The following is a 72,089-nucleotide window of genomic DNA, read 5'->3' as shown; positions in this document are numbered from 1 at the left end:
ATTAGCCTATAGCAGAATACCAGTATTTCTATTTTAGTCCATAGTTCATTCCCCAATCCTTAGGATCCTGTGATGATGATGCCCACTCCACCTCTAATTGAGAAGGGGCTGCAATTCTGTGGGGCAGATTGATGGGACTTTCTTGCTTGCAGTTGTAGACTTTCTTGGTTTCTTGGGATGGTCATCGTCCATCATCATCTCCTTGTTAGTTGTCCCAGGTGAGTCCAGTGACCTGGATGGTAGGAGGTGTAACTCCGTTGAAATTCAGGACCCAGCTGGCACACTGACAGCCCAAAGATTTTAGTCTGTTGAATGTATTCCTATCAACCCTAGTACTAATTATAGGTTCAAGTAGAAGGGTCAGAAGAGGGAAACCATAGCTGAGTCCATCTCTGTCACACGGGGAGCATAAATTCTAAAGTAGGGCCCCCTGGCCTGCAAAGCATCAAACTCCTGAGCTATTTGCCCTGATTATAGTGTCTGGATGTCTCCAGAGTCTTCACAAGTCCCACTCTTTGAGGTAGTATTTACTTTGTCAGTCAATGAGAGCCTACTGAGACATGCAGAAGTGTAATCTCTGAATGACCTCATGACTCATTTTGAAGTCTTTTTTAAATTTTTAAAAATTTGTTTTTTAATTGTCTTTTTAAAAAAGATACATAGATCACAAAAAATGTTACATTGAAAAATATGATGTTCCCATATATCCCACACCCCACCCTCCCACTCCTCCCACATCAACCACCTCTCTTTTTTTTTTAAAGATTTATTTATTTATTTAATTCCGTCCCCCTCCCTAGGTTGTCTGTCCTCTGTGTCTGTTTGCTGTGTCTTGTTTCTTTGTCCACTTCTGTTGTCAGCGGCACGGGAAGTGTGGGCGGTGCCATTCCTGGGCAGGCTGTACTTTCTTTCGCGCTGGGCGACTCTCCTTATGGAGCGCACTCCTTGTGCGTGGGGCTCCCCTACACAGGGGACAACCCTGCGTGGGGCAGCACTCCTTGTGTGCATCAGCACTGCGCATGGGCCAGCTCCACACGGGTCAAGGAGGCTGGGGGTTTGAACCGCAGACCTCCCATGTGGTAGACGGATGTCCTAACCACTGGGCCAGGTCCGTTTCCCTTTCATCATTTTGACACACTCATATTCTCTGGTGAATACATTTTGGAGCACTGCTGCACCTCATGGATTATAGTTTATATTGTAGCTTACACTCTCCCCCAGTCCATTCAGTGAGTTGTGGCAGGATATATAATGTCTAGTATCTGACCCTGCAATATCATTTGGGACAACTCCAATTCCAGGAAATGTTCCCACATCACATCTCTTCTTCCCTATCCCTGCCCTCAGCAACTCCCGTGGCCACTGTCTCCATATCAATGACAAAATTTCTTCCATTGCTAGAGTTACAAAAGTTCTATAGTAGAATACCAGTAAGTCCACTCTAATCCATATTTTATTCCTCCATTCTTTTAAACTTGGGATGTGTCTTAACTATATAAACTCATTTGTCTTTACTTTTTCCCTCTTTTGGTCAAGGTCTTTTTCCAGTTGCATTGTTGATTAGCATTTGGTAGTAATTCCTTGGTGCCAAGGAGGCTCATTCCTGGGAGTCATGTCCCATGTTGGTGGGAAGGTAATGCATTTATAGACCACATTTGAGCAACAAGGAGGCTCTCAGGAGAATAACTCTTGGGTATCCTGTAATACTAGGCTAAGTTTCAATTTCAAGCATAAAGTTTTGTAAGTACAGTCTTCAATATTAATGACCCATCAATGGATGATTCTCCATCACTAGTCATTGCCCCTGTTCTCAGGACATTTTTGTCCTTCCAGTAGAGAATGTGGCAGAGCTCCCCAGGATGGAAATTTGATATTCTTTCAGTTATTTTGTAGATCTTCACCCACCATGACAATGCCCCATGAACATTTGAACACATTTATATGCTTTATATGTATGCCTAGATGAACCTCCTTCCATGTATCATGATCTTGTCATATAGCATGGAGATCAAACTTACTGGGTATGCACTTTCAAAACATTTTCTCCCATTGAGTAGGCTTCCTTTTCACCTTCTTAACAAAGTGATTTGAGAAACAAAAGTGTTTAATTTTGAGGAGGTCCCATTTATCTGTTTTTTCTTGCATTGCTTGTGCTTTGGGCATAAGGTTATAGAAACTACCACCTACCACAAGACCTTGAAGATGTTTTCCTACTATTTCTTCTAGCAGTTATATGGCTCTACCTTTCTTTAAACAAATAAATTTTATTGATGTGTATTAGTAAAGCATAAATCCACCCAAATGTACAATCACTTACCTGTGTGTTCATCACTTTAATCATTATTAGAACATTTTCATTATTCCAATAATAATGAGAATTTTAAAAATGCAAACAAAAAACAAACACAACTCATCTTCTCTCTATCTGTTTCCCTTCCTACATATAGCTGCTATTCTGTTTCCACCTCTTTAGTTTATTTCTCTTTATACTTGGTAAAAAACACTCCTATATATGCAATATCACCCATATTCGTATTTCTTTATTTTTTTAAATTAAAAAAATTATTTTAAAAATTTTATTTTTTCTTAATCATCTTTTTTAAAGTTAATAGATCTCACAAAATGTTACATTAAAAAACATAAGATGGTCCCATTTACCCCATTTCCCACCCCATCACCATTATTTTTAATTTTCTTTTTTGAAGATACATAGACCAGAAAAAAAGTTACATTAAAAAATATAAGAGCTTGCCATGTACCCCACAACCCCCACATCCCACTCCTCCCACATCAACAACCTCTTTGATTGTTGTGGCACATTCGTTGCATTTGATGAATACATTTTGGATCACTGCTGCACCACATGGATAATAGTTTACACTGTAGTTTACATTCTCCCCCAGTACATTCAGTGGGCTATGGCAAGATACATAATGTCCAGCATCTACCCGTGCATTATCATTTAGGGCAACTACAAGTCCCAAAAATGCCCTCACATCACATCTTTTCTTCCCTCTCACTGCCATCAGCAACTACCGCACTTTCTGCACATCAATGTGACAAGTTCTTCCATTACTAGTCACCCATATTCATATTTCACATGAGGTTCCACTATGTTACACAGTCCCATGTCACGTTTTTTAGCTTTCCTTCCAGTAATATGCATGTCCTTAGACTTTCCCTTTCAACCATTGTCATACCCATATAATAACTCTGCTAGTTACAAACACTATGGTGTGTTTTCACCATTTCTACCCATTTCCAAAGATTTACAATCTATTTTTTAACCAATTGTGCATAGATTAACCATCAGTTTTCCATTCTCTACCCTATTTTCTGCTGACTTATATTCTAATATTAACTCTATGAATTTACACAATATATTTAACTTCATAATAGAGCAATCATACACAGTATTTTCCTTTTGCGTTTGGCTTGCTTCACTCAACATAATGTCCTCCAGGTTCATCCATGTTGTGGGATGCTTTGTAACTTCAGTTCTTCTTATAGCTGCATAATATTCCATTGTGTATATATGCCACAGTTTGTTTATCCATTCATCAATTGATGGATACCTGGGTTGTTTCCATCTTTTGGCCATTGTGAACATCAGTGCGTGGATGACTGTTCATGTCACTGCTCTCAGTTCTTCTGGGTATATATCTAGCAGTGGTTTTGCTAAGGCACATGACAAGTCTATATTCAACTTCCTTAGGAACTGCCAAACTCCTCCACAGTGGCTGTACCATTTTACATTCCCACCAACAGTGAATAAGCATTCCTATCTCTCCACATCCTCTCCAACACATAGTTTTCTGACTTTAATAGTGGCCATCCTAATAGGTGTGAATGATATCTCATTGTAGTTTTTTTAAGATTTATTCTTTATGTATTTCTCTTCTCCCTGCCCAGTGTGTGCTCTCTGTTTCCATTCGCTGCTCATTCCTCTGTGACCTCTTCTATCCTTTTCAGCGGCACCAGGAATCTGTGTTTCTTTTTGTTGCATCATCTTGTTGTGTCAACTCTCCGTTTGTGCAGTGCCATTCTTGGGCAGGCTGCATTTTCTTTCATTCTGGGCAGCTCTCCTTATGGAGCACACTCCTTGCACATGGGGCTGCCCTACACGGGGGCACCCATGTGTGGCACGGCACTCCTTGTGTGCATCAGCACTGCACGTGGACCAGATCCATATGGGTCAAAGAGGCCTGGGGTTTGGACCATGGACCTCCCATGTGGTAGGCAGATGCCCTATCCATTGGGCCAAGTCTGCTTCCCTCATTGTAGTTTTGATGTGCATTTCCCTCATCACCAGTGATGTTGAATACTTTCTCATGTATTTTCTTAAATTTATTTATTTCTTCCTCCCCCTCATTATTTTGTTCTCATTGTCTGCTCTCTATGTCTGCTTATTGTGTTGTGTGCTTGTCTTTTTAGGAGGCACTGGGAACCAAACCTGGGACCGTCCATGTGGGATGGAGGCATCCAGTGGCTTGAGCCACTTTCACTCCTTCTTGTGTTTTATGTTGTTGGGTTTATTTTGTTTTTTGTGTTTTTTTTGTTTTGTTTTGTGTTTTTTTGCCATTTATATTTCTTCTTTGGACAAATGTCTACTCAGGTTTTTTGCCCACTTTTCAATCAGGTCATTTGTCTTTTTATTGTTAAGTTGTATAGCATGGATATTAAACCCTTAAAGGATATGTGATTGCCAAATATTTTCTCCCATTGAGTTGGCTGCCTTTTCTCCCTTTTGACCAAGTCTTTGAGGGTTGAATGTGTTTACTCTTGAGGAGGTCCCATTTATCTAGTTTTTTTCTTTTGTTTGTGCTTTGGGTGTAAATTTTAGGGAACTACCACCCACCAGAAGATCTTAAGGATGTTTTCCTACATTTTCCTCTAGTATTATTTTGGTGGTTGCATTTATATTTAGGTACTTGAACTTTTATTTTATTTTATTTCATTTTTAGGTACTGGGGCTGGGGAATGAATCCAGGACCTCGTATGTGGGAAGCAAGTGCTTCCCTCCATTTTATTTTTGTGAGATAGGGTTCTCTTTCTTTCAGCTATGGATATCCAGTTCTCCATTTGTTGACTAGGTCTTGTTCAGACCCAGCTGGGTGGGGTTGACAGCATTGAAAAAATTACTTGACCATAGACATGAAGGTCTATTTCTGAATTCTTAGTTCAGTTCCATTAGTCCATATGTCTATTTTCATGCCATTTCCATGCTGTTTTTTAAACACTGTAGCTAAGTAATATGCCTTAAAGCCAAAAATTGAGATTTCTTTAACTTCGTTTTTCTTTTTAAAGACAGTTTTGACTATTTTGGGCCCCTTACCCTTCCAAATAAATTTGATAATTGTCTTTTTCATTTCTGTAAAGAAAGAAAAAGAAAGAAAGATGTTGGAATTTTTATTGGAATTGTGTTGAACAGTAAATCAGTTTGGGTAGAATTATTGTCATCTGATGACACTTAGTCTTCCAGTATATGAACACAGAATGCTCTTCTATTTATTTAGGTCATCTTTGGTTTCATTTGGCAAAGTTTTGTAGCTTTCTGGATACAGATCCTTTATATTCTTGGTTAAGTTTATTCCTAAATATTTGATTCTCTTATTTGCTATTGTAAATGGGATTTTTTCTGACTCCCTCCTCAGATGGCTCATTAATAGTGTATAGAAACACTATAGATTTTTGCATATGTCTTGTATTCCACCACTTTGCTAAACTTGTCTCTTAGTTCTAGGGTTTTTCTTGTGGATTTTTCAGGATTTTCTAGATATAGGATTATATTATCAGTGAACAGCAAAAATTTTACTTCTTCCTTTCCTATTTGTGTGCCTCTAATTTCTTTTTCTTGCCTAATTGCTCCTGCTAGAACTTGTAGCACAATTCAAATAACTGTAGAGACAGTGGGCATCCTTGTCTTGTTCCAATCTCAACTGGAAAGCTTTCAGTCTTCTACTGTTGAGTACAATGTTAATTGTAGGTTTTTCATATATGCACTTTATCATATCAAGAAAGTTTCCTTCTATTCCTATCTTCTGGAGTGTGTGTGCATGTGTGCATGTGTGTGTTTTATCAAGAAAGGATGCTCTATTTTGTCAAATGCCTTTTCTGAATCAAATGACATGATCATGTGATTTTTCTTCAGTTGATTAGTGTGGTGCATAAATATTATGATTGCTATTTCTTCTTGGTGAATTGCCCCTTTTAGTAATACATAGTGACCTTCTTCATGACTTATAACAGTTTTGTGTCTAAAATCTATTTTTTCTGGTATTAGTATTGCTACCCCAGGTCTTTTTTGGTTCCTATTTGTGTGGAATGTTCTTTTTCCAACCTTTCAATTTCAGTCTGATTTTGTCCTTGCATTTAAGGTTAGTACCTTGTAGACAATATATAGATGGCTCATACATTTGTTCCCATTCTGTCAGTCTATGTCCTTTGATTGGGGAGTTCAATCCCTTAATGTTCAGTATTATTACTGTAAAGGCATTTCTTACTTTGTCCATTTTATCCTTTGGCTTTCCATTGTCATATCTGTCTTTTTATCCTTTTAGTTACCCTCACTAAAAATCTTCATTTCTACACTCTTCTCTGAGTCTCTCACCCTTGTCTTTTCCTTTCAGCCTGCTGCACTCCCTTTAGTATCACTTCCAATCCAGTCTTTTGGTAACAAACTCTCTCAGTTTTTATCTGTGAAGATTTTAAATTCATGCTCATTTTTGAAGGACAGTTTTGTCAGATAAAGAATTATTGGCTGGCAGTTTTTTTTTCTTTCAGTACCTAAAATCTGTGCTACCACTACCTTCTTGCCTCTATGGTTTCTGATGAGAGATTTGCATTTAGTCTTATTGAGCTTCCCTTGTATGTGATGCATTGCTTTTCTCTTGCTACTTTCAGAACACTCTTTTTATCTCTGGCATTTGATATTCTGAGTAGTAGGTGTCTCAGAATAAGTCTATTTGGATTTATTCTCTTTGGGGTGTATTGTCCTTCTTGGATATTGATATTTATGTCTTTCATTAGAGTTGGGAAATTTTTGGTTATTATTTTTTTAAAATATTCTTTCTGCCCCTTTTCTGTCCTCTTCTCCTTTTGGGATACCTATAATGTGTATGTTTGTGCATTTTGCATTGCCATTCAATTCCCTGAGACATTGTTCAATTTTTTCCCATTCTTTCCTTTTTCCAATCTCCTGTGTTTTCAAGTCATATACTCTGTCTTCTTTTTTCTAAAAGATTTATTTATTTATTCCCCCCTCCCCCAGTTGTCTCTTCTCTGTGTCTATTCACTGCATATTCTTCTTTGTCCACTTCTGTTATTGTCAGCAGCACTGGAATCTGTGTTTCTTTTTGTTGCATCATCTTGTTGTGTCCGCTCTCCATATGTGCCATGCCATTCTTGGTCAGGCTGCCCTTTCTTTTGCACTGGGCAGCTCTCCTTATGGGGCACACTTCTTGCACATGGGGCTCCCCTACACGGGGACACCCCTGTATGGCACAGCATTCCTTGCACACATCAGCACTGTGCATGGGCCAGCTCCACATGGGTCAAGGAGGCCCAGGATTTGAACCACGGACCTCCCATGTGGTAGATGGACGTCCTAATCACTGGGCTAAGTCCACTTCCCTACTCTGTCTTCTAATTGACTAATTCTGCCCTCAACCAATTCAAATCTGTTGTTATATGCCTCTAATATATTTTTATTCTCATCCATTGTGTCTCATTCCCATAAGCTCTGTTACTTTTCTTTGCAGACTTTTGAATTGTTTTTTTAAATTAATTACTGAAGTATATCACTCATACATAAACATACATGAACAATAAGGGTATAATAGTAGTTGTGAACTTACAAAACAATCATATATAGTATCATACAGGACTCTCATAACTCACCCTACCACCAATGTCTTGCATAGTTGTTAAACCTTTTTAACTAATGATTAAAGAGCATTGTCAAAATATGACTACTAATCAAAGTATTTTCCACCAACCAACCATATTATTATCTTTATATCATTTATATATGAACATACATTAAAAATTTAGTGTATAGTAAAAGTTGTGAGCTTACAAAGCAAACATGCCTAACATCATACAGGGGTCCCATACATCAGCCCTCCACCAGCACCTTGCATTGTTATGAGATGTTTATTACAACTTATGAAAGAACATTGTCAAAATCTTACTACTAATCATAGTCCTTATCTGACATTTGGTGTGTCTTTCCCCAACCAGCCTATTAGTATTTTTAAAATATATTTTATATGTCAGAAATTGTAAACTTATAAAACAATTGTGCACACATATGGAATTCCCAAACAATACCCCTCCATCAACACACCACACTGTGGTGGAGAATTTGCTACAGATAAGATAATATTTGATTGTATCATGTCCATAGTGTACATTTAGCTCACATTTTCCACACTGCCTCATTATCAGCACAGTACATCTTTCACATAGATATAAGAATATTATATTATTACTGCTAATCACAGTCCATAGGTCACTCCAGCTGTATTTTTCTCATGCTTCTCCACATTTCCAACATGCTGCAGTAGTGATGTACATTTGTTCTAGCTCACAAAGGACACTCTTGCATCTGAACCATCAACCACAATTCTCATCCACTTCTTGGTTTACTGTGCTATTCAGTTCCTAGATTATTCACTAACATTCTGTCAATTGACATTTACATCCCTAAAATATCATTTTCAGCCACATCCCCATTTATAAACTAGATATTACTCACCATGTGATACCATCCACTCTATACATTTCCACACTTTTACAGTAAAGCTAATTAAGACTTCTACATACCTTAAACATCAGTCATCCTCTTATCTCCTTTAAGAATCCAAGACCTACCACCAGGTCTTGAAGATATTTTCCTATAATTTCTTCTAGAAGTTTTATGGTTCTTGCTTTTATTTTCAGATTTTTGATCCATTTTAAGTTAATTTTTGGATAAGGTGTGAGATAGGGGTCCTCTTTCCTTCTTTCACTTATGGATATCCAATTCTTTAAGCACCATTTTTGAATGCACTGTTCTACCCGAGCTGTGTGGGTTTGACAGAAATCACTTGACCATACATGTGAGGGTCAAAATCAGTTGACCATACATGTCAGGGTCTGTTTCTGAATCATCAGTTTGGTTCCATTGGTCTATGTGTCTGTCTTTATGCCAGTACTATGCTGTTTTTACCACTATAGCTAGGTAGTATGACTTAAAGTCTGGAGATGAGGGTTTGCTTTTCCTTTTTATGATGTTTCTGGCTATTCAGGACCCCTTACATTTCAAAATAATTTTGATGACCGTGCTTTCAATTTTTTTTAATGCTGGGGGAATTTTTTATTGGGATTGCATTGAATCTGTATATCAATTTGAGTAGAATTTACATCTTTTTTTTTTTATTTATTTTTATTTATTTAATTCCCCTCCCCTCCCCCAGTTGTCTGTTTTCTGTGTCTTTTTGCTGCGTCTTGTTTCTCTGTCCGCTTCTGTTGTCGTCAGCGACACGGGAAGTGTGGGCGGTGCCATTCCTGGGCAGGCTGCACTTTCCTTCGTGCTGGGCGGCTCTCCTTATGGGCGCACTCCTTGCTCGTGGGGCTCCCCTACGCGGGGGACACCCCTGTGTAGCACAGCACTCCTTGCGCGCATCAGCACTGCGCATGGGCCAGCTCCACACGGGTCAAGGAGGCCCGGGGCTTGAACCGCGGACCTCCCATGTGGTAGACGGACGCCCTAACCACTGGGCCAAAGTCCGTTTCCCCATTTTTTTCTCTATTTTCTTTTAAATGTTACATTTAAAAAATATGGCAGCAGACTTGGCCCAGTGGTTGGGGCATCTGTCTACCACACGGGGGGTCCACGATTTGGACCCCGGGCCTCCTTGACCCTTGTGGAGCTGGTCCACGTGCAGTGCTGATGCTTGCAAGGAGTGCCAGTGCCATGCGGGGGTGTCCCCCACGTAGGGGAGCCCCACGCGCAGTGGGTGCACCCTGTGGGGAGAGCCGCCCAGTGCGAAAGAGGGTGCAGCCTGCCCAGGAATGGCGCTTCACACGTGGACAGCTGACACAGCAAGATGATGCAACAGGAAGAAACACAAATTCCCATGCCACTGATAAAACAGAAGCGGACAAAGAAGACGCAGCAAAATGGACACGGAGAGCAGACAACTGGGGTGGGAGTGGGGGGAAGGGGAGAGAAATAAATAGATAAATAAATCTTTAAAAAAAATTTTTAAAAATATGAGGTCCCCATAAACCCCCCCCACCCACCAATGCCACCCCTTTCACATCAACAAACTCTTCCATCATTGTGGCACATCCACTGCTCCCAGCAAATACATTCTGGAGAACTGCTGCTGCACATAGACAGTGGTCCACATTGTAGTCCACACTCTCCCCCAGTCCAGCCAGTGGGCCACAAGAGAACACACAACGTCCAGCATCCATCCCTGCGGCACCACCTAGGACAACTCCAAATCCTGAAAATGCCCCCTCACCATATCTCTTCTTCCCTCTCCTGACCATTAGCAGCCACCATGGCCACCCTCTCCACATCACTACTACAATTTCTTCCCTTACTAATCACAGTATTTCCCCAGCAGAACACCAGTAAGTCCACTCCAATCCAGACTATTCCTCCATCTTGTGGACCTGAGACAGCTATGTCCAGTCCCTCTCTCCATCAAGAGGGGGTTTAGATTCCACATGGATAATAGATGCAATTCTCCTGCCTGCAGCTGTAGGCACTCTTGGCTCCCTGGTGTGGTGGCTGACCCTCTTCACCTCCCTGTCACCTGGCCATGGTAAGTCCAAGAAACCAGAGGGTAGGAGCTGCAAGTCTGCTGAGGCCCAGGGCCTGGCTGTCACATGGACAGTTCAGAGATTCAGGTCTCCTGAGTATACACCAACCCAAACGCCAACCACAGGTCCAGTAAAAGTAACAGAAGAGGCATGTGTAGAAAGGTTATATCTGAGTCCAACTCCATCACACTCAGGAACACAAACTCCAAAGTAGGGCCAGCTGACATGGCCCTAAACTCCAGAGCCATCTGCCTTGACCATAAAACCTGTGGGTCGCTGCAGCCCTCAGGAGAACCAGCACCTGGGTTTCCATCTACCTTGGCTGTCTCTGGTACCCTGCTGTGGCATGCATAAGCATCACCCCCTGATGACCTCCCAGCTCTTTTTTTGAGACTCATAGCCATATAAACTCATTTGTCCTTTCCATTTCCCCCTTTTATCGAGGGTCAAAATGTAGTTTTTAACACCTGATATTACATGTGGGATGAGATATTCTGCTTGTCTGAGTTGACCTCTTTGTTCATGGTCTTTTTGTAGTTACATCATCAGCTGGTGCTTGGTAGTAATCCCTCGGTGCCAGGGAGGCTCATCCCCAGGAGTCATGTCCCATGCTGGGGGGAAGGCAATGCGTCTACATACTGAGTTTGGCTTAGAGAGTGGCCACATTTGAGCAACAAGGAGGCTCTCGGGAGGTAACTCTTAGGTAGCCCACAGCTATAGGCCTAGTTCATATTTCAGAGCCCTCAGTATCAAGGGCTCATCATTGGACCATCTATCTTTATTGGTCTTTGCCGTTGCACTTGGGGGATTGTTGTTGCTCCATTGGGGAATGTGATAGAGCTCCCCTGGTCAGGAATTCAGCAGTATCTCATCTGTCATTTCCAACTGAAACCACTATGAAAATATCCAAACCTTTCTGTGTACCCTGTATACATGCCCTGGAGAACTCCCTCCCAACTGCATGCCCCCCACTAATGACACCCCACTCAAGTGCTCCTCCCCCACCATAGTTGAACCTCTCTGTAGTCCAAAATTTCTTCAAAAAGGAAACCCAATATATTGCCAGGTTCCATTAATAGAAAAATGGAATATAGTGATAGGTTTAAAAGTTAGATATAGAATACACACAGAAATTTAGAAAAATTAAATAAAGGAAAAATAAATTGGGGTATCAAAGAAATAAAAAAATGAAAAAGCTTTTTTTTTGACATATTGCCTTTCATCAGTACTATAGGTATTGCCCTGTATGTACACTGACAAGGCAATTTCTTCCATTTCTTCCTCAGTGTCTACCTCCTTTCTTTTTTTTTTTTTTCCTGATTATTAAGATTCTCTTGACATAAGTTTTAGGTCACAGTAATTCACATATACAATATATGTTACTCCCACATATCCAACATCAAACACTTTATCCCTTCCCCAAGAGTGATCTTTTTTTAAAAAAAGATTTATTTATTTCTCTCCCCTTACCACCCCCCAACCCCGGTTGTCCGTTCTCTGTTTCTATTTGCTGCGTCTTCTTTGTCCGCTTCTGTTCTCATCAGCGGCATGGAAATCTGTGTTTCTTTTCATTGCATCATCTTGTTGTGCCAGCTCTCTGTGTGTGCGACATCATTCCTGGACAGGCTGCACTTTCTTTTGCGCTGGGTGGCTCTCCTTACGGGGAGCACTCCTTGCTTGTGGGGCTCCCCTATGCGGGGGACACCCCTGCGTGGCAGGGCACTCTTTGCGTGCATCAGCACTGTGTGTGGGCCAGCTGCACACGGGTCAAGGAGGCCCAGGGTTTGAACCGCGGACCTCCCATGTGGTAGACGGATGCCCTAACCACTGGGCCAAGACCACAACCAATAGTGATCTTTTTAATGTTCATATTATATTTGCTGCAGCTAATGTACATATATTGAAACGATAGCTTTCAAACATGGTTCCATTTGGTTTTACATCATGTTTTATATTTTGGAGTATACAATTTTCTAAAATTTTAGTTATCTTATGTTTTACATTGTGGTTTACATTTTAGCCTATAAATTTTAATACATTTTAGTGTATTTTAACATGACCTATATCCATCATGGCATGGTCCTGTGGAACACTTCATTGCCCCACAGTTACCCTGATTCCATGTATTCAACATTTCTTTCCCCCTCCCCTCAAGGCCCACCATGACAATCAATCTTCATTACTCGAGGGACCATATTCAGAGATACTTGCAAAAATGTTGAGGGCTTGACATACTTAACTGCCCTAACCCATTGGGAGCCACCAATCCTCTCAAGATACACAATTCTCTCTATTTGAGAACATCAGTCCTCCCCAGGATGTGGGTATACCTTCACTCTTATTGTATGATAAGATATAATGATATAATCCACTATGACAAAATGAGCACTCGCACACTCCCCAGAAGCTTGCCCTTTGTCAGATGCCCCCCCCTTAAGCATCCCAAACATGCAACCTTCCATATTACATTCTCTAAAGAGTTTTCTCTGCACCACAATTACAACCACATACCTGGCAATTTCCCATGATCAAATGTTCCCCTCATACTCTCCCCAATTTTTTGGACAATATGACCCATCCTCCTATCCCTAAGGCCCACACAGCCCCACCGAAAGTTATCCCTATGCCCCCATTTTATCCCTTCCCTGTACAAATACTTACCTCAAGGTTATCATAGATTTCACCCAATTAGCTGTCAATTAGCAACCTTCCTCTGCCCTTCAACTACCTTAAACTTTATCATCCAGTCTCTAGCTCTCTGAGACAGCTTGGTTTACTTTTTTCATATCAGAGAGGTCATGTAGTATTTGTCCTTCAATGCCTGGGTTGCTTCACTCAACATAAGGTTCTCTAGATTCATCCATGTTATCACATGTGTTTGTAGTATATTCTTTCTTAAAGCTGAGTAGTATTCCATTGTATGTATATACCACATTTGATTTATCCATTCATCTGTTGATGGGCATTTGGGGTGATTCCAACTTTTGGCAATAGTGAATAGTGCTGCTATAAACATTGGTGTGCATATATCGGTTGGTGTCCTTGTTTTCAGATCTTCTGGGTATATACCCAGCTGTGGACTTCCGGGTCATATAACAAATCTATAGCTAGTTTTTTGAGAAACCACCAAACTGTCCTCCAGAATGGCTGGATCCTTCTGCATTCCCACCAGCAGTGGATGAGTGTTCCCATTCCTCCACATCCTCTTCAACAATTGTAGTCTTCTGATTTTTTGATAGCTGCCAGTCCTATGGGAGTAAGATGGTGTCTCATTGTTGTTTTGTTTTGATTTGCATTTCCCTAATAGCTAGTGATTTTGAGCATTTTTTCATGTGTTTTTTTAGCCATTTGTATTTCTTCTTTGGAGAAGTGTCTGTTCAAATCTTTTTCCCATTTTTAAAATGGGCTGTTTGTCTTTTTATTTTCAAGATATAGGAGTTCTTTAGATATGCAGGATATAAGTCTCCTATCAGATATATGGTTACCAAATATTTTCTCCCATTGTGTAGGCTCTCTTTTCACTTTCTTGACAAACTCCTTTGAGGTGCAGAAGGCTTTAATTTTGAGGAAGTTCCATTTATCTATTTGTTCTTCTGCAGCTCATGCTTTTGATGTGAAGTTCATGAAGCCATTTCCTATTACAAGTTCCTGTAGATGCTTTCCTATTTTGCTTTCCAAGGTCTTTATGGTCTTGGCTCTTATATTTAGGTCTTTGATCCATCTTGAGTTGATCTTTGTATAAGGTGTGAGTTGGTAATCCTCTTTCATTCTTTTACATATGGATATCCAGGTTTCCAGGCACCATTTGTTGAAGAGGCCATTCAATTCCAGTTGAGAGGGTTTGGTGGCCTTGTCAAACACCATATGACTGTATATATGAGGATCTATATCGGAACTCTCAATTCAGTTCCATTTGTCAATGTGTCTATCCTTGTGCCAATACCATGCTGTTTTCACTACTGTAGCTTTGTAGTATGTTTTGAAGTCCGGTCGTGTGATTCCTCCAATTTCATTTTTCTTTTTCACTATGTCTTTGGCTATTCCGGGGCCTCTTTCCTTTCCAAATAAATTTCATAGTTAGTTTTTCTAGTTCATTAAAAAGTGATGTGTTACCAATCCAATGTCCACATAGAAGAGGTGGCATTGGATTGGGAAAAGTGGACATAATGGACAAAGGGTATGGGGAAAGGCAGGAAGAGATGAGAGGTGGAGGCGTCTTCGGGACATGGAGCTGCCCTGGATGGTGCTTCAGAGGTAATCACCGGACATTGTAAATCCTCACAGGGCCCACTTGATGGAATAGAGGAGAGTATGGGCCATGATGTGAACCAATGAATATGAGGTGCAGAGGTGCCCAAAGATGTACTTACCAAATCCAATGGATGTGTCATGATGATGGGAACGAGTGTTGTTGGGGGGGGGAGAGGGGGGGGTGGGGGGGTGGGGTTGAATGGGACCTCACATATATATTTTTAATGTAATATTATTACAAAGTCAATAAAAAATAAAAAAATTTAAAAAAAAAAGTGATGTGTTGATTTTTATTGGTATTGCATTGAATGTGTAGATCAGTCTTGGTAGGATAGACATCTTAATAATATTTAGTCTTCCTATCCATGAACAGGGAATATTCCATTTATTTAGGTCTTCTTTGATTTCCTTGAACAATGTTGTGTAGTTTTCTGTGTATATGTCTTTTACCTCTTCAGTTAAATTAATTCCAAGGTATTTGATTTTTTTTTTTACTATCGTGAATGGTATTTGATTCCTGATTTCCTCCTGAGATTGCTCATTATTGGTGTACAGAAATGCTACTGATTTTGGGGGCATTTATCTTGTAACCTGTGACTTTACTGAACTCATTTATAGTTCTAGAAGCTTTGTTGTAGACTTCTCAGGACTTTCTATGTATAGGATCATGTCTGCAAATAGTGAAATTTTGATTTCTTCCTTTCCAATTTGAGTGCCTTTTATGTCTGGTTCTTGCCTCAGTACTCGAGCAAGTACTTCTAAGACTATGTTAAATAGGAGGGGTGATAGTGGGCATCCTTGTCTCGTTCCTGATCTTAGAGGGAAAGATTTTAGAATTTCACCATTGTAAATGATGTTAGCTGTGGGCTTTTCATATATACCCTTTATCATGTTCAGAAAGTTTCCTTCTATTCCAATCTTTTGCAGGGTTTTTATCAAGAAAGAGTGCTGTATTTTGTTTAATGCTTTTTCTGCATCTATAGATATGATCATGTGATTTTTCCCATCAATCTGTTTATATGGTGTATTACATTGATTGATTTTCTTTTTTTTTTTTAAGATTTCTTTCTTTCTTTCTCTCCCCTTCCCCCCACCCCCCCACCCTGGTTGTCTGTTCTCTGTGTCTATTTGCTGCATCTTCTTTGTCCGCTTCTGTTGTCATCAGCATCATGGGAATTTTTGTTGCATCATCTTGTTGTGTCAGCTCTCCATGTGTGTGGCACCATTCCTGGGCAGGCTGCATTTTTTTTCATGCTGAGGGACTCTCCTTATGGGGCACACTCCTTGCATGGTGGGGCTCCCCTACACGGGGGACACCCTTGCGTGGCATGGTACCCCTTGCGCACATAAGCACTGTGCATTGGTCAGCTCCACACAGGCCAAAGAGGCCCAGGGTTTGAATCGTGGACCTTCCATGTGGTAGACGAATGCCCTAACCACTGGGCCAAGTCCGCCACCTGATTGATTTCCTTATGTTGAGCCATCCTTGCATACCAAGAATGAACCCTCTTGGTCATGGTGTATAATTTGTTTAACGTGTTGTTAAATACGATTAGCAAGTATTTTGTTGAAGATTTTCATGTCAAGATTCATTGGAGAGATTGGTCTGTGATTTTCCTTTCTTGTGGTGTCTTTGCTTGGCTTTGGTACTAGAGTAATGTTGGCATGATAGAATGAGTTAGGCAATGTTCCTTCTGCTTCAATTTTTTTGGAAGTGTTTAAGCATATTGGTGTTAGGTCTTTCCAGAATGTTTTGTTGAATTCACCTGTGAAGCCGTCTGGCCTAGGGCTCTTTTTAGTTGGGAGGTTTTTAATGACTGATTCTATCTCTTTACTTGTGATTGGTTGGTTGAGATCGTCAACTTCTTCTTTTGTCAATGTAGCCTGCTTATATGTTTCTAGGAATTTGTCCATTTCCTCTAAATTGTTGTTTTTGTTGGAATATAGTTTTTCAAAATATCCTCTTAGGATAGTCTTTATTTCTATGGGATCAGTGATGATATCTCCTTTCTCATTTCTTATTTTGTGTATTTGCATCTTCTCTCTTTTTTTCTTTGATAATCTAGCTAAGGGTTTGTCAATTTTATTTGATTTTCTCAAAGAGCCAGCTCTTGGTTTTGTTTATTTTTTCAAGTGCTTTCTTATTTTCTATTTCATTTAGTTTTGCTCAGATCTTTGTCATTTCTTTCTTTCTTCTTCTTTGGGGTTAGTTTGTTGTTGTTGGTGGTGTTGTTTTAACTAATTCCTCCAAGTGTGCATTTAGTTCTTTAACTTTAGCTCTTTCTTCTTTTTTGATGTATGAATTTCTGGCTATAAATTTCCCTTTCAGTTCTTCTTTTGCTGCATCCCATAAAGTTTGGATATGTTGTGATATCATTTTCATTAGTTTCAAGGTAGTTATTAATTTCTTTTGAGATTTCCTCCTTGACCCATTGTTTTCCTAAGAGTGTGTTGTTTAACTTCCAAATCGTGGTGCCAAATCTGGGTCTCTGGCCCTTGCAGAGATATTATTTTGTATGATTTCTATCTTTCTGAATTCATCGAGACTCTTTCTGTGGCCTATCTTGTGGTCTATCTTTGAGAATGATCCCTGTGCACTTGAGAAGAATGTATATCCTGCTGTATTTGGGTGTAATGTTCTGTATATGTCTATCAGATCCAGCTCTTCTAATATATGGTTCAAAGTCTTTGTTTCTTTATCTATTCTCTTTTGAGATGTTCTGTCCAAAGTTGATAGTGCTGTATTAAAGCCCCCTACTATAACTGTAGAGGCATCTATTTCTTCACTTAGTTTTCCCAGTGTTTGCCTCACATATTTGGAGGCACCCTTGTTAGGAGCATAAATGTTTATGATTGTTCTTTCTTCTTGAAAGATTATCCCTTTCACTAATATGTAGTGTCCATCTTTGTCTCTCACAATTGTTTTGCATTTAAAGTCTATTTTGTCTGATATTAATATAGCTACTCCTGCCCTTTTTTAGTTATTGTTTGCTTGTAAGATTGTTTTCCAGCCATTCACTTTCAACCTCCTCGAATCCCTTGGTCTAAGATGTGTTTCTTGCAGACAGCATATAGATGGGTCATATTTCCTTATCCAATCTTCCAGTCTGAGTCTCTTGACAGGTGAGTTTAATCCATTGACATTCAGTGTTATTACTTTCAAGGAACTACTTATATTAGCCATATTCTCTTTTGATCTGTGTTTGTCATATTTTGTTTGATTTTCTTTTTCTGTTTTTGTCTTTTTAGTTGCTCCTACACTCTCCTCCAACTCTGTCTCTCTTGTTTTTTTTCTTTCTTCCTGCTGAACTCCTGTTAGTATTTCTTGAGGGCAGGATTCTTGTTGGCATACTCTCTTAGTTTCTGTTTATCTGTGAATATTTTGAACCTCCATCATTTGTGAATGCTAACTTTTCTGGATAAAGTATTCTAGGTTGGAAATTCTTTTCTTTTAGTACCTTGACTATGTCATACCACTGCCTTCTTGCCTCCATGGTTTCAGATGAGAAATCAGCACTTAATCTTATGGACCCTCCTTTTTATGTGAAGGTTCTCTTTTCTCTGGCTGCTTTTAGTATTTTTTCTTCATCTTGTGGATTGGATAATTTGACAAGTATATGTCTTGGGATAGGCCTGTTGGGATTTCTGGTGTTTGGGGTGCGTTGTGCTTCCTAGACATGTACATCCATCTCCCTCAATAGGTTTGTGAAGTTTTCTGCCATTATTTCCTCCAACACCCCTTCTGTCCCCTTTCCCATCCCTTCTCATTCTGGGATGCTTATAATATGTATGTTTGCATGTTTTGCATTGTCATTCCAGTCCCTAAGCCCCTGCTGGATTTTTTCTATCTTTTTTATCAACCAGTTCTACTATCTGTTTGATTTCAGATGTACTGTCTTCCACATCACTTAATATCTCCTCTGCCTCTTCGCATCTGCTGCTCTTTGCTGAGAGTGTATTTTTGATTTCTTGAATTGTGCTGTTCATCACCATGATATCCATTATATTTTTGTGTATGATTGCAACTTCTTTTGTATTCTCTCCAATTGTTTTCTTCATATTCTTTTTTTTTTTTTAAGATTTATTTATTTATTTAATTCCCCCCCCTCCCCTGGTTGTCTGTTCTTGGTGTCTATTTGCTGCGTCTTGTTTCTTTGTCCGCTTCTGTTGTCGTCAGCAGCACGGGAAGTGTGGGCAGCGCCATTCCTGGGCAGGCTGCTCTTTCTTTTCACGCTGGGCGGCTCTCCTCACGGGCGCACTCCTTGCGCGTGGGGCTCCCCCACGCGGGGGACACCCTCGCGTGGCACGGCACTCCTTGCGCGCATCAGCGCTGCACATGGCCAGCTCCACACGGGTCAAGGAGGCCCGGGGTTTGAACCGCGGGCCTCCCATATGGTAGACGGACGCCCTAACCACTGGGCCAAAGTCCGTTTCCCTCTTCATATTCTTAATCTCTTCTTTCACCTCATCAAATTGGTCCCTAATATATGTTTTGAAATCTTTAATTTCTTGTTCATGTTCTGCCCCTCTTCCTGGTTTTTTGTTTGTTCATTGGATTGGGTCGTGTTTTCATGATTATTGGTTTGGTTTGTAGTTTTTTGTTGCTGTCTGGTCATTTTATCTTGATGGGTTTAGTCAGTTGCTTAGCTTCCTTGTCTAGTTTGGATTTTAATTAGTTGTTGTTTTTGTGTGTGTGTTAAGTCTTCTCTTTGTCATTTTGTTCTTCTTATTCTATTTCCATGTTGTTGGCTAAGTTCCCTTGAAGGAAAATAATAGGGCCAGAGAAAGCAAAAGGAGTAAGAAAAGACAATGAATAATAGTAGTATTGATAGTAAATATTAATAGAGGAACCCTGTGGGATCCAGGAGAATGGATATTAGACTCCTGTAAGGTGTGTCGAGTTATAACAGTAAGAAAACTAGAGTACATAAAAATCTGAATATGGGGACAAATACAGTGTGAATTATAAGGCCTGTCTGTTCAGGAGAGAGTGAAAGAGAAAAGAGAGGACAATAATATAAAGAGTGAATATAAGACAGAAAACAGAACAAAGGTATTACTAATAAAAAGTCAAAAAGATAAGGGCGTAACAAAGAGAGGTGTAATGTAAGACAAACAATCTATGATGGAGGATAGAAAGATGTAGAGGAAAGGGAATAGTGTTGATGGTCAAAATCAACACACACAGAAAAGAGTAAATGGAGGATGAGGAAATACAGCAAATGTGAAGCTCTCCCTGTAGCACCTAATGGAAGAAGAATAAAGAAAGCAGAGAAGGGAAACAAACTTGGCCAAGTGGTTGGGGCGTCCATCTACCATATGGGAGGTCTGCGGTTCAAACCCCGGGCCTCCTTGACCCATGTGGAGCTGGCCCACATGCAGTGCTGATGCACACAAGGAGTGCCTTGCCACGCAGGGGTGTCCCTGCATAGGGGAGCCCCATGTGCAAGGAGTGCGCCCCAGTAAGGAGAGCTGCCCAGCGCGAAAGAAAGTGCAGCCTGCCCCGGAATGGTGCTGCACACACGGAGAGCTGACACAAGATGACGCAACAATAAGAAACACAGATTCCCGTGCGGCTGACAACAACAAAAGTGGACAAAGAAGAAGACGCAGCAAATAGACACAGAGAACAGACAACCAGAGCGGGTGTGGGAGGGGGAGGGGAAAGGGAGAGAAATAAATAAATAAATCTGAAAGGAAGGAAGGAAGGAAGGAAGGAAGGAAGGAAGGAAGGAAGGAAGGAAGGAAGGAAGGAAGGAAGGAAGGAAGGAAAGAAGGAAGGGGCAAAAAGGAACAAAAGGGAGTGGGGAAGTAAGCAGAAAAAAGAAAAAGAGAAAGAAAGAAAAAAGGGCCTTGGGGGGATAAAGACGAAGGAAAAACCAACCAAATACTATGGAACATTTAAAGCTAGGAATCCTGTTTGTAGTCAAATAAAATGCTTTAGGGATTTGAAATTCCCCCTTTTGTCCCTTCCTCACTTCCCTCTCTCCCAAGCAGCAGGAAAGCTGCCTGAGAGGTCTGGTAGGAGATTCAAGTGGGTCCTTGTTGAACCAGGTCTGCACAGAAAACAATGACTCTTAATTTCCAGAGAGAGAGCACCCACACCTCACCAGGAACCCCAAGTATGCTATTGGAGGCTTACAGTCCCTCTCCTTTAGGTGTGCTTTGAGAGAGCTTGTTGATTTTCTTTTTTGAAAAAAATATCTATTTAATTATCCCACCCCCCACCCCCGCCAGTGATCCTCCCCTGCCAGAGTCGCAACACTTCTGTGATTCAAAACTTCTTCATAAATGATCAATGGCTATCTTCTTTAAAATTTGCCTTTAGCAATTGAGAGGAATGATTATTCTCTATTATAAAAAAGTGGATTTCCATCAGCGTCTGTGAAATATATACTGTAAATAAGTGTTATATCTTCATTTTGAGTTGTGACTTGTAGCATCCAAAAGTGTCCTTTTAGTGCTTTTGGATTTGAATTCTGCTCTGCCTCATATCAGAATAGATACTCTTGTTCCTTTTTGTTTCCATTTGCCTGGTAAATTTTTGTCCATCCCTTTACTCTTTGCCTTTCTGAATCATTTCATTTTAGGTGTGTCTCTTGCATATAGCATATACAAATATGCATCTTTTTTTTTTGCATGAGCACACTTGAAAATCTCTTTCTTTAAAAGGTGCTTTAAAGCCATTTACATTTGTTAAGAATGGAGTGCTTCAAGACTTTCATGCTACTTTACTGGAATTGTAGTTGGTGTTGGGGTTTAAGATATATTTAGGGGATTTGAATCTCTGGACTGACAATATGACAGCCAGGCCCTGAGCCTCAACAGACTTCAGCTCCTACACTCTGATTTATTGGACTTACCCCACTCAGCTAACATGGAGTTGAAGAAGGTCAACCAGCACACCATGGAGCCTAGAGTGCCTACAACTGAAAGCAGGAGGATTGCATCCAGTATCCATGTGGAATCTAAGCCCCCACTTGACATAGATGTGCAATGGACACAACCAATCCAATGTCCACAGAGAAAATGTGGCATTGGTGTGGGAAGGGTGGCCATGGTGGCTGCTGGGTGTGGGGAATGGGAGGAAGAGATGAGATGGGGAGGCATTTTTGGGACTTGGAGTTGTCCTGGGTGGTGCTTCATGGACAACTACGGGACATTGTAGATCCCCCCAGGGCCCACTGGATGGAACGTGGGAGAGTGTGGGCTATGATGTGGACCATTGACTATGGGGTGCAGCGATGTCCAGAGATGTACTTACCAGGTGCAATGGATGTGTCATGATGATGGGAGAGAGTGTTGCTGTGGGGGGAGTGGGGGTGGGGGCAGTGGGGTTGAATGGGACTTCATATTTTTTTAATGTAATTTAAAAAAAAATGAATAAAAAATTAAAAAAAAAAGAATGGAGTGCTTGGTCTCAATTGTTAAAAGTTTAATAAATATGTATATTTTGTTGTATTTTCTATGTTTCTCTATGAGTATGTGATCTTGGCTCTATGATTTGCACATTTTTGGTTATTTAGGAAGTTTTGTATTTTTGTTCAAGTTGTCATCTTTGTGCTTACACTTTTATTACTACCATTAATTCTGTTTTTTGATTTAACCTTTTGCAATCTGTTTTATCAGATTTGTTTTTATATCCTTTAATGCTCTCAAATTGCCTTACATTTTTTCCTTTGCCCCTTTCACTCCTCCTCTCATTTTTAATTATATTAATTCTACCCTGTCAGAATTTGTGACATTTGTATTTTAGTCTTTCCTCACCCCCGCCTTTGATTGAGTCTTAGATGTCTATTCGTATGTTTTTATCTGGTCACCAGTAGTCCTTATGGTGAAAATGTCCCACTTGTCACTTGTTTGGATGAAGTTCATCCTCTAGTCTGGCTCAAGAAGGGCTGATGGGTGCAGAATTTCTTAAGTTCTCACATGTGGATAAGGGTTTTTCTAAAGCCTTAACATTTGAAGGACATTTTGGCTGTTTGGACAATCCTTAGTTGACACTTTAAGTTTTTGGTTTTTTTAAATGCTTCTCCAGTGTTAGTGTTTTGTGTGTTGGTTTTGAAGAGTCTAATTCTTTTGCTTTTATAAGTTATTTGACTATTTTCTTCCTGGGGTCTTGTCTTGGAGATTTTATCTTCTCTTTGAAATATAATGATGTTTCCTGGTTGGAATAGATCATTCCCAGGTACCAGGAATCCTTTTCAACGTGTGTAGTTTGGGGTCCTTGTCCATTCCTGGTGTTTTCTCATGCATCACCTTAGCTATGTTCCACTGCTTTTTCTTTCTTCAAGGACTGTGATAATATTCATATTTTACTTACTTTTCCTTTCTTTTATTACCTCTATTAGTACTTTCTGACATTTTTATGTCATTTATTTTGTCTCATTTTCATTTCCCTTGCTGTTACCCTGACTTTCTTCTTTGAGGCAATGTAGATATCCTGTGCCTCATCTGACTTGTTTTTAACATCCATTGGTGATTCTTGCTAGAAGCCTTATTAGTTTTGATATTATGAAGTGATGATTTTTTAACACCCCTCAAATTGTCCATTTAATATTTTGCATTCTACTATAGTAGAAGGAGGAGCTTTCTCCTATTTCTTTTCCCTTCCTTCCTGGAGTAGGGAACTAATCTTTTTTTTTTTTTTTTTTTTAAGATACGTGGATCACATAAAATGTTACATTAAAAAGTATATGAGGTTCCTATGTACCCCACTCCCCACTCCTCCCATATCGACAACTTCTTTCATTATTGTGCTACTTTCATTGCATTTGATGAGTGCTTTCTGGAGCATTGCTACACAACACGGATTATAGTTTATGTTGTAGTTTACACTCTCCCCCAGTCCATTCAGTGGATTATGGCAGGATATATACTGTCCAGCATCTACCCTGCAGTATCATTCAGGACAACTCCAAGTCCGGAAAATGCCCCAATATCACACTTCTTTTCCCTCTCCCTGCCTTCAACTACTCCCGTGGCCACTGTCTCCACATCAATGATATAGTTTCTTCCATTGCTAGGGTCACAATATTTCTATAGTAGAATACCAGTAGGTCCACTCTAATCCATATTTTATTCCTCCATCCTGAAGACCCTAGAACGGCGATGTCCACTCCACCTCTCAATGGAGAGATGGCTTAAGATCCCACATGGCTGATGGATGTAATTCTCCTGCTTGCAGCTGTAGACTCTGGGTTCCCTGGTGTGTGGTTGACCATCCTCACCACCCTGTTAGCTGACCTGGGTAAGTCCAACGACCCAGAGAGTGGGGTTTCCAACTCTGCTGAGGCTCTTGAACCTGCAGAACAAGGTGAGTGAAGTCCCATTGGTTCTTCCCAGGGAGCCTGCCCTGCCCAGGAGGTGGCCTGCAGCCGCTCAGAACCACCACAGATGGAGCTGTGAGCGCCGAGAGGAAGCACAGCACATCAGAGGGCCAAAGACCACCTGCAGATGCGGTTGCTGGGGGGCTGGTCGTTTCTGAGGCTGTATTTTGGTTGCCTGGGGGCCTTATTTGGACAGGATTTGGGTTTTGGCTCGCAGAGTAGGTGGAGGCAGATGCCATTTCTGTACACTGAGACAGCCCATGGAAGTCTGGCTCCTTTGGGCTGTCTCCTGGAGAACGGGTTTAGGACTTTGAGAATGTACTTAGGTGGGAACCTAACCTGATTGCACGTGAGAGTTTCCTGGCGGGTTAAAATGAAGACCCCGGAGGAGGGAGAGTTTCCCCTCGGTGAGGAAGGCAGCGGAGGGCACGCTGAGCTCGCAGTGTCTGCCCATCCCCGGGACTGAGCCGCCCTGGGCGCATTTCGGCCTTGGGCCCTCGAGCTGGGAGCTGTCTCACCCTCTGGAAGAGGATTTTCTCTGTGAACTGGATGAAGCAGGCTGCTTCTCTCGGAGCTGGTGCAATTGTTTGCTTTCTCTCCTTTCTGTTTCCTTTATGGGGTATTGATGCCAGCTCACAGCAGTGTTTTCAAGCGCTAATAATCTTATTCCCTTAAGATTTCAGCTTTCCTGGTTGAACGTAGGAGTAGATTGAGAGAAGTTGCTTGTGCTCCTTCCCAGAGGCGAAGAGTCAGTTGTGCCAGAATGCAGAAGTCCCCGGGGAGGCCGAGACCCCGCCCCGCCCCGCCCCGCCCCCGGCTCGGTCCCCGCCCCCTGGCTTCTCACCGTCACGTGCCCTCCGGTCCTCCTGTCACTCAGGCTCCAGGGGGCGGGGTCCACGGGCCCTGTCCAATGAGGGAAGCCGGGGCGGGGCCTGAGGCGCTGGCCAATCAGGAGCTCCGTGGGCAGCCACGTGGACGCGCCGGCTCCTCCCCGCGCGCGCGCACGGGTCTCTCCTGCCCCGAGCGGCCCCGGGAGGCCCTGCCCGCGCCCCCGTCGTCCTGTCCGTCCCCTGTACGGGCCGGGGGCCTCGGCAGGCGGAAATGGTGAGTGCGCGGGGCCGGGGGTCCCGAGCCTGGCGGGGAGGAGGGCGCGCGACCCCGGGTCCCCTCCGCGCCGCGGGCCGGGGTCTCGGGACCCGCGTCGACCTGGGGGGGCGCTTGGACTCCAGCCCCCTCGGCCCGCGGGGTGGGGCCGGGCGGGCAGCGGGAGCCCGGGCGTCCTGCCCCGTCCCCGCGCCCTCCCCGCCCAGCTCTGCGACCCCCGCCTCAGAGGACTCGGGGGTGAGCATTGGGGGTCCTCGGGGGAGGGTCCCCGCTCGGTCCGTGGGGTTCGCGGGATGGGGAGGTGCTCTCAGGACCCCTCCCCCCAAGGATCCCGCGGGGAGTGAGCCCGATGGGGGGTGGGAGGCGTCCCCAGCCCCTCCTTCTCCCAGGGGGACCCGGTGTCCACTGAGACCTCCAGCTCCACGTCTCGTCGCCCCAGGTTAGCCTTTTCCTGGACGGCGCTTCCCAGGGCTGGCGCGAAATCCCCAGAACCCCAGACCCTTCCCCGCATTCCTGAAAGCTAACTTTCCCCCTCCAGCTCACGTCCTTGTCCCTTTCCTGCACGCTCCCTTTCAGACAGCTGCAGTATTTTAATTGTCATTTTCCACGGACGGCCCTTTTTAAAAGATCTACCTTTGTGACTGCTTTACAGGAGAGGAAAGCAGAGAATAAACTGACTCCCCTGGTGTAAAACCCTTGGGCCTCTCCTCCCTGCTTCGGCCTGAGCACAGGCATCCTACAGGGCGCATTTGGAGTTGGGGTTGCTCTTTGGGATCCTTAGTGCTAAAGGCTGCCCTTTGCACCCACCCCCCTCCTACCCTTATCTGCCCGGGGTTGACCCCGGATGCCCCGAGCTGCCTTTTTTGGAGAGTCTAGTGAATACCAGTCCCTGCGTTATCTCCTTGTCAGACCTCCTGGAATTTCTGGCTGGAAGCTATTCCTACAAAGCTCACTTCTGGGGGTGGGCGTGGGGGGAGGCACTCTGGAAATTTTCTCTTCTCCAAACCCGGTTTTAATTCCTTGGACACACGTTGATTGTCCCCCTCCTCTGACCTCCATGGAGAGGAAAAGGCAAATGATTCCTTCCCAGAGATAGTGAAGGGAGCAATGGGGGGGGGGGGGTGTCAAACAACCCAGTGTGGGGGTGTAACATCCTGCAAAGCAGAAAGCACTGCAGACCCAGGGGTGCGGGCGCCATCAGTGTAGGTGGCAGGGGTCCAGGGAGCAGGTCTGTGAGCAGGTGGGGGACGGCGCCCCGCGGTGAGATGACCCAGGCGGAGGGGAGTCCCCAGGTCTGGGCTCCAGCTCAGCGCCCCCACCCCCCGTGTCACCCGAAATGGCTTATTCAATTTCAGTTATTAAGTGTAAAATATACTTAATTAACAAGGCTTGAAAGATAAGATAAAATATTGCTGAAGAGGCAAGACAGAGGTGAATTTCAGAGAAAAAATGAAAAATTTCAGTTCTTACACTCCTTTGTTTAAAAAAAATTATTATTAACTATGTTTCCTTCCCCAGAACATGCGTAGTAAGTAGTTTCTCAGGTCTGTTCTGTTCTTTTGGGTGTTAAGAAACGGAATTCCAGGACTTAACCTTGAGCACGCTATTGGAGAAAGGAATCTTAGGAAATGAAAGTTCTTTTCCACTTTCAGGAAAATGAATACAATTCCACCCCAAAAATAGCATCACGGATAAATAGGTGAATTACAAAAAATAAAATAAAAAATGAAAAATAAGGTACCAGTTTCCTCTTGATTGCAGAGTGGAGAATTTGTGTCAGTGGATAATTCTGTTCTGTTTCCTGTTCTCCAAACTTTGGATTTTAATTGCTATGAGATGAGCTCTGCCACATCTAGAGATGTTCAAATATGATTGTTGCCACGAAGCAATCATTAACCAACACCTTTATTTTCTGAAAGGAATACTCGTGGGTTTTTTTAAATGTATTTTTAAATTTATTTTTAAAAGATACATAGATCTCCTGGGTTTTCTTGTGGACCTATAAAAAGTGCCCTGCAGTTTTCTCCCTTCTCCGTACACACTGGGTTTGAATGACTTTGCCAGGTTGTTTAAACACTGGGTTTGTCTCAGTAAATGCCAGTGGTGCCCAGCGCTTGTGAGCAACCTTGACTGGGAAGCAGAGGCTGAGGTGGGTCTCGAGGGAGGCTGGCGGGGGCCCAGGAGGTTCTTTCTTTGGAACCTCCCTCTGAGGGGTCCCAGCCTGCTCCCCCCACGGAAAAGGAGCCTCCATCCCGAGAGAAGACTGCGGAGCTCTGGAAAGTTGCAGATGGTCCAAGAAAAGACTGAGCTGGACGGTGTTAAAATACTCAAGAATGAGTTCCTTCAAGGACTGCTGCCGGCGGGGAGAGAGCCTGGAACTCTGCTCCTCTGAAACAAAGGGCAGCAGGGGTGTTTTGTTTTTTCTCATATATATTTTTTTATTCTATTTTTTCCCTGGGGCACATTCATTGCATTGGGTGAATACATCTTGGAGCACGGCTGCACCGCCTGGATTGTAGCTTACATTGTAGTTGACACTCTCCCCCAGTCCATTCAGTGGGTCATGGCGGGCTATAGAATGTCCAGCATCTGACCCTGCAGTATCATTCAGGACAACTCCAAGTCCCCAAAATGCCCCACATCCTCTCTTCTTCCCTCCCCCTGCCCTCAGCAGCTCCCGTGGCCACTTTCTCGAGATCAAAGCTACACTTTCTTCCATTACTAGTGGACAGCAGGGGTTTTTAAAGGCTGCGGTGGGCTAGTGGAAAAGTCCTGGAGGATGTTAGGGGGGGCTGGTCATGGTGACAGGTGAGTGATTTACTGAGTTTACAGTTGGGGCCATTAGGTTCAGATTCGTAGGAAACTGAGGCACAGTGGCCTCAAGAGGAGAGACCTGCTGTCTCCAGGGCTATGCTTGCAACCTAAGGAATGCAGGAATTAAGAGTCCCTGGCAAATGGGATGAAGCTGTTCAAGGCTGAAAGAAAAGAGGAGCACGTGTGTTTTGTAGTAAATGGAACACTTAGACTTTGTACCTTGAGGTAAGAGTTTTCTAAATTCCTTAGGCTATGAGTAATGCTCATAGATAACTGCATGTTGCTGCTGTTGTCACGTAGACTGGGGTATTTAGAGAGCCCCTTGTAAACAATAAAGTTGTCTGACGAGTCTCTACTCGCAGATCCCCTGATCCCAGCTGTCTGGTTCTTTTTCTCTTGCTCTTTCTTTCTCTTTGTTTCCTTGTCCCTTTTCTCTTTCTTTCATTCCCGATACCCTTCGGGTCCAAATCTCCAACACACATTGTTTTAATCTGCTGTGATTAGGCACCTGGATCTCCTAACCACCCAGGGAGGAGAGGGAGAAGGGACTCGCTGCTTAGACACCTGTGAGTTTAAGTCGGGGTGAGGGGGTCAGGGAAAGCCTGTCTAAAGTTTAATCAGGCTAAGGGAGTTGCTTCTGTTGGGCAAGAGCCACATGCAGATGCTGTTGCGAGGAGTCCACCTGAGTTCTCCCGAAAAACTGCGCTGGTAGGAGACACATAGCAGGCAAATCTGAAATCCGTAGGGCAGGCGGGAGGGCTTAGAAACTCCTTTGCCCTGTCTCCTGGAGAAAGGGTTTATGAGTTTAAGAGTTCATTTGGGTCAGAATCTCACCTGAACTCCGCTGGGGCTTTCCTCTTCTCTAGGGAGAAGTGAAGGCTGGGGGTGCTTCCCCACTCGCTGGGAAGAGGTGGGTGGGCAGCTCCGGTCCCCTCCCTGCCAATCGCAGCACTTGACCTACTGCAGGAGTTGTCTCTGGTGAGAATCTGGATCTCAAGCTCTTCGTGTGGCTTGACCCTGCCGGCTGTGGGTGAAGCAGCTGCTTCTCTGAGCTGAGTCAAGTGTTTGCTTTTCTTCCCTTTTGATTTCTTTCTTGAACATTGCCGCCAGTGTAACTGTCGTTTCCCAAAGCATTTGGTCGTTTTATTCCCTTGTGTGAATGTGGAAAGATTTTTATTTCCTTGGGTAAAAATCTAAGTAGTTTGAAATCTAAGATGGGAAGACGAGAATTCTAGAAACAATCTGAGGTTTTATTCCTTCTTGGCAAGAGAACCTCACCATGAAGAGTTGAGTGTTTTTAAGTTCTCAGGTCCATTTTTCATCTTCTAGGTAAGTTTTGGAATGTGAGTGTCCCCAGAGAAAACTGACGTTTAAAGGGCTCTGCCTTTCGATTGAATTCCTATTTTAACTGATCACGGAAAGTTGCTAAAAGCTTATGTAAATCCTTGAAAATCCTAACATTTAACAAATAAGGCCCAAACCCCTAATGCATTAAATATACTACTCATTTCTGAAAATACTCCCCAATGTGAGATAGAGATGAAGTACAAACTGTGATGCCACTTGTCATGTTAGAGATTTGAAGAATCTCATTTTTTAAATGATTTACATTTTCGTAAGTGTTCACATTTAAAGAGTTCATTTTTAGAATAGTTTACATAACCATTTCTAATTTAAAATATTCATTTATGAAAAATAAATGAGTTAATTAAAATAAAAACTATTAAAATGTAAAATACATTTTCTGTAAATTTCTCTGTTAATTTAAATAAGTAAAACATGCAAAGGTTAAAAAATATCCAGAAGGCAAGAAAGTGTAACTGGAGAGGACTCAACTGCCAGCCCATCCTAGTCCACTCCTGTGCTCTTGCTCCAGCCATCCCCAGACGGAGGCTGTCTTCTAAGAATTCTAGGGTTTTAGTTCTTAGATTTAGGTTGTTGATCCATTTGGAATTAATTCCTGTGTATGGTGAGAATTAGGAGTCCAAATTCATTCTTTGGCATGTGGATTTTCAGTTGTCCCAGCACCAATTGTTGAAGAGATTGTTCTTTCCCCATTGAATGGGCTTGGCACCCTTGTCTAAAATCAGCTGGCTATACATGTGTGAATTTATCTCTGGACTCTCAATTCTATTCCATTGCTTTCTATATCTGTCCTTGTGCCAGTACCATACTGTTTTAATTACTGTAGCTTTGTAGTAAATTTTGAAGTCAGGAAATGTGAGTCCTCCGACTTTATTCTTTTTCAAGATTGTTTTTGGTTAGTCAGGATTCCTTGCAATTCCATATTAATTTGAGGATCAGCTTTTCCATTTCTAGAAAACAAAGGGCTCCTGGAATTTTGAAAGGATTACATTAAATTTGTAGATTGCTTTAGGCAGTATTGACGTCTTAATACTATTAAGTCTTCCAACTGGTGAACTCAGGGTGTTTTTCCATTAATTTAGGTCTTCTTTAATTTCTTTCAGAAGTTTCCAGTGTAAAAGTCTTTCATCTCCTTGGTTATTTATTCCTACGTATTTTATTCTTTTAGATGCTATTATAAGGGGAATTATTTTGATTTCCTTTTCAGATCGTTCATTACTGGTATATAGAAAACCAGTTGACTTGTGTGGGTTTATCTTGAATCCTGCAACTTTACTGGATTTGTTTTTTAGTTCTGGTAACTTTCTTGTAAATTCTTTGGGGGCTTTTTATTTTTTGTTTGTTTTTTTTAACTTCTTTTCTATTTTTTTCTTTGTTTTCTTTTAAATGTTACATTAAAAAAATATGAGGTCCCTATATACTCCCCACCCCCCTCACCTCACTTCTCCCACATCAGCAACCTCTTCCATCATCATGGCACATTCACTGCACCTGGTGAATACATTTTGGAGCACTGCTGCACTACATGGACAGTGGTCTACATTGTAGTCTACACTCTCCCCCAGTCCACACAGTGGGCCATGGCAGGACACACAATGTCCAGCATCTGTTGGGGGCTTTTTATATATAGGATCATGTATTTTGCCAAAAGGGATCATTTAATGTCTTCCTTTCCAATTTGATGCCTCTTCTTTCTCTTGCTTATTGCTCTGGCCAGAACTTCAATACAGTGTTGAGTAACAGTGATAAGATCCTTGTCTTTTCTGTGATCTTAGGGAGAAAGCTTTCAGTTTTTCACTTTTGAATATATTTGCTGTGTTTTTTCATATATTGCCTTTATCATATTGGGAAAGTTATCTTCTGTTTCTAGTTTCCTAGTTCTCATCATCTAGTTTCCTAGTTCTCATCATGAGGGACACTGGCTTTTGTCAAATACCTTTTCTGCATCAGTTGAGATGATCATGGTTTTTTCCCTCTTCATTCTATGAATATGGTATATTATATGATCTAGTTTTCTTTTATTGAACTATTATTGAATCCCTGGATAAATCCCACCTGGTTATAGGGTATAATTCTTTTGCTACACTGTTCAATTTGACTTGTGAGTATTTTGTTGAGGATTTTTATATCTCTATTTGTAAGGGATATTAGTCTATAGTTTTCTTGTGCTGTCTTTATCTGGCTTTAGTATCAGGGTAATGCTGGCCTCATCCTTAGAACTCTTCTGTTTTTTGGAAGTAATTGAGAAGGATTGGTATTAAATCTTCTATAATTCTTTGGTAGAATTCAGTAGTGAACTCATCTGGTTCTGGACATTTCTTTGTTGGGAGGTTTTTGATTATTGATTTAATCTCTTTAGGTTTGTTTTAGGTCTGTTGAGATTTTCTACTTCTTTTTTGGGGGCAGGGCAGATTAGCTGATTTGTATGTTTCTAGGAATTTGTCCAGTTCATCCAGGTTTTCTAATTTCTTGGCATATAATTGTTCATAGTACCCTCTTATAATCCATTTTTTTCTCTGTAAGGTCTGTTGTAGTGTCCCTAATTTCATTCCTGATTGCACAAAAATTTTCTGTACATCGGATATCAGTGCCAGTTTCACATTTATTAGGAAATGGCAAATGAAGTGTATCAATCGACCCTCCCAACTTCCACATAACTATTTGTTGAAAATGAATATCAGCACTTGGGATTATTTTAACTAGTTTTTGTCCTCCTAACTGGTATGAAATGGGATCTACTTGAGGTTTTATTGTGCTCTTTGGTTTTATTACCAGTGAGGTTGACCTTTTATCATATCTGGTCTGTGTTGGTCAGAGTTCCCTGGAATGCAGAACCAAGAGGGTGTATATGTTTATTCTTGAAGAGATTTATTTAAGGAATTGGCTCACGGAGTTTGGGGGCTGGAAGGTCTGAAATCCATAGGATAGGTGTCAGCCTGGAAATTCTGCAAAGACCTGATATCAGAGTCTTGAGTCCAAAATCTGTACAGGAGGCAGTCGGCCGAAAACTCAGACACAAGCAGATGTGGTAGTCTAAATACAGACTTCCTTCTTCTGGAAGCCTCAGTTAATTGCTCTTAAGGTGATTTTGAGGAGGCCCACACACATGATGATGGTAAAATCCTTTACCTAAACTCAACTGACTGTAGATGTTAACATCTACGAAATACAACAGCTACGTGTAGGCTATTTGATCACACAACTGGATACCATTGCTTAGTCAATTAACTATCACATGGTCTTTCATCTTTTGTGAAAGACATTGTCATTTTCCCATTTTTATTCGTTCACGTATTTATAGTCTGCACTAATCCTTTGATATTTTTGTGTGTTATAGATCTTTTTCTCCCAGATTGTGGTTTATCTTTTCACTCCCTTAATTTTAGGATAGTTAAATTTGTCAGTCTCTTTTATGGCTTACTCTCTCTTTCTTATATGTTTAAAGTCTATTTTTATATCATAAAACCATTTGTGTATAACTTTTGAAAGTATCCTATTTTATCTTTCACATATAAAGCTACAATAAATTGATAATTTTCCTTGGAATCAATGATAATACAATGCATTTTTTCCCATTTATATAACAATTTATCTCTGCCCATATATTAGAGTATCCATGATTTCTGCCACTGCTCTGCATGTCTGCTCACTCATTCATCAGATTTGTATATTTTGTTTATCTCTGCTAATACTATACTAATTCTTGATATGTGGTAGACAAGTTCTCAGCTTGCTCTATGTCGGAGTCTTGTTCGGCAACCCAAGGTATCGGGAATGAAAGACAAAGAAAGATTGGGTTCAGGGGATCTGAGAGCATTGATTTCTCAAGCTCATCAGACAAGTTTATTGAGTTGGGGGGCTAGTATATATACCCCTAACCTACGTGACATTCAGCACAAAATCAAGTTACCTATTACCCTTACCTCATGCTATATTAACTAATGATTGATGAACACCCAACAAACTTTACTGGAACTATTATTATAAGAATCGGTAACTATACTCATAAATCCTGTTGCCCAGATTGTTCTGTTCTATATGTATTGTTCTGCCTGCAGGTGTGCTTACCCAGCCAAGACTGCTCCAACCGATAATCATAAGGGACAGCTTGACTCAGTGGTCAAGGAAGTAACTTGCTTCCATGGAAACAACATGCCTTTGTTTCCCACATTTCCCCCTTTTTGTTTTAGTCAGGGTGACTGTGTCTGTCTTAGGTCGAGGCTATGCACAATCAGCCTTACCCGTCCTGGGGAAGCGTGGCAGCGAAAGGCCACGTCCCTGTCTTAGGTTGACTGAAAGGCTAGCCAAGTTGCCCGTCACTGACTACCAGCCAAGCGCACTGACTTCGGGGTACTATTGTAGAGTTTTAGCAAGTACTATGTTGTTTGCTTGTCCCATGGTGTCCACACGGTGCAATCATTGGCAAACACCTTTTCCCAGGCAAGCGACAACCATGAGCACCAGGATTAATACACATACCCCTATTCCTAAAGCAGATAAGAAATGTTGAGATTTCCACCAATCAACAGGATTAAACTTATTCAAATGTGAAATCAAATCATTAAAGATATCCTTATCACTATCTACGTATATCTGATTATGAGACATTTCTAAAATCTTTTTCTGCAATTCCTCAATTTCTAATGACATATTTCCTTTATGTCCTAACAAATGATTTCTGATCTTATTCCATTGAAACATAGACATGTTATAATCCAAAGGAGTAATACAAAAATTACTTTCATTCCAATCACATTTCAATCCTTTTAACATATTCAAATTATAAACTTGATCTCCTAAGTGTAAAACAGCAGATTCCAAATCACTAACTCTGTTATTAAGTCCTTCATCAATGTGCTCTTGACTATGCCATAAGTCACTAGCATTCTTGTGCCAATCATGCACGTATTGCTGGGTCTGCACCGTCTCATGCAATGCAACAGCAGCAGTGGCAGCGGCAGTGATGACACCAATAAGGCCAAGAATGCCAGCTATGAGAAGTCCCAGAAATCTCTTAGATCGTTTCAACAGTCCTTGAGCCAGGTGGAAAAGAAGATGACTTTCAGGTGATGACTGCCACATCCGATTCATTTGCACCGGGATCCACACTCCTCGTCTTCTGTGAGCCATGGTGATAATATTTCCATTCTGTAAACTATTCTCAGACAAGCAGGTATACAAAGCACCATTCTTATAGAACAAAGCATTTTCAGTAATGGTAGCCTTCCCTACCACAAACACATGTGGGTCTCTGACACATGATTGAAAATGATGAATTTGATCTAATTGTAAATATTGTCCATCCATACTTTTATTACCTTTCCATACAGAAGTAGATGCCACTCCTAAGAAGACTTTCCATATTTGTTTTTGATCATGGATTCCAGTGCTATTGCACCATGGGAAAGGAACCCATTTCCCTATATTTTTCCAATCACTATTATTTTTGGTAAAGATTACTTTCTCATCCATATCAAGAGAATCATGAAAAGGATACTGCATATTACTAATTTGTTGTCCCAAGCTATGTATACCATACCAAATAAATCTGCCCTTATATTTGTTGGGATTCCCCATAGGGGCACTTTCCCAAACTATTCCATAGGAATCATTAAAAACGACAGATCCTCTTCCCATATGGCATTCATACCATCTTTGCATATCATCAGCATTCCTCTTAGGACAACTATAACTTGGATACTTATATTCTTGGTATTGATAAGATGGGAATAAAGTTACCAAAGATTTAGTATTATTATGGCTAAAATTGATCATCGTTCTATTTTTCACAGCCATACATGGTGGGCGATTGCCAATGCAAAGAGGTCGGAAATCAAATGGAAGAAGGAGATTATAAATCTTTTGTCCTTCTTCTCGTGGCTTAAGTGGTAACCTATCATCCATGGGTCCAGGAAATATAATAGTTTTATTCAAATAGACAGGAAAAGAAGGATCTTGCCAGGTTAACACTCGAAGTAATGGGGGATTAGGGATATATGCCCAATATGTGTAATTACCATTACCATTGCCGGTTTCACTCACTATCAGTAGGATTCATATGTGTAGAAGACTCCACTTCTTCAGTCCTAGGTTTAATCCTTTTTGCCGGAAGCCAGATTTCTTCTCCATTTTCTGAAATGATAAGAGCATAACCTCGCCCCCATACTTTAACCCTGCCTTTCTTCCATTCATTACTTAAAACATCTTTCCAAAATACTGGTTGATTCTCAGATTCTGCAATTTCTGTGGATTTTTGAGAATGTCCAAAATGACATTCAGCTTGTGTCATAGAATCATAAACGTTAAGAAAATTTAAGGTAAATAAAGCTTTAGCCAATTGATCTTTAGGTGATATCATACCATCATCTCTCCCTTTTTGTTTTAAAAGCATAGTCTTGAGAGTATGATGGCATCTTTCAACAATAGCTTGACCTGTAGGATTATGGGGAATGCCGGTAACATGTTCAATAGCATATTTTTTACAAAAGGAAGCAAAGGATTTACTAATGTAAGAGGGTCCATTATCGGTTTTAATCTTTAGAGGGCATCCCATCACAGCAAAAGCAGACCAGAGATGTGAGCAAAGCAGACCAGAGATGTGATGATGAAACCGTTCCCCACTTTGAGCAGTAGCCCACATGAAATGAGAATAAGTGTCAATACAAACATGAACATATTGCAGTTTTCCAAAGGATGGAATGTGAGTAACATCCATCTGCCATAACTGATTAGGAGTCAGGCCTCTGGGATTAGTTCCAGCCTGAAAAGGCACTGCTGTCAGGGGTCCGCAGGTGGGACAAGTACGAATAATGTCCTGCGCTTGTAGTCTAGTAAGCTTTTGATATTTATTTCGCAGGCCTTTAACGTTAATGTGAGTTAAAGCATAGTAATCACGAGCACTTTGTAAACACCCCACTAATAAATCAGCTCGAGCATTACCTGCTGTCATAGGACCAGGCAAAGATGTATGAGAACGTATATGTGTAATGTAAATAGGATGCTGTCTTAATCTAATGAGATGTTGCAAGTCAGCAAAAAGTTGAGATAATTCATCAGTAACAAAGATATGAGCCGTTTCAATATGCTTAACAGTAAGGCATACATATTCAGAATCAGAAACAGTATTCAAAGGTTTCTTAAATATTGTTAATACCTTAATGATGGCAGCAAGTTCAGTACACTGAGCAGACACGAATGGAGTCTGCCAAGCCTGCTCTTTTCAAGAAGTAATGTATGCTGCTTTTTTTATTACTATTACTATAGTAAATACTGTACAAGATAGTTGGGCTATGCACATAGCCCTGAAAAGCACTGCAGAAGTTTATTGTTGCAGCTGGCTTGATTTGTCTAAGAAGACACTAAAGAAAGTCTTAGCAAGTTTTAAAACAAAGTGATAGCAACACAGCTGGACATTAACTTTTGCAACTAGCAGTGTTTGGGATTGCTGCATACTACAGTGTTGTTACTTTAATCTATGATAAGAGGTTGTTTTTGTGACACACACTCTTTTATAATAATTAAAACCACAATACTTTCTATAACTTGCCACATGCATTTAAGTTCCAAGAGTTTATGAAAATTAGCCATCCTACTTTAGGGCAAAACACACTTTTTTGCAAAAACTTATTAAATTTCAATTAGCATTCTCACAAACTTTTAACCTTTTTAATATTCATTTAAGTTTTACATCCTTCATATTATCCTGTGAAGAAAAATAAGCTATTCATTTCAATCTAGGCAAGAACAACTTTTTATAAAAAGACTTATAGTAATTTTGTTAATCAAGACTCACAGGGAAACGGACTTTGGCCCAGCGGTTAGGGCGTCCGTCTACCATATGGGAGGTCCACGGTTCAGGCCCCGGGCCTCCTTGACCCGTGTGGAGCTGGCCATGCGCAGTGCTGATGCGCGCAAGGAGTGCCGTGCCACGCAAGGGTGTCCCCCGCGTGGGGGAGCCCCACACGCAAGGAGTGCACCCGTGAGGAAAGCCGCCCAGCGTGAAAAGAAAGAGCAGCCTGCCCAGGAATGGTGCCGCCCACACTTCCCATACCGCTGACTACAACAGAAGCGGACAAAGAAACAAGACAAGACGCAGCAAATAGACACCAAGAACAGACAACCAGGGGAGGGGGGGGGGAAATTAAATAAATAAATAAATCTTTAAAAAAAAAAAAAAAGACACAATTTTTATCATTGTAGAGATCTTATTAACATTTAAACTTATGTATTAATATAAATATCAGCGCTTATTTAATTTTTGGCCATTTGAATAGAGCTCTTTTATAAATTTTTACTTATATTACCATCCGGAGGTATCAAAATACACACTGACATTGAACGAACACACACAGAACAATCAACAACACAGTAACAGAAACATACAGTTTACAATTAACTTATAATTCTTACTTTCTTGGTATAGCTGCTTTTAAGCTCTCCATTATATCACATTTTAAATATCACTTCTTCAGATTTCTTCTGGAATCCATGTTGCCTGTAACATGCAAGCTTGTGCTTGGAAACATTTTTATTCGTTATCAGCAATCAGTTAAGATAACTTGAGCAGCATAAATGTAGTTAAAACTCTAATTTAGCAGTTTAGACAGACCGTTAACACACATTTTTGGATTATTACTCTGTAAGACTATACTGAGACTTGAAGGTCAGGAGTAAACTATTGATTTAAAACTGAAAATTCCTTTTTAAACCTTGATAAAAATTTTGTACTAATTTTATTATCTTGGTTAAATAAGCCCAATTAGAATTAGCATGGAAATAAAACAGAACACCAATGTTGCCATGTTTTTCTCTTTTTTCAGTGGCTTAACTCTATTAGCCCCACTAGCCCACAGCTTCATTGTTATGTAGACAGCAGGGGGGTTGCAGAGTTGCTGCCAGAATAGTTTCCTTATCTTAGTTAACACTTTAACAGAGAGTTTTCTTACAAGCCTGATTTCACTAACAAGGACATTATTTAGTATCTTTGCCCGTTTTAAATCTTTCAATAGTTTAAAAGTTTTTGGCTCAGGATGAAACTTGGCACCCCCTTGTGGGTGTTGAGCATCAGGAGGAATTTGTTGAATAGTTACAGGAAAAGCTGCTACAGCTTGCATAGCCAGAGGCTCACCTTGACTAGATCCCAGTAAAAGACATCTCATTAATGGAGTAACAGGCACAGGATTTGGCTTAAAGCTGCTACGAACATAAGGCAGGTCAGTAGAGAAAAGTCCACTAGGTGCTTTTCCAGGTTCCGGAGGTGCAGAAGGAACCTCATGAGTCAAATTAGGATATATGTTTACCTTAGAAATATTTAGCTCCGACATAGATTTAGTTAAGAATGGATTTGTATCTCTAACTTCAAATAACTCCTCTTCTTCCTGATCCTCCTCCAAATTCCTATCTTTACCTGTATCATTCATAGCCATTTCCTCCCTTGAGAAAAGAACAATCTCTTCCTCTTCGTCAGACTGCAAAGGATCTAATGCAGCAGCAATATGCTGTCCTAAGGCCCAAACTGATACAGGTATATTCTCTCCTTTCTGATATGCTCTCCTCAATTCTTTCATTACTTGCCTCCACTGCTTAACATTCATCAAATTCTTTCCTTGCGGTTGAAACCAATAACAATGCTTTTGAACCAAAACAAACAATTCTAACAAATCTGCAGTCTTAACTGTGACGCCCACACTGTGCAACAGTGTTTTCAAAACCTGTGAATATTCTTCCAAGCGTCCTGGTTGATTACCCATACCCTGATGCTAACGGAAAGCAAAACTTAATAATATGAAGCAGCAATTTACCCGGGTTAATTAATTTCGACGCTCCTTACCTTAAAAAAGGCTTTTCAGCTTTCCGCGTTCCCGATCCAGAGGTGGAAGAACCTACGCTGCCGTACTTTGATGAATCCTCTGCCTCGAGCCCCTCGTCTGGGCGCCACCTGTCGGAGTCTTGTTCGGCGACCCGAGGTATCGGGAATGAAAGACAAAGATTGGGTTCAGGGGATCTGAGAGCATTGATTTCTCAAGCTCATCAGACAAGTTTATTGAGTTGGGGGGCTAGTATATATACCCCTAACCTACGTGACATTCAGCACAAAATCAAGTTACCTATTACCCTTACCTCATGCTATATTAACTAATGATTGATGAACACCCAACAAACTTTACTGGAACTATTATTATAAGAATCGGTAACTATACTCATAAATCCTGTTGCCCAGATTGTTCTGTTCTATATGTATTGTTCTGCCTGCAGGTGTGCTTACCCAGCCAAGACTGTGCTCCGCACCGATAATCATAAGGGACAGCTTGACTCAGTGGTCAAGGAAGTAACTTGCTTCCATGGAAACAACATGCCTTTGTTTCCCACAGCTCTATACAAAACTGGCAATTTTTGGACATTTGATAAAAGCTTAGAGAAGTCTTTTTTTTTTTTTTTTTGTAAGACTTTTAAAACCTCTTTTGGCTATTTAATGGAATTTTAGTTCTCTTGGGAGAGGTGACATTTTGGTGATATTTAGTTCTTTCTAAGGACAAATGCTATCCTTAAGTTTGTTTCATTTTGCTTTGATGTTAGCCTATTACGTTAATTTTTTTTCTATTAACATATTTTTCTGTTCTACATCAGACTTATTTAATATGCAGCTAAATGTGGTTTTTATCATGTGTTAGCTTTTATATTAACAGTTTTATTGGGATATAATCCATCTACCATACAGTTTATCCATTTTGACTGTACAATAATTTTTTTTAGTACATTGAAAGTATGTGCAGCCATCACCAAAATTAATTTTAGGATACTCTCTTCAGCTCAAAAAGATACCCTGTAGGGAGTTAATGCTTAAATTGTACAGAGTTTCTATTTGGGATAATGGAAAAGTTGCAGTAATGATGGCGGTGATGGTAGCACAACATTAGGAACATAATTAACAGCACTGAATTAAATATTTAAATGTGGTTAAAAGGGGAAATTTTAGTTTGTATATATGTTACTAGAATACAAAATTTTTAAAAAATGTATGGAACTGTTCACAATAGAGTGAACCCTAAGGTAAACCATGGTCTATAGTTAATAGCAAAATTATAAAACTGTGCTTTCATCAATTGAAACAAATTGTATCACACTAAAGCAAGGTATTAATAATGTAGTAAATGGGAACATTGTATTTTATGCATGACTACCCACAGCTTCTGTAACAAAAATTTTAAAACATCATTTAAAAAAATTCTTCTAAGGGTATTAATAATGTAGTAAATGGGAATGTTGTATTTTATGCATGACTACCCACAGCTTCTGTAACAGAAATTTTAAAACATCATTTTAAAAAAATTCTTCTAAACTTTATTTTACAAAAATGATACCCTGCTTTAGTTTGCCAAAGGACTGCCACTGCAAAGCACCAGAAATCAGTTGGCTTTTATAAAGGGGATTTATTTGGGGTAAAAGCATACAATTCTGAGGCCATGAAATATCCAAATCAGTGCACCATCAGAGGTGCCTTCTCACCAACGTCAGCTGCTGTTGATCCTCTTGTCCCGCAATGTGGCAAATCCAGATGGCTGCCAATCTGTGCTGAAGTCTCCCTCTTCCCCTGAGCTGGTCTGTTTTCCTGAAGTTCTCTCTCTCACAGGACCAGATCAAATAAGGTACAGCTCTCTTTTTTTCTGTGTGTGTGTTTCCATGCATATCAGGCCCAGCAAGAAGGTGGAGACTCAACCTGAGTCGTGCCTTACTGATGCAGTCCAATTGAGAGAGTCTCACACCCACAGGAATAGATAAGTTTAGAAACATAATCTTTCTCTTTTTGGGATTCATAAAGTAATTTCAAACTGCCACATACCCCATAGTCTTTAGTTATCATCCCCTATTCTCCCCTTTCTCCCCTATTCTACCCTAAAGACCACTAATATACTTTGTCTCTATAGATTATCCTATTTGTGGCTGTCTTTGATGGGCTTCTTTCACTTAGCAAAAATGTTTTCACGGCTCAGTCATCTTGTTTCATGTATCAGTACGTCTTCTTATGATCAAATAATTTTCCATTGCATGGATATAGCACATTTTGTTTGTTCTATTACCAATTGATGGACTTTAGATTGTTTCCATCTATGGGTATTATGAATAATGCTATGTGGACATGTTTTCATTTCCTTTGGGTATATAGGAGTGAAATTGCTGGGTCACATGATAAGTGTGTGTTAAATCATTGAACTAACTGCCAGACTCTTTTCTAAAGTCACTACACCATTTTATTTAATGCATTCCCACCAGCAATGTATGATAGTGCTTTCTTGTCCACAGCAGCACTTCTTACCTGACTTTTAAATTTTAGCCATCCTTGTAGGTGTGAAGTGGTAAGTCATTGTAGTTTTTATTTGCATTTCCCTGATGGCTAATGATTTGAACATAGTTCCATGTACTTATTTGCTTATTGGCCATTTGTGTATCTTCCTTGGCAAAATATCTATTCCTTTGCCCAGTTTTTAGTTGTTTTGTCATTTCACTTTTGAGTTCCAAGAGTTCTTTATATGCATTCTGGATACAAGTTCCTTATCAGATATATAACTTGCAACGATTTTTTCCCATTCTGTAGGTTATCCTTCCTCTTTCTTGATTGTGTCCTTTGAAGCACAAAAGGTTTTCATTTTATCTGTTTTTTTCTTTTGTTATTTATCTCTGAATGTTATGCCAAATCCAAGGTTCTGAAGATTTTCCCTTATATTTTTCTTCTAAGAGTAATAAAGTTTTAGCTCTTCTGTTTGTCTTTGAACTATTTTGAATTCATTTTTATATATGGTCTGAGGTAAGTATACAGCTTCGTTCATTTGTATGTGGTTATCTACTTGTCTCATCACCATTTGTTGAAATACTATTTTTTCCCCGTTGGATGGTCTTATAAAAAAAACAGCTGGCTTTAGACACATGTCCGTTTGTTTTTTACATTTGTATTAGTCAGCCAAAAGGGTACTGATGCAAAATACCAGAAATTGCTTGGCTTTTATAAAGGGTATTTATTTGGGGTAGGAGCTTGCAGATACCAGGCCTTAAAGCATAAGTTATTTCCCTCACTAAAGTCTATTTTCATGTGTTGGAGCAAGATGGCTGCCAACGTCTGCGAGGGTTCAGGCTTCCTGGGTTCCTCTCTTCCAGGGTCTTGCTTCTCTCTGGGATCAGGGTTCCTCTCTTCCTGGGGTTTGCTTTTCTTTCCTCTGTGAGCTTACTTCCCAGGGCTCCAGCTTAAGGCTTCAGCATCAAACTCCAACATCAAAACTCCAACATTAAAAAGACTCCACTCTGTCCCTTGCCATGCCTTTTCTCTATGAGTTCCCACCCACCACGGGGTGGAGATTCAATGCCCTAATGACGTGGCCCATTCTAAGCCCTAATCATAACTCAGTCATGCCAGGTACAGACCAGATTACAAACATAATCCAGTATCTATTTTTGGAATTCATAACCATATCAAACTGCTACAATATTTTTAAACAAACCAATTTTATTGATACATTTTAATAAAGCATTAAATCCATCCAAAGTGTACAATCAATGGTATTTGATATAATCACATAGTTGTGCATTTATCACTTCAGTCATTATTAGAGCATTTTCATTATTCCAATAATAATAATAAAGACAAACCAAAAAAGTTCTACTCCTTAATAATCACCTCTTAACCTCTGTGCTTTCCCTGCCATAGATAGCTGCTATTCTTCTTATGAAAATAAGTAAAAATGATGGTTGCCTCCATTATTTTGATTATCTTGTTTTGTAAAGTGTCTCTTCATGTTTTGGCCTGTTTTTAAAATTTTTTTTTATTGACTTTGTAATAATATTACATTAAAAAAATATATATATATGAGGTCCCATTCAACCCCACCACCCCCACCCCACCTCTCCCCCCCCCCCCCAGCAACACTCATTCCCATCATCATGACACATCCATTGCATTTGTTAAGTACATCTTTGGGCACCTCTGCACCTCATGGTCAATGGTACACATCATGGCCCATACTCTCCCCCATTCCATCCAGTGGGCCCTGTGAGGATTTACAATGTCCGGTGATTGCCCCTGAAGCACCCTGCAGCTCCATGTCCCAAAGACGCCTCCACCTCTCATCTCTTCCTGCCTTTCCCCATACCCATCAGCCACCATGTCCACTTTTCCCAATCCAATGCCACCTTTTCTATGTGGACATTGGATTGGTTGTGTCCATTGCACCTCTATGTCAAGAGGAGGCTCAGATTCCACATGGATGCTGGATGCAATCCTCCCATTTTCAGTTGTAATCACTCTAGGCTCCATGGTGTGGTGGTTGTCCTTCTTCAACTCCATCTTAGCTGAGTGTGGTGAGTCCAATGAATCAGATTGTAGGTGTTGGAGTATGTTGAGGCTCAGGACCTGGCTATCACATTGTCAGTCCAGAGATTCAAATCCCCTAAATATATCTAAACCCCAACACTAACTGCACTTCCAGCACATTAGCATGAAAGTCTTATGAAGAGAGATCCCATCTGAGTCCAGATTCATCACACATAAACACCATTTCCAAAGAGGGGCCATCTGACCTGGTAGTTAACCCCATCGGCCATGACCATAACTCCCATGGGTCTCTTTAGCCCTCAAAGGAACCAATACCTGGGGGTTGTATCTGCTTTATCTGTCTCTCAGACTCTGCTCAGTTGTGCATAAGGGCAATCCTTCTGACAGCATCCAGACTCTTTTTTAGAGACTCGTAGCCATATAAACTCATTTCTTCTTTCCATTTCCCCCTTACATTAGGTCAAACAGCATTTTAAAGTCATGTTATTTTATGTAGACAGGGATATTCTGCTGATCCTCATTGAACCTTCCGTATAAGGTCATTTTCCAGTTGCATCATCAGTTGGTACTTGATAGTGGTCCCTCGGTGCCAGGGAGGCTCATCCCCGGGTGTCATGTCCCATGCTGGGGGGAAGGCATTGCATTTACATGCTGAGTTCGGCTTCGAGACTGGCCACATTTGAGTAACATGAAGGCTGACAGGAGGAAATTCCCAGGCACAATGCTGCTCTAGGCCTTGTTCTTATTTTAGGCTTATCAGCTCACAAGCATAGTCATTAGCGTCAGGGGCTCACTGTTGAACCCTCACTCCCTCCCGGTCCCCGCCACTGCACCTGGGAGACTGTCGCTGCTCCCCTAGGGACCACGACAGCACCACTGGCCAGGAACCCAGTACCCCCCCTGCTGTGGTTTTTAATTGTTGCCACTATGAGTATATCCAAACATTACCATGCACCCTGGACATATGTTCTGTACAGCTCCCTGTCAGCCTTATATCACCTGTCAATGGTATCCTATACCAGTATCTCTCCATTGCCATTGTTGAACCACTCTGTGATCCAGAACTCCCTGAAATTTGAAGCCCAATATAATGTCAGGGTCCCTTACTAGGAAATGGCATATAACGATGGGTTTAAAGGTTAGATAAAGAATACGTGTTGACTTGGAAAAAATTCTACATCCTATCTTTTTCTTTTCTTTTTTTCCCCTAATTATTGAGCTTCTCTTCACAGGAGCCCTAGACCACAGCAATGCATGTATATAATATACAGCACTCCCATACATCCACCACAAAACCTTTTCCCTTCCACAGCGATACTCTTACACCCTATTCACATCATATTTACTTAACGTGATGTACAGAGTCTGAGACAATAGCTTTCTAACAAGGTGACATCTGTGCTTACATTATGGTGCATACTTTAGGATACACAGTTTTTTACATTCTTAGTTATCCTATGTTTTACATTATGGTTTACATTATCAGTCTGTCATCTCCTATATGTTATGGTGTAATATTACATGTTTTATATCCATCCTTGTGTACTCTCACGAAACTCCTCTCTTACCCCCCATTTACCTTGGTTCCACACATTTAACATCCATTTTCCCTTCCACCTTGGTGCCCACAGTGACAGCCAACCTCCGTTTCCCGAGGAGCCACTTCCAGAGATAGATGGAATAGTGTTCAGGGCCTAACTTGCTCAACTGCCCCAATGTTGTGCGAGTTATTTATTTAATTTGAGTATAAGTTCTATGTCAGGTATATAATAATGAATATTTTCTCTTACTCAGTGGTTTGCTTTCCCATTTTATAAAGGTATTGTTTAATCAGCAAATTTTTAAAAATTATTTCCAATTTATCAATTTTTCTTTTTAGGTTAGTACTTTTTTTGTCCTAAGAAATCTTTGTCTATCCCAAGACTGCACAGAGTGATCTTTATCCTGGGAAGTAGGTGCTCAACCACTGAGCTACATCTGCTTCCCAATTGGTTCTTTATATTTTATTTTTTTCAAGGAGGTGCCAGGGAATTGAACCCAGGACCTTGTATGTGGGAAGCAGGCACTCAATCACTGAGCTACACCTGCTTCCCCATCTGGTTCTCTTCTATTTATTTATTTAAAAAAAAAATTTTTTTAGTAGGTACCTGGGATTGAACTCAGGACCTGGTACATGGCAAGCAAGCAACCAGTTGCACTATATCCACTCCCCTGTTTTGTTTTGTTTTTTTAAAGATTTATTTATCTTTATCTCCCTCCCCTCCCCCAGGTGGTTCTCTCCTCTGTCTGTCCATTCTTTTTTTTTAATGACTATTTTTCACTGAACTTTTATTGAACTTTATCACTGACAGTTATGCAGTATGGATTAGAGTGGACTTACTGCTTTTCTGCTATGGAACTGTTGTGACTAGTAATGGAAGAAATTGTTTATTCTTTGCTCGCCTTCTCCAGGAGGCACCAGCAACCAAACCCAGGACCTCCCGCATGAGCAGGGAGTGCCCAACGGCCTGAGCCACTTCAGCTCCCCACGGGCTGTGGCATCTGCTGGTTGTGGCATCTGCTTGTTGAGGCCAGGGAGGCAGCATCTGCTCATCTTTTAGGAGGCACTGGGACCCGAACCGGGACCTCCTGTGTGGTAGGTGGGCACCCAACTGGTTGAGCCACATCCACTTCACCCTCTGGTTCTTTTTAATGCCTTTCAGTCATTTCTCCTCTCCCTGACTCTCGATTTTCACTTTTATTAGGAATTTTTAGGATTAATTTAAGCACCTCAAGAGAAACTAACAAAATGAAACATTTCTTCAGAATCTTCCAAATTTCCTTCTGAGCTTTATGACTTCATTTATTCTTCCAGCTGCATAATATTCCATTGTGTGAATAGATCACCGTTTGTTTTCCATTCATTTATTGATGGACACCTGAGTTGTTTCCAACTTTTGGCAATACTGAGTAATGCTGTTATGAACATATAGACACATGGTTTTTATTTCTAGACTTTGAATTCTATCCATTGATCTGTATGTTATCCTTGTGCCAGTACCACACTGTCTTGATTACTGTTGCTTTGTAGTAAGTTTTGAAACTCCAAAGTAGGGCCAACTGACATGGCACTGAACTCCATCCGCCATGACCATAGAACCTGTGGGTCTCAGTAGCTCTCAGAAAAACCAATACCTGGGGTTGTATCTACTTTATCTGTCTCTGGGACTCTGTTCAGGTGTGCATAAGGGCAACCCCTCTGATAATCTCCCAGCTCTTTTTGGAGACTCATAGCCATATAAACTCATTTGTCCTTTCCATTTCCCCCTTTGATTCAGGTCAAATAGCATTTTTAACTCCTGGTATTATATGTAGACTGAGATATTCTGCTGATCCAAGTTGACCCTTTTATTCAAGGTCATTTTCTAGTTACATCATTAGCTGGTACTTGGTAGTAATCCCTTGGCACCAGGGAGGCTCATCCCTGGGAGTCATGTCCCCCACTGGGGGGAAGGCAATGCATTTACATGCTGAGTTTGTCTTCAAGACTGGCCACATTTGAGCAACACTGAGGCTCTCAGGAGGTAACTCTGAGGCACCCTGCAGCTCTAGGCCTTGTTCTTCTTTCAGGTGCACAGGCTCACAAGCAAACTCATTAGTATCAAGGGCTCAGTGTTGGACCTTCATTCTTTTTTGGTCTTTGCTGTTGCACTTGGGAGATTGTTGCTGTTCCTTTAGGGACTGTGATAGAGCTCCCCTGGCTAGGAACTCAGCACTCCTTCAGTTGTTGTTTTTAATTGTAAACACTATGAAAATATCCAAACATTTTTATGTACCCTGGATATATGCCCTGGAGAACTCGCTGCCAACCATGTGTCCCCTGTCAATAACATCCCACACCAGTATTCTCCCCCTGCCATTGTTGAACCTCTCTGTGATCCAAAACTTCTTCAAAAGTGAAGACCAATATATTGCCAGGTTCCATTAATAGTAAAGTGGATTATAGTGATGAGTTTGAAGGTTAGATATAGAATACATATTAATTTAGAAAAATTAAGGTAAAAATAAATTGGGGTATCAGAAAATTTAAAAATGCAAAAGCTTTGTTTTTGATGTTTTGCCTTCCATCACTGCAATAAGTGTTGCCCTGTATGCAAATTGGCAAAGCAACTACTTTCATCTTTTCCTCAGTGTCTGCATCCTATCTTTTTATCTTTTTTTCTAATTATTAAGCTTATCTTCACAAAAGTTTTAGATCACAGTAATTCATATGTACAATATACAATACTCCTGCATATCCAATATAAAACCCTTTTCCCTTCCACAGCAATAATCTTTTTACATGTTCATACTATGTTTACTGAAACTGATGCACAGATATTGAGACAATAGCTTTCAAAGTAACATTTGTCTTTACATTGTGGTTTATATTTTAGACTACAATTTTCTACAGTTTTAGTTATCTTATGTTTTACATTATGATTTACATTTTAGCCTATCAGCCCCTGTATATTTTTCATGTAATGTAACATGTCTTATATTCATCCTTGCATAATCTTGTGGAACACTTCTATTGCCCACGTAGGTACACTGGTTCCATCTATTCAATACCTCTTTCCCCCTCCCCTTAGGACCCACAGTGACAGTCAATCTTCATTGCTTGAAGGGCCATGTTCAGAGATACTTGCAACAGTGCTGAGGGCTTGACATGCTCTACTGCCCTAATGCACTGGGAGCCACCATTTCTCTCGAGATATACAATTCCCTCTATTTGAGAACATCAGTCCTCCCCAGGATGTGGGTATAACTTCACTCTCATTATATGGGCCTCTATCCAATGATATAACCCACTATGGCAAAATGAGCATTCACATACTCCCTAGGAGCCTGTCCTGTGTTGAATTATCCCCTTTAAGCATCTTAAACAGGTAACCTCCCTTATTATGTTTTTGAAAAAGTTTTCTCAGCATTATACTCTCAACCAAATACCTGACAATCTCCTATGTTCATATGTTGCCCCTCCCTCCCCCCAATTTCTTGGGCAATATTACCCATCCTCCCATCCCTAACCCCCCTCAAGCCCACAAAGCCCCACCCAAAGGTAACCCTATGCCCCCATTTTATCCCTTCCTTGTACAAATACTTACCTCCAGCTTATCATAGATTTCACCCATGTAGGTGTCAGCTTACATCCTTCCTCTATCCCCCATTTTCCTTTAAGCCTATCATCCAGGGTCTAGCTCTCTGAAGCAGCTTGGTTTACTTGTTTCAAATCATTGAGGTCATGTATTTGTCCTTCAATGCCTGGGTTGCTTCACTCAACATAAGGTTCTCAAGATTCATCCATGTTATAACGTGTGTTTGTAGTATATTCATTCTTAAAGCTGAGTAGTATTCCATTGTATGTATATACCACATTTTATTTATCCATTCATCTGTTGCTGGGCATTTGGGTTGATTGCAACTTTTGGCAGTAGTGAACAAAGCTGCTATGAACATTGGTGTATGTATATCAGTGTGTGTCCTTGTTTTCAGTTCTACTGGCTGTATATCCAGCAGTGGAACTGCTGGGTCATATGGCAAATCTATTGCTAGTTTTTTGAGCAACTGCCAAACTGTCCTCCAGAAGGGCTGGATCCTTCTGCATTCCCACCAGCAGTGGATGAGTGTTCCCATTCCTCCACATCCTCTGCAGCATTTGTAGTCTTCTGTTTTCTTCATAGCTGCCAATCTTATGGGAGTAAAACGGGATCTCATTGTACTTTTGATTTGCATTTCCCTGATAGCTAGAGATTTGGAGCATTTTTTCATGTGCTTTTTAGCCATTTGTATTTCTTCTTTGGAGAAGTGTCTGTTTAAATCTTTTTCCTATTTTTTAAATGGGTTGTTTGTCTTTTTATTTTCAAGATATAGGAGTTCTTTATAAATGTAGGTTATAGGTCTCCTATCAGATATATGGTTACCAAATATTTTCTCCCATTGTGTAGGCTCTCTTTTCACTTTCTTGACAAACTCCTTTGAGGTGCAGAAGGCTTTACCTTTGAGGAAGTCCCATTTATCTATTTGTTCTTTTGCTGCTCATGCTTTTAGAGTGAAGTTCATGAAGCCATTTCCTATTACAAGGTATTGTATATGCTTCCCTACAGTGCTTTCCAAAGTCTTTATTGTCTTGTCTCTTATATTTAGGTCTTTGATCCATCTTGAGCTGATCTTTGTATAAGGTGTGAGATGGTAATCCTCTTTCATTCTTCTACATATGGCTATCCAGTTCTCCAGGCACCATTTGTTGAATAGGCCATTCTCTCCCAGTTGCGAGTGTTTGGTGGCTTTATTGACTATTATATGACTATATATATGAGAATCTATATCAGAACTCTCAATTCGGTTCCACTGGTCTGTGTGTCTCTCCTCATGACAATACCATGCTGTTTTCACTACTGTAGCTTTGTAGTATGTTTTGAAGTCCGGTCGTGTGATTCCTACAATTTCATTTTTCTTTTTCAATATGTCTTTGGCTATTCGGGGCCTCTTTCCTTTCCGAGTAAATTTCATAGCTAATATTTCTAGTTCCTTAAGGAATGCTTTGTTGATTTTTATTGGGATTGCATTGAAAGTGTAGATCAGTTTTGGTAGGATAGACATCTTAATAATATTTAGTCTTCCTATCCATGAACAGGGAATATTCTTCCATTTATTTAGGTCTTCTTTGATTTCCTTGAACAGTGTTGTGTAGTTCTCTGTGTATAAGTTTTTTACATCTTTAGTTAAATTTATTCCTAGGTATTTGACTTTTTTATTGACTATTGTAAATTGTATTTGTTTCTTGATTTCCTCCTGAGCTTGCTCATTATTGGTGTACAGAAATGCTACTGCTTTTTGTGCATTGATCTTATAACCTGTGACTTTACTAAACTCAGTTATGAGTTCTAGAAGATTTGTTGTAGCCCTCTCAGCGTTTTCTATCTATAGGATCATGTCATCTGCAAATAATTAAGTTTTGACTTCTTTCCAATTTGAATGCCTTTTATATCTGGTTCTTGCCTCAGTACTCAAGCAAATACTTCTAAGCAATGTTAAATAGAAGAGGTGATAGTGGGCATCCTTGTCTTGCTCCTGATCTTAGAGGGAAAGATTTTAGGATTTCACCATTGTAAATGATGTTGGCTGTGGGTTTTTCATATATACTCTTTATCATCTTCAGAAAATTTCCTTGTATTCCAATCTTTTGCAATGCTTTTATCAAGAAAGAGTGCTGTATTTTGTCAAATGCTTTTTCTGCATCTATAGATAATCATGTGATTTTTTTCCTTCAATCTGTTTATATGTTGTATTACATTGATTGATTTTCTTATGTTGAACCATCCTTGCATACCCGGAATGAATCCCATTTGGTCATGGTGTATAATTTGTTTAATGTGTTATTGAATACGGTCAGCAAGTATTTTGTTGAGGATTTTTGCGTCTAGGTTCATTAGAGAAATTTGTCTGTAATTTTCCTTTCTTGTGGTGTCTTTGTTTGGCTTTGGTACTAGGGTAATGTTGGCATCATAGAATGAGTTAGGTAATTTTCCTTCTGATTCGATTTTCTGGAAGAGTTTCGGCAAGATTGGCATTAGTTCTTTCTGGAATGTTTTGTAGAATTCACCTGTGAAGCCATCTGGCTCTGGGCTCTTATTAGTTGGGAGGTTTTTAATGACTGATTCTATCTCTTTACTTGTGATTGGTTTTGTTGAGATCATCAATTTCTTCTTTCATCAATATAGCCTGCTTATGTGTTTCTAGGAATTTGTCCATTTCCTCTGAATTGTCATGTTTGTTGGAATATAGTTTTTCAAAGTATCCTCTTACGATAGTCTTTATTTCTGTGTGGTCAGTAGTGATATTTCCTTTCTCATTTTTTATTTTGTGTATTTGCACCTTCTCTCTTTTTTTCTTTGTTAGTCTAGCTAAGGGTTTGTCAATTTTATTGATCTTCTCAAAGAACCAGCTCTTCGTTTTGTTTATCTTTACAAGTGCTTTCTTATTTTCTATTTCATTTAGTTCTGCTCTTTGTTATTTCTTTCTTCTCCCTTGAGGTTACTTTGTTGTTGTTTTTTTACTAATTCCTCCAAATCTGCAGTTAGTTCTTCAATTTTTGCTCTTTCTTCTTTTTTGATGTATGAATTTATGGCTATAAATTTCCCTCTCAGTACTGCTTTTGCTGCATCCCATAAGTTTTGGTATGTTGTGTTATCATTTTCATTACTTTCAAGGTAGTTTTTAATTTCTTTTGAGATTTCCTCTTTGACCCACTGTTTTTCTAAGAGTGTGCTGTAATTTCCATATCTTGGTGTGAAATATGGGCCTCTGACCCTTGCAGATTTCCAGCTTCACTCCACTGTGGTCAGAGATATTATTTTGTATGATTTTGATCTTTCTGAATTCATTCAACCCTTCCTTGTGGCCCAGCATATGGTCTATTTTGGAGAATGACCCATGTGCCCTTGAGAAAAATGTATATTCTGCTATATTCGGGTGTAATGATCTGTATATGTCTATTAGATCCAGCTCCTCTAATATACTGTTCAACATTTTTGTTTCTTTATTCTCTTTTGAGATGTTCTGTCCAAAGTTGATAGTAGTGTATTAAAGTCTCCCACTGTAATTGTAGAGGCATCTTTTCTTTCACTTAGTTTTTCCAGTGTTTGCCTCACGTATTTGGAGGCGCCCTTGTTAGGAGCATGAATATTTATGATTGTTCATTCTTCTTGAAAGATTATCCCTTTCACTAATATGTAGTATCCATCTTTGTCTCTCACAGTTGTTTCACATTTAAAGTCTATTTTGTCTGATATTAATATAGCTACTCCTGCCCTTTTTTTTTGGTTATTGTTTGCTTGTAAGATTGTTTTCCAGCCATTCACTTTCAACCTCCATGAATCCCTGGGTCTAAGATGTGCTTCTTGTAGACAGCATATACATGGGTCATATTTCCTTATCCAATCTTCCAGTCTGAATCTTTTGACAGGTGAGTTGAATCCATTGACATTCAGTGTTATTTCTTTCAAGGAATTATTGATGGTAGCCATATTTTGTTTGGACTTGTGTTTGTCATATTTTGTTTGTTTTTTTCCTCCTCTTTTTGTCTTTTTTGTTGCTTTTACACTCTCCTTCAACTCTGCCTCTCCTGTTTTTTTCTTTCTTCCAGCATAACTCCCTTTAGTATTTCTTGAAGGGCAGGGTTCTTGTTGGCATACTCTTTCAATTTCTGTTTATCTGTGAATATGTTGAACTCTCCATCATTTTTGAATGCTAGTTTAGCTGGGTAGAGTATTCTTGGTTGGAAATTTTTTTCTTTTACTACCTTGAGTATATCATACCACTGCCTTCTTGCCTCCATTGTTTCAGATGAGAAATCAGCACTTAATCTTATGGAGCCTCCCTTGTATGTGATGGTTCTCTTTTCTCTTGCTGCTTTTAGAATTTTCTCTTTGTCTTGAGCATTGGATAATTTGACAAGTATATGCCTTGGGGTAGTCCTGTTGGGATTTATGGTTTTGGGGTGCGTTGTGCTTCCTGGACATGTGCATGCATCTCTCTCAGTAGATTTGAGAAGTTTTCAGCCATTATTTCCTCCAACACCCCTTCTGTCCCCTTTCCCTTTTCTTCTCCTTCTGGGATGCCTATAATACATATGTTTGTGCATTTTGCACTGTCATTCAGGTCTCTAAGTCCTGGCTGAATTTTTTCTATATTTTTATTGATCAGTTCTTCTATCTGTTTGATTTCAGATGTACTGTCTCCCACATTGGTAATTCTCTCCTCTGCCTCTTCTAATCTGCTGCTATTTGCTGGGAGTGTATTTTTGATTTCTTGAACTGTGGTGTTCATCACCATCATATCTGTTATCTTTTTGCATATGTCTGCAATTTCCTCTCCACGTGTTTTCTTCATATTGATAATCTTTCCTTTATTTCATTAAGTTGGTCTCTAATATATTTTGAGATCTTTAATTACTTGTCCAATGTTCTGCTCCTTTTCCTGGTCTTTAGTTTGTTCATTGGATTTGGCCATGTTTTCCTGATTATTGGTTTGGTTTGTAGTTTTTCGTTCCTTAGCTTCTTTGTCAAGTCTTGGAGATTAATTAGTTGTTGTTCATGCATAAGTATTATGTCTTCTCTTTGTCACTTTGTTCTTCTTACTCTATTTTCTTGTTGCTGGCTAAGTTCACTTTGAAGGAGAATATTAGGGCCAGGAAAAGCAAAATGAGTAAGAAAAGAAAATATATAAAGTAGTACGGGTAATAAATGTTAACAGAGCAACAATGTGAGATCTAGGAGAATGGATATTACACTCATGGAAGTTGTGTAGATTTATAGCAGTAAGTAGAGTATCTATAATGAGACAATCAACTGAATATGGGGAAGAATATAGTATGAATTAGAAGGCCAGTGTTTTCATGAGGGAGGGAAAGAGAAAAGAAAGACTGATGTCAAGAGTGGGTAAAAGAAAACAGAACAAAGGTATTAGAAAAAAAAATCAGACAATTTGGGGGCCAAAGAAAGGGAGGTGGAATGTAAGAGAAACAGTAGATGATGGAGCATAGAAAGATGTGGGGGAAAGGGGATAGTGTAGGTGGCCAAAATCAATACAGACAGAAAAGAGGAAATGGAGAATGAGGAAACACAGCAAGTGTGAAGTGCTCCTTGGAGCACCTATTATATAAAGAAAATCAGAAGAAAAAGAGAGAAAAGAAAAAAAAGAAGAGAAAAAGGTGGCAAAGAAGAGGGGGGGGGAATCAAGCAAGAAAAAGAGAAAAAAAAAACTAAATAAATGAAAAAGGACCTTGGGCGATAAATTGGGAGAAAAGTCTAGGAGACAATGCAATATTAGCAAACAAAAACAAACAAACAAACAAAAAAAAACAATGTTTCAAGCTAGGAATCCTCTTTGCAGTTAAATAATCCACTTAGGAATCTGACCTTACCCCTTTCTCCTTTCCTCACTTCTCTCTCTCCTGGGGCAGCAGGAAAGCTGCCTGAGAGGTCCAGTAGGAGATTCAAGTAGGTCCTTGTTACTTACCACACTCAGCTAAGATGGAGTTGAAGAAGGACAATCACCACACCATGGAGCCTAGAGTGATTACAACTGAAAATGGGAGGATGGCAGCCAGCATCCATGTGGAATCTGAGCCTCCTCTTGACATAGAGGTGCAATGGACACAACCAATCCAATGTCCACATAGAAGAGGTGGCATTGGATTGGGAAAAGTGGACATGGTGGACGATGGGTATGGGGAAGGGCAGGAAGAGATGAGAGGTGGGGGCGTATTTGGGACGTGGAGCTGCCCTGGATGGCGTCTCGGGGGTGATCACCGGACATCATGGATCCTCACAGGGCCCACTGGATGGAATGGAGGAGAGTATGGGCCATGATGTGGACCATTGTCTATGAGGTGCAGAGGTGCCCAAAGATGTACTTACCAAATCCAATGGATGTGTCATGATGGGAACGAGTGTTGTTGGGGGGGGAGAGGGGGGGTGGGGGGGTGGGGTTGAATGGGACCTCACATATATATTTTTAATGTAATATTATTACAAAGTCAATAAAAAAAAAAAAAGTAGGTCCTTGTTGAACCAACTCAACACAGAAGACTATGACTTTATTTCCAGCGTGAGAGTATCTACACCTCACCAGAAACCCCAGTTATGCTACTGGAAGCTTGGATAGCACCTCCTACAGTCCCTACCCCTTAGGTGTGCTAGGAGAGGTCTAACTGATTTTCTGACTCCACCTTCTCCCAGACCAAGTTTCCTATCCCAGGACATTTAGGTAAATTGGGCTTTCTCAGCAGATTCGCCTCTCCTTTCTTCCCAGACTCTCCCCAAGTCAGCTGGTACACTCCTCCAAGTTCGAGGAGAGAGAGAAGGAAAAAAAAAAAGCAACATGAACGCTGAGGGCTAGGGTAATCAAGGACCTCTGACACCTCAGGCTGTGGTGGATTCGGGGATGGGAAGTCTGTGATATTGCAGACTCAAAGTGTGTGAGTCCCTGGAACGTGAGCCACCAGGGTTTAGGGGACACAGACCTGGGAACCATGCCTCTGGTTAACACGGGGCCTGGGAACACTGCAGCACAACAAAGCCTTCACGGATCACCGCCGCTGGGCCGCAAGCTCTAGGAGGATGGGTCCCGCCCACAACTTCTGACCTCCATGTCAGAAACCCAAAATTCCACCTCTCACAAGAATCTCTTCTGTCACTATCTCACCAAATCAACATCCAGACACCTCCTGCCCTGCTAGCCCCTGAAACAGCCCACTCAGGGTTTGGGAACACCCCAGCACGGCAAAGATCCCAGGGATCACCACAGCCTGGTCGCCAGCCCTAGGGGAGGGGCTCAACCCACAACTTCTGATCTCCGAGTCAGAAACACAAAATTCCACCTCTCGCAATAATCTCCATCACTGTCTCACCAAATCAACATCCAGACACCTCCCGCCCTGAAAGCCCCTGAAACATCCTGCTCAGGGCTTGGGAACACCCCGGCACAACAAAGCCTTCAGGAATTGCCGCAGCCGGGCCGCCAGCCCCAGGGGAAAGGGTCCTGCCCACAACCTCCGACCTCTGTGCAAGAGACCCAGAATTCTACCTCTTGCGAGAATTTCCTCTGTCACCATTCCACCAGATCGACATCCAGACACCTCCTGCCCTGCAAACAGCTGAAACAGCTTGGTCCAGCAGGAGTCCGACCCTACTCAGCCGCTTCTTTGCAGGAGAGATTATGAGGTGCACTCACCCAGACGCCATCTTGCCTCGCCTCTCTCTAGCGGAATTTTTATAGTTTTTCTTGAATAGATGTTTCTTCACTTGCAGTTTCTCCTTAGAACCGTTTCCAGAGACTAGAATGATTGTTTTTAAATAATTTTCACTAGTTCCCTGTAGAAATTACCAGCCAAAGTCCTCACACTGTTGTGTGTGCTGCTGTGGTAGATTTTAAAAATTTTTACTCTAACCTGCTTTTGCTATTAAATGGGGTAATGAAATTTTATTCTTACATTGTTTTTAATATGGAAATTTGCTGAAAATCTTATTCTGAGACTTTTTTTTTCTTGAACTCTTCTATGTGAACAGTTCCTTGAGCTTTTTATAAAGACAAGATTTTATTTTCTTATGACTCATACTTTTGTTTCTTTCTTAGTGACCCTAGATTCAATCTCTAATGTATTGGTGACTAGGAGTGAGGTAATAGACATTTTTTTGTTACTAATATTTTTAGGAGGAAAAACAGACATTATTTTCCTTTTTTTGAAAGTCTCTTTTTAGTAAGTGCTTTGTCACACTATGCACATTACCATTTATTTCAATTGCTAAGTGTTTGTTCATGTTTTGCTTTGAACATTAAATCATGTTGTACAACTCTTTAGATGACTACAGATAAAACATTATTTTGGAGTTTTTATAGTAAAGTATAGCATACATGCTGGAAAATGCATGACATGTATAGTTCCTGGAAATCATTTAAAAAATAAACATTTGTGAAATGAAGTCCCTAGATACAGAACAAGGTTTCACACCTGATATCCTACCATAATCAATCCTAATGACAGACCCCCTTACTTTCCAGATGTAACCATGTTCCATGTCCTGAATTACCTGAAGATGATTGCCTTGTTCTTGATAGTTTTTATCAAAACCTGTGTATGCATCCTTAAATAAATAAGTTTTATATTACATGCCTCATATTGCATATAAATGGAATCACACTGTACTATTTCATGTCCAATTTCCTTTATTCAAAGTTATTCAGAAAAAATAAAAGTTACTTCAGACTCTCCCATGGGGTAATAGTTCATTTACTTTTATTCCTCTCTTGTATTTGCTTAGAGTAATATACTACTATCATTTATTAATTCTATTGCTAAGTGGCCATTTGCATATTTTCTAATTTTTACCTTTAGGGCCAATGGTTATTCTGTGTGTAGCCACTTGCAAGTCTTCTGTCCACCTCCATTTCTTTTTTATTTATTTTTAATCCATTTATTCTTTATTTTTTGCTAAAATACTTAGGAGTTTCTTCTGAAATTATCACACAGTTTGTGAACACAGCGTTTGTTTTCCTTCTCCTTCTCCTTTTTTTTCTTTTCATTTTTTAAAAAGATATTACATTAAAAAAAAATGAGGTCCCCATTCGCCCCCACTGCCCCCACCCCACCACGCCCCCCTCCCCAACAACACTCTCCCCCATCATCATGTCACATCCATTGTGTCTGGTGAGTACATATCCGGGCATCGCTGCACCCCATGTCCCGTGTTCCACACCATAGCCCACACTTCCCCACGTTCCATCCAGTTCACCTCCATTTCAATATACCTCATCATGAATTTCTCATTCCCACTCCAAGAACTGAATCCATTTGACTTTCTACATCTCACTGATGGAAGTACCATCTTTATAGTTTGTGTGAAAATCTGAGTCATCTTTGACTCCTCTTACTCTGTTTTTGTTTCACCTTCAGTCATCAGGGAATTTTTCTAGGTCTTCAGATGATAGCTAGGATACTGACCATGCACAGCAGGTCATTGAAAATTCCCAGGCAGACCCATCTTCTTTTCACCTGGTTATGGCTTTAAGCTCCTAAGATATCTCCACACTTCCACACCTGCCCCCTCTCATCTGTCTATTCTCAGTATAATTCATGGATCTTTAAAATTTTTAGATGAAATCCCCATAATGTGACGTGTCCCCAGCAGGCATGTTGTGGGTCCTCAATCCCATCTCCAAGTATAGTGATTCACTAGGAGAACTCGGGAGTGAGCGTATAGTTATACTCATGACTGAGTTTGTTAACAGCAAAAGTACACAGAAAATAATAACAAAGGGAAAAAGCATGTGAGGCAAAATCCAGAGGAAGCCAATTGCAAATTTTGAGTTCTCTCTCACTGAAGAGATGTGGGACTGGCTTTTTAAACCCCCACCAATGAGTTGTGACAACCCATGTGCAATGTTGTCTACCAGGGAAGATCATTAGAGACTGGATGCTCAGAGTTTGTATTGGCTATACTCTCTGCCTAGCATGTACTCATAGTTTCAGATAGAAAGAAGGGGCTTAGCATATACTATGTTTTTGCACAGACACTTTAGTAGGTACACTGAGATTTTCTTATCAGTCAGGTTTATAGGATCCCCCCCCCCCCCACAATCTCAGGAGACTCAAGTGAAGGGTCAGCTTTCCAGGCAGGTCTTTCTAATGATAAGCAGTTTTAGACCTGCTAACTTAACTTTTTTCTGTACACTAGGTTGTAGAAATTTGAGGCAGCTGTGCTGTACACAGAGTAGTTAGGGCTGATTCAGGCAGCTCATTTCAACTCTTGCAGCAGTGTCTTAGGGCTCTTACAATAAGTACGACAGAATAGGTTGGCTTTAACAATAGAAGTTTATTGGCTCATGGTTTTGGAGGCTTCAAGTTCAGAATCAAGGTGTCAGCAAGGTTATGCTTTCTCCAAAGTCATTTGGTTCTGGTGATAGCTTTCTGGCAATCCTCTGTAATGTGGTGATCTCTCTTTGGCTTCTACTTCCATGTCCAATTTCCTTTGCCTAGAACGATTTCAGCTGTACCAGATCAAAGCTTGTCCTGGTTCAGTTTGGCCATGCCTTATAATAGCATAACAACATCCTCAAAGGTCTCCTTTACAAATGAGCTTTCATGCACACCAAGACTTACTTTAGCGCATCAAAGATACTATTTAAAAATAGGTTCCTACTTACTGGACCAGGGATTAGTACTTGAATATGTGTTTTGTGAGGTACATGATTCAATCCCCACCAAGCAATAAGAGGAGGATTCCTATTCTGCTGCCCTACCAAGTAGGTAAATTCTAGCATTTGAATTGCTGCATAGTAGCCTTTTCTGCATCTCCTGCATGTCGACATCACTGGGTTGAAGGTATTTTTCAGAGACCAGGGCTTAGGGGAATCCTGTAGCTCAGAGTTTACTATGAATCTGAGGGACTGGGCTATCATGCTCCTTTTGCCAACAGAGGACTGAAAGAATATTTTCACTCAGCCTGTTAGCCCTATCTACTTTTGAAGACCCTGGAGTACACCAGGACAAAATGTGCTCTTAGAAAATTGAATTTCCATAGACCTCCTGTTCTTTAGTGAGTATTCATTGAAACCTCATCCAGGTTTGACCCTGTGCTTCATGTAGTGCTGAGTCATCTGGTCATTAAGAACGACTTTTCTCCCAAGGAATTTATGGTCTTAGGATAGAAATATTTATTCCATTCGTGTAGCATTTCTCTCATTCTCCAAAGTGCTCTGGATCCTACTGTTACAGAACACTGTGACTCGAAGAAATCACAGTACCAATGGGGAGATAAGTTCATTGTGTTCACGGTGCTGTTAAACCTATGAGGTAGTGTGGACAGTAAGTAATGGTTCTGACAAAGTAGTGGAATAAATGTTAGGAGTTTGTGGAATCATCTAAGAACGCTCATTGAATTGCATATTGATTCCATGTTCTACCAGTCTCATCCTCCTGCACACATGTGGGACATTTTAGGACTCAGTGACCTTTGAGGATGTGGCTGTGAATTTCACCCTGGAAGAGTGGGCTTTGCTGGATTCATCTCAGAGGAACCTCTACAGAGAGGTGATGCTGGAAACCTTCAGGAACCTCTCGTCAGTAGGTAAGGATGACACCATTCCTCCACTTAGTGATTTAGAGGACAAGTATTGCTTTCTTATCAACATGGGTAAATAAGACAGATGTAATCACAGCCATCGTGGACCCAGAATCTAATAATTCTTCCTTGATAGTGAAATCGGTGTTTTAAACTCAGTGTTTCTTTAAAGTCTGAGTTAAGAGACTTGAAGCTCTTTAATATCAGTGAGTATGGATCATTTTGGGCACATAAAAGGGTATACATGTATGTGTGTGTGTGTGTGTGTGTATATATATATATATGTAAGTATATATATGTAAGTATATGTATTTTAACATTGCAATAGTTTTACTGTTTATTATATTGACCCCTTATGCCTGTTACTGATGAAGTTCTGAAACAACTAAGCACCTCAGTTTTGCTCTTCTTATGTGTACCTTCTGTGTAAGATTGTTAACTTGTTTTGTTTCAGATGGTGAGACTCACTTTAAAGACAATGAATCATTTTCCCAGGAGAGTAATTTTGGGCAAAACATGTCCAGGGAACAGATAACAGCAAAGTTCTCAAGAAATGATTCCTGGGTATGCACTTTAGGAAAAAGTTGGAAAGACAGTAACAATGGGTATCAGCACAAAAACCAAGAGAAACACCTGAGGTGAGTTGCATGCAAAGAAAAAGCAATATTCAAAAAGAATCTTGTTTTATCATGAAATTGTACAAAGAAAGTACATAATCCTAACTTCAAATTTATTCTAGAATTTTCACCAAAAATGTCTTAAATTGACATATATATAACAATTCAATTGGAAACAATTTTAGGAAACACCATGTATTAAAAATACCTAATGGCTATTGTCATGCCTTCTTCTAGAGTATTCTGTTTATTAAACTTTCTGATAATTCAGACATATGACAGAAAGCCTAAAATTTCAATGAAATAAATATTAAGTCTTTACGAAGGAAGCCATTAGTAATATACTTCTCATTTTTAGCAGAAATCAGGTGGTGCAGAGAGTCCTTGAAAGCAATAAAAGTAATAAGTGTAGAGAAACCTTCAGCCAGATTCCAAACCTTAATCTGTACAAGAAAACCCCTGGAGTATGTCCGTATGAATGCAGTGAGTGTGGAAAAGTCTTCGTGCATCATACATTACTTAAGTGGCATATCAGATCTCATACCGGACACAGATCGCATGAATACCAGAAACGTGGGCAGACCTACACTTCACCCTCCTACCTGAGAATGTGTATGAAAACTCACAGCAGAAAGAAATCCCTTTTCTGTAAATTTTGTGGAAAAATCTTTACTCATTGCTATTGGTTCACTCGACATATAAGGACTCACACTGTTTATAAAACCTATGAATGCAAGCAGTATGCAAAAGTCTTCAGTGAGTTCTCCGGTCTTACAAGATGTAGGAGAAACCACAGTGGAGAGAAGCCATATAAATGTAAGAAATGTGGTAAAAACTGTATTTACCCCTCATCCTTAGGAAGACACATGATGAAACACACTGGAGAGAAACCATATGAATGTAAACAATGTGCTAAAGCCTTTATTTGTTCCACTTCCTTTCGAAGACATGAAAGGATTCACACTGGTGAGAAACCATATGAATGTAAGCAATGTGGGAAAGCCTTCAGCTATTCCCATTCCTTTCGACGACATGAACGAACCCACACTGGAGAGAAACCTTATGAATGTAAGTATTGTGGGAAAGCCTTCAGTTGGCTCGAATCCTTCCAAAGACATGTGAGAATGCACACTGGAGAGAAACTTCACGAATGTAAAAAATGTGGGAAAGCCTTCAGTTGTCCCAGTTCATTACAAAGACATGAAAGAACTCACACAGGAGAGAAACCCTATGAATGTAAGTGTTGTGGGAAAACTTTTAGTTGGCTTGAATCTTTTCAAGGACATGTGAGAATGCACAATGGAGAGAAACCCTATGAATGTAAACAGTGTGGTAAAGTCTTCAGTTGTCCCACCTCCATTCGAAGGCATGAGAGGACTCACACTGGAGAGAAACCCTATGAATGTAAAAAATGTGGGAAGGCCTTCAGTTATCCTCAGTCCTTTCGAATACATGAGAGAATTCACACTGGAGAAAAACCATATGAATGTAAGCAATGTGGGAAATACTTTATTTGCCTGTCAGCCTTTAGGAGACACATGATAACGCACACTGGAGAAAAACCCTATAATTGCAAACAATGTGGTAAAGCCTTCAGTTGTCCCAGTTCCGTTCGAAGACACGAAAGGACTCACAGTGGAGAGAAGCCTTATGCATGTAAGTACTGTGGGAAGGCTTTCCGTTGGCTTGCATACTTTCAAGGACACTTGAGAATGCACACTGGAGAGAAACCTTATGAATGTAAACAATGTGGGAAGGCCTTCAGTTGTCCTAGTTCATTTAGAAATCATGAAAGGACTCACACGGGAGAGAAACCGTATGTATGTAAGTATTGTGGGAAAGCCTTTTGTTGGCTTGCATCCTTTCGGGGACATGTGAGAATACACACTGGGGAGAAACTGTATAAATGTGAAAAATGTGGGAAAGCCTTCAGTTGGTCCTCATCCTTGTTGAAACATGTGAGAACACACAGTGGAGAGAAACCCTATGAATGCAACCAATGTGGGAAAACCTTCAAGTGGCCTTCATCTTTACAGAAGCATCTGAGGATGCATTCCTGATAGAAACTCTATAAATGTTCAAAAGGAAGAAAACCTTTAATTCTCATTCTGAGAACATCAAGGAACTCCCTCAGAGGAAAGCTCTGTAAATAAAAGTGATGTGGGAGTACTTGATGGTGATGAATTCGTATTGGTTCAGAAAGTTCAAACCATGACAGAAATCTTATGAAATTCATAAGTGACATTGTCTTGACATAGTATCTCATTTTTAAAATGGATTCCTGGGCTAGGAATTTCCAGTTCTTAGTTTTGGACATAGAACGTTGAGGTGACAAATAATTTTCTAAGTAATCTTTTACCAATGCCAGAAATGTTTTAATGGGTAGAGTTTATTTTTATAACTTAAGTAATCAAAAATCAAAATTTAAAAATGTTATAATTTAAGTAATCTGTTGGATCCATTGGTAAATTTGAAGTGTATTTTTAATATGCAAAATAGATTTAATTTCTAAATCATTTTTAACTGCTCTGTAAATAAAGGGCAATTGGAAAATTTACATTAATTTGTTGAGATTTTCTTACCAGCGTCGTGTAGTAGGTACTGCACATCATTTGCCAATTATATAGTCCATTCTTCTTCCTTACTTGATTAAAGCTATTTTTTTCCTTTTTTTTTTTCCTAGAAGAGCCTTATTCTACTTCAATGCTAATAAATAATCAACATGGAGGTATAAGTGTAAAAAGTTTATCCATAAAGTATACTATCATGTGAATTGTTTCCACCTTTTGCCCTTTTGCCTTTGTCCTTGCTTCTGGGTGGGATTTGAATGATAACTGTTTGATTAGGTGAGAACTGTGATACGACAATAAAATCTATAGAGTTGAATATGGATCTCTTGGATGATATTATATCAAAATGGTTAATGTAGCAAAGTATATTTTCCAGAATTCAGTTCCCTTTCATGTTAGAATTCACTAATGCCCAAAATTGAATAAGATTTGGAAGGCCATTACTCAGGTTTTGGAGCCACTATACAAGGAGACAAGACAGGTGTGTAGGCACATTGTAGATGCCAGCTTCCAGCTCATTTTCCTGATTCTTGACTCTGCCAATGAAGAGCATCCTCAAAACCCAACACCATCTACTTGACTTGTATTTTCTCAGAGCTATAGGTTTCCAGAGATATCTCCACAAACTCCACATCATCTTTGATAAATCCAAAGTTCAGAAGCCCTAATGTATCCATCATGGCACTGATTTTAACTGTTATGGTTGGGAATATTTCCTGAGTATCTGACTCTTCTCCTACACTGTAATTGTATACAGTCCAATTTGTATAGTAAACATTATGTTTTGTTAATACTGCTAGTGGCTATGTGTTCTTGCTTCCTCTGTGACAACTGCAGTGTTGCAACCAAATAAAACCACATGGGTTTTATGTTACGGGGTGAATGATTTGACCCTGTCTTTTCATGTGAGAATCACCACTTTCCTCATATCAGGTAAAGAAAACTGAGGCCTATATGTTTAAGTAAATTGCCAGAGAACACAATCCTAGCAAGGGACAGAGTCAGGGTCACTATTCAAATAAAACCTTTCTTGCTCAGAAATCATATTCCTTACTTGATGCTAGTTTTTGAGCATCCTTGACTCAAAAGGTACACAACTTGCCATGAAATAATGTACTCTAGGTTCTGGTTTCAGAGGATAGAAGGCTTCCTTTCCTCAGTGAGCAAAGTCATCATTTATTTTACAACATCAATATGTCTTAATAAACACGGTTCCAGGAACCATTCGGTTGTGTTTGTAAGTAGTGGGGAGGGATATTCAGTGCATTGTGAAGTTAAAAGTAATGATTTCCCATCAAAGGCATAGACAGCCATGGTTAAACTTGATTTTTGCAGTGGTTACAAGTTTAAGGCAAGTGATACGTGATCATGAATTTGGGCATGGGTATCTGGGAAATGAGGATTCCCACTGATTTGGGACACAGGATGTAGTTGTGAATATGTTTAATGTCCTGTAAAAGAATTTTGAATTGCCTTATACATTTGTCATTATGGTTTTGCTGCAATGACAGGCTGACACAATTTGTATCCCAGAGAAGCATAGCCTTCCTGCCAGTTTAAAGAAAGCTTGCATAGGTTTAGTTCATCGTGGGGGTTTCTTACAAGCAGAATAATATGTATGCAAGTCCATAAAAAAGTAAACTTTATATCAACTTCAAAAAGTAAAATAACAAAAGTCCACTCAACAATTTATGGAAGCATCACCTTTAAAAAATCCTGTCCAGGAACATTTATCCTATCAGCTCTTTCTCCAGTGTTCTGAAAGACAAATGAGCACAGATTGGCCAAATGACATGACAGGTCATCTTAATGAAAAAAAAAAAGATCATATTCGTGTCTCATAAAACTAAATCCCATACTTTTTTTTTATACCTTTAGCATTGATATATCTTTTTGGCCTATACTACAAAATTATTATAGTATTACTGTTAACTATAGTCTATAAGTTACATTAGTTGTATTTTCCACATGCATCACCATATTGTAACACCTTGTACTAGAGGGACATTCTTGTATTTGTATTATTAACTACAGTCCTTCTACCATTGAAATCACTGTACTATACAGTCCCTAGATTCTTTCTAGCTGTCTTTCAAGTAACACTGATCTCCCTAGACTACCCCTTTCAGCCAAAATCACATTTATAAATTATCAGTTTTTTACTCATTATAATGTTACCATCAACTCTATCATTTTCACATATTTAGTCAACCTTAATAAACATTCTATAAAAATTCAACATAGTTTCCCCTTCTCAACCCACACCCTGTCTCCTACTAACCTATACTCTAGTTTAACTCCATGAGTCTACCCATTGTATTTAGTTCATATCAGTGAGACCAAACAATATTGTCCTTTTGTGTCTGACTTATTTCACTCAATATAATGTCCTCAAGGTTCATCCATGTTGTCATATGCACCCCAAGATCATTTCTTCTTACAGCTCAATAGTATTCCATCATATCTATATACTGAATTTTGTTTATCCACTTATCATTTGATGGACACTTGTATTTCCATCTTTTAGCAATTGTGAATAATACTGCTGTGAACATCAGTGTGCAAATATCTGGTCATGTCCTATTCTTCAATTTATTAATGTGGCATATTACACTGATTTTCTAATATTGAACCACCCTTGCATACCTAGTATAAAACCCACTTTGTCATGGTGTATAATTCTTCTAATTTGGTTTTGGATCTGGTTAGTGAGTATTTTCTTGAGGGTTTTTACATCTATATTCATTAGAGAAGTTGGTCTGTAATTTTATTTTTTTATTTCTTAGTTTTAAAGAAGCTTTAGATTACATAAATGTTACATTAAAAATATAGGGAATTCTCATATACTTCACCCTTTCCCCCTCCCACACTTTTTCCCATTAACATCTTTCATTTGTGTGGTACATTTGTTACAACTGATGAACACATATTGAATTATTGATACTAACCGTGGTATATAGTTTATATTATGGTTTACACTTTGCACCACACAATTTTATAGGTTTTGACAAAACATATAATGGCCTGTATCCATCATTGCAATGTCATGTAGAACAATTCCTGTGTCCCAAAAATGCTCCATGTTCCACCTATTCTTCCCTTTCCCTCCCTTAAAACCTCTAGTGACCACTGCCTTTATATCAATGTTACAAGTTCTTCCATTACTAGAATAATAAGTCTACTTTAGCCCATAGTTGCATTCCCCTCTTATGTTTATTCATTCCTCAGTTTTGGGGATTTTGGGGTGGTGATGCCCACTTTGCTTCCAATTGAGAGGAGACTTAAATCCCATGGGTCAGATAAGTAGAACTGTCTTGGTTGCAGTTATAGATACTCTGCTTTGGGGGGATGGACATGGTACATCGTCATCCTTTATCTCTCCTGGGTAAGTCCGATGAATTGGAGGGTAGGTGTTGGCTGCAATTCTGCTGAGATTCAGGGTTTGACTGGCATATGAACATCTGGAAGATATAGCAGGTATAGTGCTAATTATAGCTTCAAATAAAAGGAGCATAAGAACCATGTGTAGGAAAATTATGAGTCCAACTCTGATACATGGCAGGGGAGGGGTTTGGATAGGTAATATATTCCAAGGTAAGACCCACTGACAGGGTGCCATATTCCTGGGGTTAGCTTTGTCTCCCTTGTCTATAGAGTCCAGATGTCTCTAGAGCCCTTAGGAGTGCCCCTGCTTGAGGCTCTGTTTACTGCAGCAGTCAGTCAGATCCTTCTGCGACGTGTCTAAGTGTAACCTCTGGCGTGACCTCCTGACTCACTTCAAAATCTCTTAACTGTAAAAACTCACTTCTATTTACTATTTCCCCCTTTTGGTGAAGGTATTTTTCCAAGTGCATCACTACTTGGCACTTGGTAATAATCTCCCAGTGCCAGGAAGGCTTATCCCTAGAAGTTATGTCCCATGCCAGCAGGGGAAGATAGTGAGTTTATATTGCTGAGTTTGGCTTAGAGAGAGGCCACATTAGAACAACAAAGAGGCTTTCAGGAGGTAACTCTTACGCGATGTATAATACTAGGCTGTTTCAATTGCACAAGAACAAGGTTCTTAAGTACAACCATTAGTATCAAAGGCCTGGTGTATTGGTCTGTCCTTCACTAGGCACTACCCATGTACTTGGGTTTCTTGCCACTTTACTAGAGATTGTAGTAGAAATTCCCAAGATGAGAGTTCAATATTCTTTTTGTTTTGTGTGGGTCTTCACCCACCAAGACAATATCCATGACCACTTGAACACATTCATATTCCATAAAACCATGCCCCAGGTTCACCCTTCCCCCCACACACACTCCCACCACTGATACCCTGGACCAGTGATCCTCCCCTGACAGTTGTGACTCTTCTGAAATCCAAAACCTCCCCAAAACAAAAGAATAAATAAAAATAAATTTTGAAATATATTAAAAATGAATTTTAAAATTTTTTGCCTTGTCTTTCATTCCCGTAAAATCTGCTATCTTTTATTTATAGTGACAATTTCTTCTGTATGTTGTCCCAGTGTTTATTTTTTCCCTCTATTTCCAGAGAAGCTTTAGTTAGTGGAAAAGTCACACAGAAAATATAGAAAATTCCTATATACCTCACCATTCCCCCCTCACATTTTCCCCTATTAATAACATCTTATTAAAATTTGGTACATTTGTTGCAATTGTACAATATTGAAGTACTGCCACTAACCATGGCCTGTGGTTTATATTGTGGTTAACATTCTGTACCATGTACTTTTATTGTAAAGTTCTAACAAAATGCATAATGGCCTGTATCCATCATTGCAAGATCATGTAGAACAGTTCCAATGCCCTAAAATGCTCCATTCTCCATCTGTTCTTTCCCTTCCCCTCAGAACCCATGGTAACCACTAGATTTCAATTTTTGAAAAATAAGGTTCATAGTTACAGGCATTAGTACTGCGGGCATTTCTTTCAACCCCCTTTTTGCACTCACTGTCTGCTCTCTGTGTCTGTTTATTGTGTGCTCTCTGTGTCTGCTCATCTTTTTCGGAGGCACTGGGAACCAAACCCCAAACCTCCATGTGGGATGGAGCTGCCCAACCACTTAAGCCACCTCTGCTCCCCTGTGGTCCATCTTTTTGTTAAGTATTGCCTACATTCTCAAGGGACTCTTGATTCTCTATTTGAGAACCCAGCAGGACTCCCCAGGATGGGAGTTTAATATTTTCTTGTTTGTTGTATAGGTCTTCACCCACTGAGATAACACCCTTTGACAAGATGAACACTTTTATATTCCATAGAGGCCTACTGCAGTGCACTCTTTCCCCCATATTCCTTCATCCCCAATGCCCTGCACCAATAATTCTTCCTCCCACATTTGCTAGAAGAATATTCCAGCCATTGTAGTTTTAACCACAGACCTACAAGTCCCCAAAGTTCAACTGTTCCTTCAGCCTTCCTCCCCCAGTTACATGGATATTACAACCCATCCCACCCTACTCACCCTCATATTCTAGCACCTTTGACCCCACTCCCATCCCCGTACCTCTGTTGCCCCCATCCACTGCCCAACCACCTCCTTCCACCTTATAATAGGATTTTCCCATACTGAACATTGGCTTACCACACTCTACTCCATTTCTGTCTCCTGATAACCTATATTCCAGACTCTCTGAGTCTGCTCAATTTGCTTAAGTCATATTAGTAAGGTCAGTAATACTTGTCCTTTAGTGACTGGCTTACTTCACTCAACATAAGGTTTTCAAGATTCATCCATGTTGTTTCATGTGTCCATACTTCATTCCTTCTTGCAGCTGAATAATATTCCATTGTATATATATATATATATACCACAATTTGCATATCCATTCATCTACTGATGGACACTTAGTTTGCTTCCAACTTTTGGTAATAGTGAATAATGCTGCTATGAACATTGGTGTGTGCATATATCTGTTCATGTCCCCGTTTTCAATTCTTCTGGGTATATACCCAGCAATGGGGTTGCTGGATCATATGGCAGTTCTATGATTAGCTTCCTGAGGAACTGCCAAACCATCCTCCACTGTGGCTGCACCATTCTACATTCCCATCAGCAGTGGATGAGGGTTTCCTTTCCTCCACATCTTCTCCAACACTTGTAGTTCTCGGTTTTTTAAAAATAGTTAACAGTTTAATAGGTGTAAGATGATATCTCATTATAGTTTTGATTTGCATTTCCCTTATAGCTAGTGATGAGCATCTTTTCATGTGCTTTTAGTCATTTGTATTTCATTTTTGGAAAAGTGTATTTAAATCTCTTGCCCATTTTTAAAGTGCCTTGTCTTTTTTTTTTTAAGATTTATTTTATTTATTTCTCTCCTCCCACCCCACCCCCAGTTGTCTGTTCTCTCTGTCCATTTGCTGCGTGTTCTTGTCCACTTCTGTTGTTGTCAGCGGCATGGGAATCTGTGTCTCTTTCTTGTTGCGTGATCTTGCTGGGTCAGCTCTCTGTGTGTGCGGTACCATTCTTGGACAGGCTGTACTTTCTTTCGTGCTGGGCGGCTCTCCTTATGGGGTGCACTCCTTGTGTGTGGGGCTCCCCTACAGGGGGGACACCCCTGTGTGGCACAGCACTCCGTGCACGCATCAGCACTGCCCATGGGCCAGCTTCACACGGGTCAAGGAAGCCTGGGGTTTGAACCGCAGACCTCCCATGTGGTAGACGGATGCCCTAACCACTGGGCCAAGTCTGCTTCCCTGTCTTTTATTTTTGAGATGTAGAATTTCTTTATATATGCTGGATATTAGGCCCTTATCAGATAAATGGTTACCAAATATTTTCTCCCATTGAGTAGGCTGCCTTTTCAGTTTTTTGACAAACTCCTTTGAAGACCAAAAGCTTTTTAATTTTGAGGAGGTCCCATTTATGTATTTTTTTCTTTGATTGCTCACACTTTGGGTGTAAAGTTTATGAAACCATTTCCTATTACAATCTCATAGATGCTTCCCTACATTATCTTCTAGGGGCTTAATGTACTTGGCTCTTCTATTTAGATCTTTGACCCATCTTGAGTTAATTTTTGTGTAGGATGTGAGATGGTGATCCTCTCTTTTTGATATGGATATCTAGTTTTCCCAGCACCATTTGTTGAAGAGGTCATTCTGTCCCACTTGAGTGGACTTGGTGGCCTTGCTAAATATCAGTTGACCATATATGTGAGGTTCTATATCAGAACTCTCAATTTGGTTCCATTGGTCAGTATGTTTATCCTTGTGCCAAAACCATGTAGTTTTGACCACTGTAGCTTTGTAGTATGCTTTAAAGTCAGGTAGCATGATTCCTCCAATTTCCTTTTTCTTTTTCAATATGTCTTTGGCTATTTGGGGCCCCTTGCCCTTCCAAATGAATTTCTCAATTAGCTTTTCTAACTAAGTAAAAATATGTTGTAATTTTTATTGGGATTGTGTTAAATCTGTAAATCAATTTGCATAGGACATTTTAATGATGTTTGATCTTCCAATCCATGAACGTGGAATATTCTTCCATTTACTTGTTTTCTTTGATTTCCTGTAACAATGCTATGTAGGTTTTTGTGTATAAGTCTTTTACATCTTTAGTTAAGTTTATTCCTAGATAATTTTATTCTTTTAGTTGCTATTGTAAATGGAATTTTTTTCTTGATTTTCTCCTCAGGTTGCTCATTATTGATCTATAGAAATGGTACTGATTTTTGCATTTTGATCTTATATCCTGCCACTTTATTGAACTCATTTATCAGGTCTAGAAGCTTTGTTGTAGATTTTTTGGGGGTTTCTGTACACAGGATCATATCATCTGCAGATAGTGAAATTTTTACTTTTTCCTTTCCAATTTGGATGCCTTTTATATCTTTTTCTTGCCTAAGTGCCTGGTCAAGTACTTCTAATACAGTGTTAAAAGCAGTGATGATGGGCATCCATGTCTTTTTCCAGATTTTAGAGGGAAAGCCTTCAGCATTTCACTGTTGAATATGTTAGTTGTGGGTTTTTCATATATACCCTTTATCATGTTGAGGAAGTTTCCTTCTATTCCTATCTTTGAAGTGTTTTTATCAAGAAAGGATGCTGTAGTTTTCCAGTGCTTTTTCTGCATCAGTAGAAATCATCATGTGATTTTTTTTTTCAGTCTGTCATAGATTTTCTTATATTGAGCCATCCTTGCATACCAGGCATGAAACCAGCTTTACAATGGAGTATAATTCATTTGATGCATTTTCAAATATGATTACCAAGTATGTTGTTGAGGATTTTAGCATCCAGTTTCATTAGAG

At 40.2% G+C, this 72,089-nt stretch overlaps 1 protein-coding gene and 1 long non-coding RNA gene across 2 annotated transcripts; one reads left to right on the top strand and one right to left on the bottom strand.

Annotated features, from left to right (window-relative positions):
- Positions 1 to 25,373: 25,373 nt before the first annotated feature.
- LOC101441761 (zinc finger protein 555-like) lies at positions 25,374 to 63,125 on the top strand. Its single transcript, XM_058290265.2, is given in 5 exon segments — positions 25,374 to 25,502; positions 60,524 to 60,650; positions 61,099 to 61,282; positions 61,620 to 62,940; positions 62,943 to 63,125. Coding segments are annotated over 5 exon segments (1,692 nt in total). The 5' UTR covers positions 25,374 to 25,499; the 3' UTR covers positions 63,000 to 63,125.
- On the bottom strand, positions 33,474 to 40,047 carry LOC131276725 (uncharacterized). Its single transcript, XR_011647792.1, has 2 exons — positions 39,511 to 40,047; positions 33,474 to 35,813 (listed from the first exon to the last, which is right to left on the bottom strand). It is a non-coding gene; the product is annotated as an uncharacterized lncRNA (long non-coding RNA).
- Positions 63,126 to 72,089: the final 8,964 nt, after the last annotated feature.

The sequence above is a fragment of the Dasypus novemcinctus genome, chromosome 30 (assembly GCF_030445035.2).
Source record: "Dasypus novemcinctus isolate mDasNov1 chromosome 30, mDasNov1.1.hap2, whole genome shotgun sequence".
Classification (NCBI taxonomy): domain Eukaryota; kingdom Metazoa; phylum Chordata; class Mammalia; order Cingulata; family Dasypodidae; genus Dasypus; species Dasypus novemcinctus.
The sequence above is the reverse complement of the archived record's forward strand: the minus strand, read 5'-3'. Positions and strand labels throughout refer to the sequence as shown.